The 72,089-nt window shown below is 35.8% G+C and overlaps 1 protein-coding gene and 1 pseudogene across 1 annotated transcript; both read right to left on the bottom strand.

Annotated features, from left to right (window-relative positions):
- Positions 1-12,649: 12,649 nt before the first annotated feature.
- Positions 12,650-13,505, bottom strand: LOC145098240 (uncharacterized). The gene is made up of 2 exons (XM_079035894.1): positions 13,482-13,505; positions 12,650-13,372 (listed from the first exon to the last, which is right to left on the bottom strand). Exons 1-2 carry the CDS (start codon positions 13,503-13,505, stop codon positions 12,650-12,652), a joined length of 747 nt encoding a protein of 248 aa, XP_078892020.1.
- A 1,280-nt stretch (positions 13,506-14,785) lies between these two features.
- On the bottom strand, positions 14,786-36,113 carry LOC145098241 (uncharacterized; annotated as a pseudogene).
- Positions 36,114-72,089: the final 35,976 nt, after the last annotated feature.

Here is a 72,089-nt window from a genome sequence, read left to right on the forward strand (position 1 = left end):
TATGCATTTTGATCCCCATTTCTGTAATGATATTTCTATCTAGAATAAGTATGTTCTTGGCCAGTGTAGTATCGTCGAATCAAAAATATTTTTATGAGATAAGATTGTTAGAACCATGTTGAAAGGTAGTTGGATGAGCCGGTTGTAGGCGTCGACTCAAAAGGTGACAAGTATTGTTAGTGTGACCGGTGTCACGAACAGTAACTAGAATCTTCCGGGGTACTCGAGAACGTGAGAGAACTTGCAAGTAAAGACCAGTAGATCCTGGAATGTCCTAGATTTCTCCAGGACATCGAAGAATAATTTAGTACATTTCATGGAAACTTGTAAATAGATGTAGCTTGTAGAATAATCTAGATTAGTCATGAATATAGGACCAAAATTAGTGATATCTAGAAACTTCACTAGAAGGGGGAGGACAAGTATAAATAGGGAGGAGCTCATTTGCTCCCAAATCATCGGAAAGCTTCCTTGTATTCTCTCAAGCTTTCATAATAGAAGTTCTCTTTCGTTTGTAAATCTTCAAAGCCTTATTCTCTTGCTTACTTAATCGTTTATACATCTCTTGGAAGTGTAGAAGTCTGACTTAGTCAAAGTTACACTAAGTGGCACACGGTGAGCAAGTGATCTCGTGACAAGTGGTATCAGAGCCAGTTTTCGTACGAGCAAGAGATTGTTACAATGGAAGGATCAAGTGGGGTAGTGAACATTCCCCTATAGTCGAAGAGAAAGGAAGGAAGTCCAAGAAGAGGGACCAATCAATAGATGCCTTGGAAAGCTTAGAGAAAAAGCTTACAAGGACGGAGATTAACGTCGGTGAGATACTTGAATGGAAGGATATCGTCGATCAGTTTGTTGCATAGATAAGTGACGTGAGCGATAGATTGAAGGAGTCCATCAGTGTCATCAAGGAAGAAGTCCTTGGACTTTTCAACACCTTTCGGAATGAGTTTCGTGTAAAGATAAGCGCTCTAGAAGATGAGGTGAAACTATGCAAGGCGGCTATTGCTGGAGGAGCTGTTATGAAAGCCACACCACACTCTGAAGCTCCCAAATCGTTAAAGTATGGAGGTAAGCATGACCCTAAACTTCTTGAAGAATTTTTCTGGTCTGTCGAATGTTATTTCAATGCAATAGGGGTAAAGGACGATAAGCCTAATATAGACATGACCGTCCTCTACCTATGTGAGAATGTCGCCTTATGGTGGAGGCGGAAGCATAGCGACATAGAAAAAGGTCTTTGCGTCATAGATACATGGGAAGAGTTCAAGAAGCAATTTTTTCCTCACAATGCTGAAGATGTAGCCATGAAGAAACTTCGAGGACTCAAGCATGTTGGGTCAATTAAAGACTATGTGGCATAATTCATCACTTTGATGCTCGAACTACCTGACCTACAGGAAAAGGATAAGTTGTTTTACTTCCAAGATGGACTACAATATTAGGCTTACAATGAGCTCAAGAGGAGGAACGTCCAAGATGTCGACGAAGCAATAGCTGTGGCGGAAGATCTTATGGACTTTCGAAGAGATACTCCAACCAGAAGGACGAGTGGAGGAGATAAACCCACACCACGACCGCCACAAAGGGAGGATAGGCCCGTTGCCAAATCCTCAAATTTCAAAGGAAAAGGGGTTGACGTTGGACCCCGAAAGGAGGTGAAGTGTTACCTATGTGATGGATCCCATCTAATAAGGGACTGCCCGAAAAAGAAAAGCTTCAATGCCATGGTATTTGAAGATGAAAATGAAGAAGCTCAGTTAAGCACAATGCGACTTCTCAACTTTGTGGCAAAAGAAGAAGCTAAGGAGGAAAAGGGGAATAGAAAAAAGGGACGTGGTCTAATGTTCATCAGTGCCAAGCTAAACGAAGAACATGTTAAAACCCTCATTGATACAAGTGCATCTCATAACTTTCTATCTGAAAACAAGGCCAAGAAGATGAATATTCAATATACAAAATAGATAGGCTGGTTGAAAGCAGTAAACTCTCCGTCCGAACCTATCCTTGGAGTTGCTCGTGGAATTCTGATCGAGATTGGAGGATGGACAGGCATAGTCGATTTAACAATAGTGCCCATGGATGATATCGACTAGTGCTAGGAATGGAAATCCTAGAGGAGGTACGCCCTTTCTCGTTTGAAGAACAAACCATGCATATAACTAAGGGCTCGACAATACATATTATACCCATAGAAAGAAATAAGACGGAGTCTCGAACCTTATCAGCCATGCAACTAAATAAGGGGCTCCGAGAGGGTGAAATAACTTTCATAGTGACACTCAAAGAGAACGAACCCATGTCCCAGATAGAAGTACCCACAGAGATAAAGAATATGCTTGAAGAATTCAAAGATGTGATGCCACCAGAGTTGCCGAAGAATCTACCACCTAGGCGAGAGGTAGATCATGAGATAGAGTTAGAGCCGGGAGCAAGACCACCAATGACGGGGCTTTATCAAATGGCACCCCCTGAGTTGGAAGAACTTAGGAGACAATTGAAAGAGCTGCTAGACGCCGGATTCATAAGACCTTCAAAGGCCCCGTTCGGAGCACCGATTTTGTTCCAAAAGAAGCATGACGGTAGTATAAGAATGTGCATCGACTACCGAGCATTAAGCAAAGTAATAGTAAAAAAACACCCCTTTCCTATAGTAGCAGATCTTTTCGACCGAATAGTAAAGGCACGATGGTTCTCGAAGCTAGACCTGAGATCTGGATATTGGCAAGTGCGCATAGCAGCCGGCGACGAGCCTAAGACGACATGCATAACTAGGTACGGATCGTTTGTGTTCTTGGTCATGCCCTTCGGATTAACCAACGCACCTGCCACATTTTGCACCTTAATGAATAAGATCTTTCATCCCTTCTTGGATAAATTTGTTGTGGTGTACTTGGACGATATTGTGGTGTATTCAGAGTTGTTGGAAGAGCATGTTGATCATTTACACTTGGTCTTCCGAGTACTCAAGGAAAACCAACTATATGTTAAGATGGAGAAGTGCTCCTTCGCCCAACCTAAAGTATCCTTTCTGGGGCACAAGATTGTTGACGGAAAGATCCATATGGATGAAGGCAAAGTACGGGTGATCGTTGAATGGGAGCCACCTAAAAGTGTTTTCGAGTTACGATTATTCTTGGGCCTAATAAACTACTATCACGGATTCGTCTCAAGGTACTCAGCTAGAGCTACACCGCTAACCGACCTTGTCAAAAAGAAAGTAATCTGGGAATGGACCGAGAAATGTCAAGGAGCATTTGACGATTTAAAGAATGTCGTCACGAAAGAATCTATATTGAAGCTTCCAGATTACTCCAAACTCTTCTTAGCGCAAACAGACGCATCCGACTTTGCGATAGGGGGAATCTTGATTCAAGAAGAACATCCGGTGGCCTACGTCAGTCAAAAATTAAATGAGACAGAAGAAAGGTATCTTGTACATGATAAGGAAATGACAGTGATCATCCATTGTCTTTAGGTATGGAGGCCTTATTTGCTTGGGAGCCTGTTCATAATTCAAACTGATAATGTGGCCACCAGTTACTTTCAAAATCAGAAGAAAATCAATCTGAAACAAGCACGTTGGCAAGAATTTCTAGTTGAGTTCGAATATATCATGGAGTACAAACCCGGGAAAGCCAACATTGTTGCCGACGCTTTAAGTCGCAAGGCAGAACTAACAACTCTTACCTTGGCAACGTGTATCCTTGGCGATCGAATAAAAGAAGGGTTAAGCCACGACCCACTAGCCAAGAACTTGATGGAGATGGTTAGAGAAGGAAAGACAAGAAAAATTTTGGGTCGAAGAAGGATTCCTACTCACAGTTGGCAACCGGATGTATGTTCCAAAATGGGACAACTTAAGGCATGAAGTCCTGAAGGAATGTCACGACTCTAAGTGGGCTGGACATCCAGGCTCCCATCGTACACAGGCACTTATAGAACGATCTTATTATTGGCCAAGTATGCGAAGCGATGTGGATGCATATGTGAAGACTTGTCTTATATTCCAACCAGACAAGGTGGAACAAGCAAAACAAGCAGGGCTCCTAGAACCACTACCGATTGTCGAACGACCATGGGAGAGTATATCGATGGACTTCATCTTGGCATTACCTATGTATGAAGGATACGACTCCATAATGGTAGTTGTAGATCAGTTTTCAAAATATGGAACATTTATTCCCGCCCCACGAGATTGCACGACCGAAGAAGTCGGACGACTATTCTTTAAGAACGTCGTGAGGTATTGGGGACTCCCACGAAGCATTATAAATGATAGAGGTCCTCGCTTTACAGGGAAGTTTTGGAGAGAGTTATTTAAACTCATGGGATCAGATCTTCACTTTTTGACTAGTTTTCACCCTCAAACAGATGGCCAGACTAAGAGGGTGAATCACTTGCTTAAGATTTACGTAAGGCACTTTGTGAGTGCGAACCAACAAGATTGGGCCAAGTTAATAGATGTGGCTCAATTTTCTTATAACTTACAACTAAGCGAGGCTATATGAAGGAGTCCTTTTGAACTCGCTACGGGTCAACAACCGATAACACCAAACGAACTAACTAAAAGCTACACTGGATCAAGCCCTCCCGCATATAAGTTTGCAAAAGGGTGGAATGAAGAGCTCGACATAGCAAAGTCCTACTTGAATAAGGAAGCCAAATGAATGAAGAAATGAGCGGATGAAAAAGGCAGCCCGGAGAGTTCATTGTAGGGGACGAAGTAATGGTAAAGCTTCCCCAAAGAATGTTCAAATCTACCCCGCAAGTACATAAGGGCCTGACTCGAAGATACGAGGGGCCTTACAAGATTGTTGAAAAGATCGGTCTAGAAGTGAATCACACCATGCCCCAGTCGCCAATGTCGTCTCATATGATAAGGAGGTGGACGAAATCTTAGCCGACAGAGTAATTCGAAAAACAGGATCGCCCAATTGGACAGATTATTATGTGTGATGGAAAGGATTCCACGAGAGAGAATCTAGCTGGGAGCGAGAGCAAGATTTATGGAAGTTCCATGACAAGATCGATGCTTACCAAACTAAAACTTGACAAGGACATCAAGGACTTTGGTGGGGGAGGGTGTCACGGACAGTATCTAGAATCTTCTGAAGTACTCAAGAACGTGGGAGAACTTGCAAGTAAAGACCAATAAATCCTCGAACGTCCTAGATTTCTCTAGGACATCGAAGAATAATTTAGTACATTTCATGGAAACTTGTAAATACATGTAGCTTGTAGAATAATCTAGATTAGTCATGAATATAGGACTAATGTAGTGATATCTAGAAACTTCCCTAGAAGGGGGAGGACAAGTATAAATAGGGATGAGCTCATTTGCTCCCAAATCATCGGAAAGCTTCCTTGTATCCTCTTGAGCTCTCATAATAGATGTTCTCTTTCGTTTGTAAATCTTGAAAGCCTTATTATCTTGCTTACTTAATCGTTTATACATCTCTTGGAAGTGTAAAAGTCTGACTTAGTCGAAGTTACACTAAGTGGCACACGGTGAGCGAGTCATCTCGTGACACCTAGGTGAGAATAAGATGAGTGCTTCGTTTGAAGGATCAACATTTGGATTGATTTTATTGGTCTCAGCACCATGGGTCAGAAGGAGTTGCAGAGTAAGTTCATGAGATTATTGGAACTCGAGCTGTTAGGGATCTGTCATGATTAATAGGTGTAATGGATTGTTCAGAATGCAAGTGCAGGATGAGTAACTGCCAAATTCATGTTTTAAGAATTGTAAGTGTGTACCTCGCATCACAAGATTTTAGAAAGAGATATATTGGAAGCTGAATGTTTCCCTCCTGGGGCAACAAAGTCTGAATTCAGGAACGCTTGTGTCGTTCAAGTTGGATGTAACCTGTTTATTGACAGGCTTCAAACCGGTTGCTGCTTCTGGTAGGGAAAGAGTAGTAGTGAACCATCACTCCAAAGTGTGGGTGGTGAATTATTTGTTTGGGTTTGTTCAGATGCTGAGGTTGTTAAGAAGATTTAAATGGACTTTGTTAAAAATGTTTCGAGTGCATCGATTTCTTTTTTCAAAAAGTGGGTAGTTGGATTGGTGATCCGTCCGTTTCAATAAAGGGATTAAAGTTCTTTGTCAATAGATTAAGTGGATCAAGGATTTCGAATTGTGTCACGGTAAGTACTTTGGGTAGCAAATCATTTAAGCTGGTATGTGGTGTGAGTACCCTAACTTGTATGGTCTTGAAATCCAAGTTCCATTAGTGGATATCATAGATATGTGCTGTATTCACTTCCTTCATGATCTTATTAATTGTGTTTATGATTATATGTTTGTGTGTGAGATGATATGTGTGGTTTATCTAAGTCTCCACCTAGATATTAAAGTTTTCTTCCTGATGGTCTAGACATTTTTATCTTGAGAATGTTCATATGCCATTTTGCATACCGAGGGTCCTGTTTAGGGAATTTTGGGTGAGCCAGTTTTTGATTTAGATGTGGGAGGCATCAATCATCATTAGAACAAGCTTAATGTAAGAAAAGATCAATATACGATTTGATCTATGGTGGTATCAACAGTAATTCAAGAAACCTGCAAGGTGGGCATGTCGGGTTTGGATGCAGGATATGTAGGGTTTCTTCATGGTTTCGAGGCAACGAGGAATTGGTTTGATCGTGGATGTAATATCAACAGTTTTCAAGTTTATACCTCCATATTGTGGTCAGTTACAGGTTTGCATGGGAATTGCTTTAAGTCCAAGTAGGTGGTGGAATCGACTGGGTACCCGTTTCGATATTGGATATGTTGTTCTTTCTCATCTGATAAGTCACCGAGGACTTGTGGTGGAGTTAATGGGAAGTACTTGGTATTGGGAGCTTGTTGAGATTTTGGGAAGTATTCATCTTGTTTTGGAATGTATGTGATCGCTAATATTGGCTAGTAATGGAATGCAAGATCTTGTAAACTTAGGTTGTCGACAGTTGAATTGTAAGGTTGCGAGATGGAATGGAATCCATCAATTTTTGTGGAGTGGATGAGCACAGTCAAATCCAAGTGGGGGAGAATCGTTTGGTCTAAGGGTTACACAAGAATGGATATTCAGGTTACCACGCACATCTGTAGTGACACATGGTGGGTATGTGACTGGGACCAGGTTAAGGGTTGTGTTAGGGCCTCTCTGCTTGTTCTTGTCTAATTAAGGCTTTAGGATTCAAAGCATAACCCAAAAACTTGGTTGGGGTATATTCAAATGCGGGTTTGACTCATGATAATTATGGTTGGTATAACAGATGAGCGGTATGACCATGGGTTGGGACCATGGCAGTATAGAAGTGTTGTAAGACTATGTGGGTGGCCGTAGAATTTACTTGGTTGGTAGATAGTGATAGAAGTGTTGTAAGACTACAGGGGTGGTCGTAACATTCACTAGGTTGGCAGGTAATGTGGTGGTGTTGTAAGACTGTGGGGGTAACCCGTAGCATTCACTTGGTCCTTGAGCAACTATGAGAGCATGGTGAATCTATGATTTGGCTCGTAGTTTCCTCTAGGTGGGATTAGACCATGGCAAGACAAGTTGTGAGACTGTGGGAAGGCCACAACATTCATGCAATTAAGGAAGATTGGGCCGTATGAAGCCGGTTGTGATGTAAGACTATAGTTAGGCATATAGCGTTCATTTCTAGCAAAATGGTTTCATTAAATCGGTTTAATGGTTGGTTATGTTATCCTTGGTTGGATTAAGAGGGTTGTTGGAGCCATTATAGCAGGCAAGCTAGGCCAACTCTTGCCATATGGACCCTTGTTCAGGAGTCGCAAAGTGCAACTGTGGGAGGCTATCAACATTAGCAACCGGTGGGGAACCCGGTATATTAGTTAATTGGTAGGTAAGTATGAGACCAAGGAGGTCTCAGTTGTATCAGAAGTGTAATTGTGGGATGACAAGATGAGATTGAGATGGTACCAATGATTGATATTCGTGTTAGGAGTCTCCTTGTTATCAAGTGAAAAGTTTTTGGCAATAGTGAATGGTCAGGGATTCTGTCTCCTAGTGGAAACAACAAGATGATCTAGCATTGGAAGGTTTGATGCTTAGTTTGGGTTGCAAAGTGGAGTCGATTTGGTAGTGATTCTAAATGGTATGTTTGTCAAGAAGTCAGAGAAGGTTTTGGGATTTGGATTTTAGGCAGAGTAGTGATGGTTATTCTTTAGTGGTTAACACTAGTGGGGTAAGGATTCGTTTGTCATCAGGGTATAAGAGCCCTGCTAAGGTTGAGTTCGATTATAGTTTTAGAAGGTTGTTGTATTCCTGAGTTGACTTCTCAGTCCGTATCAAGGTTATGGGTGTATTATCCAGGTTTTCTGGTGTACCTAGAAGGACGTAAGGAGCAACTTCGAGGAATAAATCAAATTTAAGCGGGGGAGAGTTGTAACAAACATATTCACGAGATACATTTTGTTGTTGATTGTGATTTTTTTGGCGGTGGCCATGGCGTGGTGGAGGAGCCACCACGACGCGTCGAGGTCGAATTCTGTCGCGTGACTTTTGGACCACCAAGGCGTGTTGTAGGTCACCACGGTGTGGCAACTGACTAGGTCCAAGCCCATGATTATTTTAGGGTTCCCTTCATATTCAAACCTCTCTAAATCCATTTTAGGGTTCATCCTTAGCCTCCAAACCCTGTTTCACCTCAGAAAACCTAACCCTAGCGTCTATTGAAGTTGTGAACTCATGCTAGGTGCTTTTGGTGATTTTTGAAGGAGAAGGAAGCCTTTTGTGAGGAATCATCTTGTAAGTAGTAAATTCGTCTTCTAGCTTCTTTTTTGGATTTGGGTGAGTGTTCAAGACTCAATCTTTTCTTACTAGGTTATTAGATCTTGGATTTTGGTCCCTTTTCCTCATGCTTTGTGGTCTTTGGAAGGTGAGATCTCATAAAGTTTGTAACTTTACGAATCTCGATGCCATTTGGAGCATTTGAATCTTTGGATCTGAAATAGACTTGAGTTTTGAGGCCATGCATGGAAACTTGGCCCATTTTGCCTTAAAAATGGAAAGGACATGCATGTCCCTAAAGTTATGATTTTATGGTCTTAAAGGTGTAAGAAATTCTTCTGGAAACTTTGGAAATGTAGCATTAAGGAATTGATGCTTAATGAGAATCTTGATGCATTAAGTCACAATTAGTGATTAGGTTTGGGAGTTTGGCTTATGGGGGGGGGGGGGGGTTGAGGGATAAAGTTGGAACTTTATCCATCAAGACCATGGGAAGGTCTAGATTTGAGATTTGGAGTTTTGTGTACTTGAATGAACAAAAGTTAAAATTTTAGGCTGCTAAGACGCATCACCACAGAGCAGTTAAGGTCGCAATGGCGTGGTGCCTTGGTCTAGACCCATCTATTTTGGCAGTTTGCGATTACGATGTAGCGAAGGAGGCTATGATATGTTGGCCAAATGGGTTGCCTTTTAACCTTGATTTTGACCAAATCTTGGCCTAGGGTTATGTTTGATATTTTGATCTGTATTATGAGTTTTGGTCATTCTATTTATTGTATAGGTGACCAATAAAGTTGGTATTGAGAGCAGCGTATGGCTGCAACTATTTCTTCTGATAGTGAGGTGGGTCTCTTCTGTAGATCCATGGCTCAAAAGCACTAATGTCGGCCCATTACCTTGATATGTAGAATGCTAGTATCATATTTTTTCATATAATTTTTATTTATAGTATCATATTTTTTTTTTATTGTAGCATCCTGTCCATTTTTTTGTCATTTTTTTCCAATATAACATTGAACTTTTAAAATAAGCCCTTAAAAGTTAGGTGATGTTCCAATTAATACATATATACATATACATACAAATAAATTTAAACATACATCCTACACATATTACATATACATTATTGTATCATATTTTTCCTAATAGCATCCTACATTTTTATTTTTTATTTTTTTCCATTATAACATTGTACTTTCCAAATAAGCCCTTAGAAGTTAAGTGATGTTCCAATCATACATACATACATATATACATACATACATGCATATATACATACATACATGTATATATATATATATATATATATATATATATATATATATATATATATAGAAATACACTTACACATAAAAATACACATATTGCATATACATACAAGTACACTTTCCATTATAGCATCCTATTTTTTTTCATTATAGCATTGTAGTTTCTAAATTGCATACAAATACACAAACTACATACATAATTTTATATACATACAAATAAACATATAAAAAAATAATACACATCCAAAAACACATATATGATACACATACAAATACATAAATACATACATAATACACATACAAAAACACATATGTATACATAATAATATCTAGACAAAATACACATATACATACAAATACACTTCTACATACACAAAATGAACATTATACACACACGTACAAACCTATGATGTGGTAGCTAATTCTGGCGAGAACAGTGGTGGTGACGGTAAAATGTTGGTGGCGATCGACAACAACAAGGTTCTAGCTTGGTGGGGATTTCAAAAGTCTAGAAAAATGCTTGAAATTGCTTCAACCAACATGTATATTTAGTGGCGAGAGGAGAAAACGAAAAGAAAAAAGAGAAAAAACGGGAAGTCTCACCTGTCACTGAGATGTCGTCGGAAATGGTGATTGGACACCGTTGATGTGACGTCGCCGATGATAGCTTTGGGGCCGTCGATAATGAGTTTTGGTCACCAATGTCGTGGACGCTGATGGTGGCTTTGGATGGAGAAAATCGATAGAGGAAGAAGATGCGACCAAATTGGGAAGAACAAGGGAAGGGAGTAATATCAGCGCAGGGTATTAGCGACGACAAAACCAATGGCGATAACGGATGAAGTAATAGCGGCAACAACTTTGGATGGAATCTTTGGGGGTACTTTTTTAAGTATTAGCGGCGACATTGTCGCCGACAAACGTGTCGCTGCTAAAATTTGCGTACAATGTGAATTTCCAGTCATTGGATTAGAGACTAAATTGATGGCCACGTTTTCATCTTAACGTTTGACACATATCGATCTTGAATAGTCATTAGCGGCGACGCACACCTTTAGCGGAGGAAAGTTCTTTGTCACCGCTAATGGCTATTATTCTTGTAGTGAGAACATTCTTTACACAAGTATAGATACGTCTCTCAAACCACAATTTAAACCCTTTCATGAAAACTCTAAAATTAGTTTGGTTGAATAGAAATTGTACCTTATGGGCGATTCAGATGAATTTTAGGAATAATTTAGGAATATAGTACATTTGTACATTAACGTGTGATATAGGTGGATTTTGGAGAATAGTTTGCCAAAGAAAAAAAAAAGTCTACTCCGTGTATATGCATTTTTAGGGTAATTAATGTTTTCTTGCTAGCATTATTATTTTTTATACAGTAAGATGTATTTTTTTGTTATAACTATTCTATTTTGAAAAGTATTGTAGGTAGAGGAAGCACGGATATGTTTGCATGATAAATTTGTTGTTATCAACAACTATACAAAAAGTTAAATGGGAACATAATAAGCAGTTCGCTAAAAAGAATAATAACAGATGATGAAATAGCGAACATAAAAGTCAAACTATTGGTTGCCCAATTGGGGTGGTCGGCAGTCCAATCCAACATATAGAAAAAGTCAAAGAATCTCTAGTACAAAAGAATAAAGTATATAAAACGAAAATCCAAATGCGATTTTCTTTTATTCTTAACTTTTATTTATTGACGGCCAACGTTGCTTTGCACTGATACAAACGTCTTGTATCTATTATGAACCACAACTGCACAACATGTAGATGTTCGACCTGAATGAACACATAAATAATGTTTTTTTTTTCAGCTAAGTTTGGGTTCGATACCCACAAACACAGGTCTAAATTGTGTTCCTTTTCTACTAGAGATTAAAGAGATCCAACTAATTCAGTGAAGCATATAGTTAAAAACAAAGTTTTAAAAGGTTCCCATGGCGGCTAGGCGCGACTCGGATTTCCCAAAAAGCTTTATGGTGATTGTTATGCATGATGCTTGTCAAGTCGAAACAAGGCTTATCATTAAGTTTTATGGGTTTTTTCTTTCAAGCTATGCTTTTTTAATAAATTATTTTTTCCCATTCTGATCGAATATGAAACTACTAAGTTTTGTCAACCTTTTGTTAGCATTTCTCAATATAACACCTCTAAAACTAGATATATTTCATATAAATATATAATTATGAGATTTTTTTGTATATATTTAAGTTTTTTAAATATCGGTAAATAAAAGTAGAAAACATGTCTGTATATACAATAATTATACATTATTTATAAAATTGTATGATGTTTTTTATGTTATGATTAAAGTGGCAATTTTAAAAAAACCATGTCTTTTTTAATATTCCACAATACCCATATGCCCTTATCTGCCATAGCTTGGATAAACTTTTTTTTTTTTCTTTTCCTGAGTCGACTTCAATTGATTTTCTATCAGCAAGTTCAACTCTCACTCTGAGTCGGCCCCGAGATATTGGAGACCTTGTGCGATTTAACAAAAAAATAGGCCCTAAAATTTGAAAGATCTCAAAATTTAAGCAAAAAAAAATTATAGTTTAATTTTATATTGCAAATACATAAAATTAAAATTTCATTCAAAATAATACAAAAAAAAATTAGCTTCTACTTGAAAACAGCCATCCTCCTAATATTCGTTGAAATAAACTTTTCAATAACATCTTCATAAGTAACTTTATCCAACATGTTACGCTCAATCGTCATCAAAGCCAATTCATTAATTCGTTCTTGAGTCATTGTAGATCTTAAGTAGGACTTCAAAATCTTCAATTTGGAAAAACTCCGTTTTGCAGATGCAACAGTAACAAGAATAGTCAACATAATTCTATATGCAATAGATGTAATAAGAAAACAATCAACATGTTTTAAAAAATTTAGAATATCAATTGCTGTCAATTTTTCCTTAGGCAAGAGATGTAAAAGTAATTTTAATTCAACATATAAGTCATTTCCATCAATATCCGATTGCTCATCTTTCTTGAGTGAAGTTTCAAGAGACATACAACAAGACTTTAATGTTATATCATCTAATGAAAGCAATTTTTCTGAATTAAATAAAAAGCCAAATATTTTATCATATTGTTGATATTGTTCAAACCTTGTAGTTAAAGAAGTAATTGTTTGATCAACAATATAAATAAGATATTTAACTCTAAATTTCTCTTGGGCGGATTGTGAAAAACTACAAGAAGTGTCGTTTGAAATCTCATCAAAATGTTTTTTTATTTTAGGTTCACGTTTTTTAGGAAATATTGGATCGATCCCCATTTCTAAGGCAATATCTTTTGCGGTTTGTAAAGCATTTAAAAACCCATTTTCTCTATATTCCTCAAATTACGAAATCAACCCCATTATTTTTTCCATAGCAACATCAATAAGCATATCTTTTGATTGCAATTGTTTGCTAATTAAATCAACAATGTTTAACATTTCATACCCAATTACTAAGGGAGAATTTCATATATGCCCTTCTTAAACATCAAAATATCATATTTATCCAACTTAATTTCTAAATATCATATTTACCCTTCATAAAATTTCTAAATATCATATTTACCCTTGATAAAATTTCAAAATATCATATATGTCCTTTTTAAACATCAAAATATCATATATGCCCTTCTTAAACATCAAAATATCATATATGTACTTTTTAAACATCAAAATATCAATGGTAATATCTAAAATATCCTCCATGTACAACATGATAATAATCAACAACAACAAAAACTAAACAATCAAAATATACATTCCATAGAGAGGGTTGAAGATGAATCTTTTTGTTTGTCAAGAGGGCAACATTCCAACAATTTAGAAGTTCACATTCTAGTATCATAGACGTAAAGATAATATGGTTAAAATTTTTAATTATTATAATAATTCTAAGGTATAAAAATGATTATAAAATATTAAAAACATTATAAAAAAAGATTTGGGCAAATATGATATTTTCAAGGTTTATGAAGGGTAAATATGATATTGAGGAATTAAGTTGGGCAAATATGATATTTTGAAGTTTAAGAGGGGCATATATGAAATTCTCCCAAATACTAATGCCAATATAAACTCAAAGTTGCCAAGTTCATTTTTTGCTAAGGATTTAACTTCAATTGTTATTTTTGGATCATTATCATTTTTGGCAACTTGAAGTGAAACATTTTGTATATCAAAAATTTGAAATCTTATAGCTTTAACACTATCAACACGACTCTCCCAACGAGTGGATGACAACGATTTAGGAGTTAACCCTTTCACATTATCTTTTTAAAATTTTCCATCTCTTAGTGGAATTTGCAAAAAATATATAGATACGTTGTATTGTTCCAAAAAAACCTTTAGCTTTACGACAAGTATTAGTCATATCACATAAAGTTAAGTTCAAACTATGACAACCACAAGGAGTATAAAAAGCCTTTGATTTTATATCTAAAAGCTTTTTTTGCACTCCTTGATGTTTTTCTTTCATATTTGATCCATTATCATAACCTTGTCCACATACATTATTAATGTCAAGATCAAACAAATTCAATTCATTTTTTAAAACATCAAAGAGTCGTTGGCCGGTTGTATCATTTACATCTAAAACCTTAAAAAAGATTCTTCAATGCAAACAACATTTGACGAGACATCTACATATCTTAAAATAATAGTCATTTGCTCTTGGTGACTTATATCGGGAGTACAATCAAGTATTATAGAAAAGTATTTTGCATTTTTTTATCTTTTTGATAATCATAGACTTTATTTCTGAAGAAAGTAAAAGTATTAATTCATTTTGTATCCTATGCCCAAGATAATGTTTATGGATATCAATTTCATTTGTAATACGTTGTATATGGTCATAAGAAACCATGTCAAATTCAGCCAACATTTCAAATAAGCCTAAAAAATTTCCATTGTTATCTTCATACAATTTCTCATTAGTACCACGAAAAGCTAGATTATGTTTAGCAAGAAATTTCACTATAGAAATAATTCTCAACAAAACTTGTCTCCAATGAACTTTTTCTTTTTCTAATTGTTTTTGATCCGTATTATCAATAGTTTTTTTTTTTTTTTTTTTTTTTTTTTTTTTTTTTTTGTTTTTTGTTTTTTGTAATCTTAAACGTAAATCATACCAAGTATTTATAATTTTAACATGTTCCATACTAGTTTCATGCTCTTTAATTCTAGTGTTAAGATGTATCCAATCCCTAAAACCCTCAATTGCTAATTGACCCTTCCCACACCCTTTTCGAAATATTTTACAACAAAAACAAAAATTTTATCAATTTCTTTAGAATAAACAAGCCAATCTATATCACATTTTTTCCTATTTGGTAAAGTTTTAGTATAATATGTTGCAAAAAATCTTCTTAAATATTTATCTTTAGGACCTTTTGTAAGAGACAGATCTCTTTTAGGACCTTTCAACACTAAAATATTTATCATACTAGATTCAAGAGCATCCCAATTTCTTGGAGAAAATATATCAAAAGTGTGAAAATCAACATTATCATCAACAACAACATTAGGATTATCATTAAAATCAACATTATCACTAACATTAACATTAACATTAACATTAACATCAACATCAACATTATCATTAACATCAACATTATCATTAACATCAACATCAACATCAACATCAACATCAACATCAACATTATCATTATTATCAAGATTAGCTTCATTAACCGAAGAGTTCTCTTTTTCCCAAAAATTTGAGTTCCCGCTCCCTCTTGCCTCCTTCCTGCGTTCGTTAACTGAGTATATAGATGGATATAACCTAAATTTTTTGGGCCAAATGAACACACCCTATTAAAGAATGAAAAAAAAATGGGCCCTCTGATTTTTTGGGCCCTATTCAAGGACACTGGATGAACTTGCTTTGGGCCGGCTCTGCTCTCACTACAATCAAATCATCTTACTAATAATTTGATTACAAGTTAAGATATATATATATATATATATATATATATATATATATATATATATATATATATATATATATATATATATATATATTGGAAAGTTCAATAGAGAACCATTATTATTCAAGAAACCAATGAACCAATCCAAAGCGTCAGAATTTAAAGCGATCAACGGTAAAAAGAAGGTTGTAAATTTTTATAATGGACACACATGTACTGGATTATAACAAAATCCACTTCCTTTTTTTCATTTAATTTTTTTAGGCTAAGTTTGTTATCGAAAAAAAAATCCGAATTTGTTCACGATTTTTCATCATCTTTCATAGAGATCTATGATGATATATAAAAAACGAATTTTTTTTTTCGAAAAAAACCCACTTAATTTTCTTATGTTTTTCAATATTTAAGCTTTTTTTTATAAAAAAAAACTAATTATACCAAAAATATTAATTTTTTGTACTCTATTAATAAACATCAATACCGATTAAAAAAAAACTCGAACAGTGTAGATTCACACTGTGAATTGAAACTGTAAATATTTCAATTTTTTAACATTCACAATATGAAAAATCTCGAATAGTTCAAATTCACATTGTGAATCTGAGAAGGTTCACAAAAAAAAACCTCGATCAGTGTCGATTCACATTGTGAATCTAAACTGTAAATATTTCAAATTTTAACATTCACAATGTAAAAAAGCTCCGATCAGTTCGGATTCACACTTTGCATCTGATTTATTATTATACATACTGTGAATCTGAGGAGGTTCACAATGTGAATCTGAACATGTTTACAATATAAATCTGAACAAGTTCACAATGTGAATCTGAACTGAAATATCGTTTTTTTTTTAAATATGAATATGAATCTATGTTTAAAATGTACAAAAATATGAATTTTGATATATTTATTAATTTTTTTCTATAAAAAATAGACCTTAACTTTTTTTCATTAAAGAAAATGAAGTGGGTTTTTTTTGAAAAAAAAAATCGTTTTTTATATATCATCATGGATCTCTATGGAAAGAGGACAAAAAATCGTGAACAACGGTATATTCGTTTTTTTTTTTTTGATAAAAAACATGGTCTAAAAATTTTTTTAAACGAAAAAAAGTGGTGATTTTTTTTGTAACTGGTGGATTTTTTGGTATAATTCGGTATGTGTGTCCAATGTAAAGGTGTACATATATTTTCTAGGCCGTTGATCGTGATAATTTCCGATGCTCACGATTAGTTCCTTGGTTAATTATGATTCTCTATTGAACCTCACCATATATATATATATATATATATATATATATATATATATATATATATATATATATATATATATAGAGAGAGAGAGAGAGAGAGAGAGAGAGAGACATGTACCATATAATCACACAAATGTCAACATAGAAGCATTTTCGTCAAATAACCTATACTAAAAAAAGGAAATTTTCGGATTTTTAGGGATAATCAATTCATTATTTTTTAAAATCTAAATATTTTAAATTAATTCAAATTTAAAAATCCGATTTTATTCTTTCAGAATGTCAAACATTAACTAGTAAACATATTTTCGATTTTATTCTTGTGGAATATATTTCCAATGCATATATTTTTGATAATTAACTTGATTTAAGAATTCAACATATATTCTTCATACGTATTCTAACAGAATATCATAAAAAATGAATAAAAATCTTAAAAAATAACATTCTTAAATGTACAATTATTGAGCAAATACACTTGATCGTATTCAATGGTCCAAATAATCCACTTGATTCAAACTATTTATGAAAATGTGATGTATTATCGTAAGAACGTAATTCTTTGCAAATATACTTGTTGTTGAACTCAATTCCAAATCTTTCTCTTGTATGATCAATATTGAATTTATTCTTCAATCCATTTTGAAAGAATAACATGCATTACTCGTTAGTATTACCAGTTAAGCTAATGTACTTGTTGTTAACAAACATTCTCAAAAACATTCTAACAGAATGCATTTATACAGATAAATTCTGACAGAATACAAACATTACTTATTTAATAGAAACTATATAAGAGAGAATGATAGCATATTCTAACATAATGTATTTCATTTTTCCTATCTTGCAATGTTTTTTACTTTTCCTATCTTGACAAATAAGGAGATTGAAATTGGATTCTGTCAGAATAATAAATATTCTAAGAGTTTTCACAGAATACATACCATATGACCAGATTGTCTTTTAGGCATTTCTACAAACACATTTCGTGCAATATATATAGATAATAGAGAATCAAAACTGAAAGTATAAAAAAACAAAGATCCAGCAAGTGAAAAGGATTTTAAAAGCAAAAGCAAATTTTTTTAGGCATTTCTACAAACACCTATTGTGCAACTTATGAATATAAATATTACTTAAATTTGTTGTTTAGCAATACGCTTTTAACACCAACCAACTTGATTATTTATACACACAGATTATGAAATTAAGATAAATAAACAAAAACAACAAACAAATAAAAAAGAAATAAATAACGATTTGGATAGAGTAAACATAAAATCAATTTGCAATAATGAAAACATTCGGTGGTTGAGCGGAGATATTATAATAATCCAAACATGCGAAATCATACATACTTATAAAACTAGCATTTTTTCTTGAATCTCATGCATTTGAAACCCCCATTCTTTTTTCCTTTCACCACATTCATTTGAAACTCCCATGACTTTTCAATTTCTTTATAATAATAATTATAGTTTGGTAATTAGGTTATATAAATATCAAATCTAAAGTGTATTCATATATAAACTAAATTTCAATATTAAAATAATATCTTTAATTCTACTTATAAAATTATGTTTTTAACTTTTAATATATTATACTTAATTTATTAGTTTTAATATATTGTTGTATGTAAACCATTATCATTTTAAAGGTATAATTTTTGAACAATTTGTATAAAATACTTAAATTATTAATTAAAATATAATATTATAGGCTCAACTTAAATATAAATTTTATTTATCTTAAACAACCCAAAAATTATTTTACAAATAGTTAAAAGTGATAAATTGTAGTGTCTTTCTAATAATGATTGTAAGTTGGTTAATAATGTTAAATAAATATCAAACCTAAAGTGTAATCATAAATAGACTAAATTTCAATTTTAAAATAATATATTTACTTCTATTAATAAAGTTATGTTTTTAAATTTTAATATATTGTAATTAATTTATTAGATTTAAAATGTTGTTGCATGTAAACCATTATCAGTTTAAAGCTACAATTTTTTAACAGTTTGGACAAAATACTTAAATTGTTAATTTAAATATAACATTACAATGTCAACTTAAATATAAATTTCAGCTCCACTAAAAAAACCAAATAATATTTTGTAAATTGTTAAAAGTGATAAATTATAGTGATAAATGCAAAAACTAAATTGTAATATCAGTTTAACTAAAATATTTCCTAAATATATTTATATAATCGTTAAAAATTTTCAAATAAGTAGCTTAAAATAACTTATAATGAAAATAGTTAAAAATAACTCTATATAAATGATTATATTGTTACCTTTAAAATCAAAAAATAATGTTTGATGTTTTAAATAATTATAATGATTGAAATTAAAACATTAAGCAAATAAATTTTATAAAAATAGTTAAACATAACAACTATAAATAATATTAAACCATATATAATATTTAATTTTATTGATGTGTAACTCGCGAGTAGAAATCATTCAAATGATTGAGATCATGACGTTATAATAGATTTATATATTATCATATAATTCAAAATAATCAATATATTATATCAAATTAATATACGAATTATTATATCAAATTTAATAACAACGTTAGTGTTATATTTTAAAAAATTTATATTCGTAAAGACTTCAACTATATAGGTGTTTCTGCACATTACAATGTCAACTCAAATATAAATTTTAGTTCCATTTAAAAAAACTAAAGAATATTTTGTAAATAATTAAAAGTGAAAAATTATAGTGATAAAAGCAAAAACTAAATTGCAATTTCAATTTAAATAAAATATTTCTTATATATATTTTTATAATCGTTGAAAGTTTCCGAATAAATAGCTTAAAATAACTTACAATAACAATAGTTAAAAACAACTCTATATAAATGATTATATTGTTGACTTTAAAATAAAAAAACAATGTTTGATGTTTTAAATAATTATAATGATAGAAATTAAAGCATTAAGCAAATAAATTTTAAAAAATAGTTAACAATAAAAACAACTATAAATAACATCAAATCATATATTATATTTAATTTTATTCATGTGTAACTCGCGGGTAGAAGTCATTCAAACGATTGAGATTATGAAGTTATAATAAATGTATATATATTATCATATAATTCAAAATAATCAATATGTTATATCAATTTAGTATATACAAATTATTATATCAAATTTAACAACAACGTTATTGTGATATTTAAAAAATCATATATTTGTAACGACTTCAACTATATAGGTGTTCCTGCGCAACGCGCGGGGATTCGCCTAGTTCAAAAATATACAACGTAGTATCGAAAAAGTAATTTAATTTCAATTGCCGGCAACAAAACATACGTAGCCTTCACAATAAAAAAAGAAGTTGAAATTAAAGCTTAACTTTGTTGATGAGTGTCGATCCATATATCTATCACCTGGAGAATGAAAAGAAATCATTTTCCAAGTGAAGATTTCTCCGGGGATGGTGATGACAGCAAGTGGTTCAAGCGGCATCTTTGGTCGGTGGAAGTGTTTGAAGACGTTTGATGAATGTGGATTTTAATAAGGTAAATAAGAAACTGATTATTAAAATAAAGGGATATTAATAATTACCAAAATTAAATACGGTAAAGATTACTATTATAACCTTTAACAATTTAATAATTATTTAATATTTGCTAATTTTTGATTGGTGCATTAAGGAACAAAACAATTGTTATGAAGGAAGACGGTTCAATGTGGATGTGCATCGATTATTGGGAGCTTAATAAAGTTACAGTAAAGAATCACTACGCATTGTCAAGAATAGATGATCTATTTGATCAATTGCAAGGAGAAGATTATTTTTCGAAGATGAATCTATGTTCCGAATATCATCAAGTTCGAGTGAAAGAAAGTGGTGTTGTGAAGACGAAAATTAGAACCCAATATAGTCATTATGAATTTTTAGTAATGCCTTTTGGTCTTACAAATGCTCCCATACTATTCACGGATCTTATGAATAGAGTTTGTAGATCATTCCTTGATAGATCAATTATTGTTTTCATTGGCGATATTCTTATTTATTCGAAGACCGAATGAGCACGAGAAGCATCTTAGCGATGTATTGCAAGTTATGAAAGACGAGAAGTTGTATGCTAAGTTTTCCAAGTCTGAATTATGGTTAAATGAATTTTATTTTATTGGACACATTGTATAGTGCGGCAAAAGTATGGTAGATGTCACACCCCCAAACCGTCAGAAAAACAACGGCGGAAATCTTCGGGGGCGGGTGACGTCATACGTAGTATCACAACAATCGTATCATAACAATCAAAGTAAACACAACCATTACGTTACAATATGAATATTTACATATGTTTTGAGAACATATTTTGTACATAACAGTATATAGCAAAAGATAAAGACGAGTCTCCAAAATGCTCCGTCTTCTCCAAAATCTGGCAAAGTACTTGTCTATCGTTGCCCTGAGAATACAAGTGGTTTTGAAAACGTATCAACATAAAGAGGGTGAGTTCATAAGCATGTTTTTGTATTGAAAACTAGTCACTAAGTTTGTATAAATAGTTTCTTTCCATTATAAGTAAATGTCGTTTGTGTCGAAAACCATTGTTACCAAGTTCTGAAATATGTATGCATGTTTTCCAAGAAAATCCAATATTTTCTAACATGTTTATTGATTTCTGTAGGAAAAGTATTTGTCCTTTCGAAAACCCTGGTTACCACCAGTACGTAAGATCTATTCGAAAACCCTGGCTATCACCAGTAAGTATAGTAGTTTTATTACTTAAAATAAAACTATAGAAGAAAGAATTCCCACAAACAAAGGTTAGTTTATATATATTGTGAGTCGTATAACCATACTAATATGACCGGTGACCTCATTGACATTTCTTCAGCCGTCGTATGATTACAAAATTTGTCACCCCAGGCGTGCCCGCCTAACTGTAGCTAACAGTTCAGGTGTGGGATTGTCGGTCCCGAATAGATCTATTCACAAGTTTCATGCTCTCCCTCCAGGAGACTCTGGTTATACTACCGGAGAGGATTTATTGGTACCCCGAGGGTCATAACGAAGATAAGTCTCACAATCCTATATGAACTAGTTTACGTGTTGTTCAGTTGTTCTCGAGTTCGAAATCGTTTGTAACGGTGTAGAGTATAAGTAATTATACACAAAATAATTATTTAGCAAGATACTCTAGTTTTGTATTCGTATTAACGGATAGATTAAATCTGACATAATTTATATGTTTGACTTTGCATGAAGTTTAAATCTGTAAGACTGGTAATGAAATCCCAAACTATACTTATTATAGTTTGAATGGTTTGTTACGTTCATGTATTGTTTTGAAAACTATGCAATTATGATTAGAAAACGTCCCTTATGCTCCGCATATTACAAAAGGGACAAAGTATCTAATTGTTTGATAGAAAATTGTTGTAATTGCATCAGTTTTTACGTTATGTAAACTTTTATGTTTAGCTTGTATTCCCCCTGAAAACATGAAAAACTCGACAAGTGTAGGGGTATGAACTCACAGTTTAACGTAGGATTCGAGTGTGCGATCGATATGACTGCTGAGTGTCAACTGATGTTTTGTACGCAAGTGGACCCTATTAATCATATGGTAATACATATATGTATTAGATTAGGGTATTTCATTAATAATCATGATGAGAAACCACCCTAAGGTCTTGGAAATGCTTGTACTAGGTGTTCTAGGTCCCACACTTATTGATATTTGCAAGTTTAAGGCAAAATATAAGCATTGAAGTGGGTGTATGGCCATAAAGGTGGGTGTGTGGCCGTACATAGTGGGTGTGCGGCCAGGGTGTGTGTGCGGATGCACACAGGAGTGTGTGGCCGTACAGAGTGGGTGTGCGGCCGTACACTCAAGGCTCAAACCAAGTCCAACTAGGAGATACAAGGCTAAAACTCTCACTTTAGAGGGTTTTTGAGGTGTGTACGACCACCTTATGAAGGTGTGCGGCCGTACACCTTCAAGTGATGAAGAACATGTTGAATTTAGGCTTAGATTTAGGTGTTTTACCTGAATTACTGTTGGGTTTTGAACATTCTAACACTCCTAAGTGTACATGCAACCCTAAATACCTTGGATCTATGTTTTCTCTATTATACATGCAAATATGAACATCCATGGTATTATCCTAATCTAGCATACAAAACAATGAATATAACAAGATAGAATACATACCTCTTTGGTGTAGAATGTTCTCAAGAAGCTTGAGTGCCTAGTGCCCCAAGTGTGACATCTCAAATGGTTCACACAACACCAAATACACTTGGAATAACTTGTGAGAAATTTGAACACTTCTAAAATCGGCTAGCTCTTCTCTTCCTAACTTAGTGGCCGATTTTGTCAAAGAATATGATCTTATATAGTTGTTACAATTAGGGTAAACCCTAATTGTCATGGCTTTCCATTTCCTTGGATCCATGGGTTCAAATACACCATGGAGCATCCATGGAGCATCTTATGGGTTTTAGCCCAACTTGACAATCCATGGAGCATTAGCCCACTATACAAGTATGGGTGATTTACACAATCAATCCATATATTTAATTAGTTTTCTTTTGATCACTAATTAATTCTAGATTAATTCTTGATCAATACTAATTAAATAATCTTATTAATATATTATAACTTATAATATATTAACAAACCTTAAGTGTTATTTCTCTCATTATAGTCTATCCAAATGCATGATGCCATGCAACCTAAATGGACCATGCCGGGTCAGGTCAAGTCTTACCAATTGTAGTTATGGACTTAGACATTAATCCAAAAGTCTCCCACTTGGATAAGTCTAAAACTATTATTGCGTATGACTTCAAGAACCGACTGGCAATTGTAGCTCTCAAAAGCTTCCGTCGAACTCTGACCTTGCCGATGATCTTTGACCTTTGTCAATGACTTGTCCATTAGATAAGGGATCATATATTCCTCCATTCTAGATATCATATGGACTGAGACATGGATTACAAGTCATTCTCTCTGTCCATTTGTTGTTTCCCGATTTCCGATTTATGACGATTGACTGATTGAACAAATCAAATCAGTCCTGGCTTGGCCAAGCACTCACATGTATCATCATTAAATCATCGAGGGGCCCACATATATCACTTTTATCCTGAAGGTAAAAGGAATGGATAAACTTCAACTCATATGGCTTGTTCTGCTACTTGTTGAATCATACACAAAGACACGTTTTATAACATCGAGTTACCAATACAGTTTCGTGCAATCAATGTATAACCAACTCATAGTAACAACTCATATCTCTAGGTTTGAAGAATATAAGATATTATCGTCTCATGATCACTCGTGATAAAATCCATGAGGTGATTCAAATGAGCGCGAGTTGAATCTAATACTCAGAACTTATGAGCACTCATGAGTGTTGTAGCACAACTTTGTCCACCAACTTGGACCTCTACAAGCCAACCCATGACAGTCTTGATTCATATCTATTTCCAACATATGACCGACTGTGGATGGTTTGAATAACTTAGTCATTCCGGAAGAATAAACTAGTTATTATGGAAGTCAAAACATGCAAAGTGAAACACAAGAATAAATGAATCAAATATGGTATCAAAACCTATGAATATAAATAAAACACTTTCTATTTATCACCATACTGATTACTCATTATTCATTGTTTCGGTTTTATCAAGCTTATACTTGAATTAAAACACTAGTTATCCCATGCTCCAAGCATGTACACTATGTTTTTCTAAACAATAGCTTTACCATACACCAAGTATGCACTCTATGTTTATCTATGATCCTTACTTTGTGAAATAAACCAATCGACCAAGCTTTCAATGATTCTAATTTCACACTCCCAAATTGAAATGTTGTTAGGCTTTAAACTTAAATGCACTACCCTCTTGTAATGAATGTGTACAATGTCACAAAGACTTGTCAACAACCATTGCAGAGTATTCCAATGAAGACCTACTCCATGGACACAAAGCCTTATGTTCAAAGTATGCATTGCTTTGAACATGCTTCTTGCACTAAGTTCTTTCTAATCTTACACAAATTGCTTCTATCTATAGAGACAACTCTATTTCCCATTTTGACTATTACGTCTGAACAAGAGTTGCCTCTTTTCAGACTTTGTCAATATGGCCCTTCCAAAATTCACACTATACTTCCAACTGTCCTTGAGCAACCAATCTTTGGTAAACCTTAGATTGTCCTCGATAATTGCTTAATCACTTTAGTCATTGCCAATTCTAGACATTTTTCCTCCTTAATTCCCCAAGGCATTTGGAAAATTCAGAAAGAATAAATATTATAGCACAAGTAATCGATCTTGTACCCAAAGTAAATGGGACACGATTCTTGATGTTTCACATAAAGACATGGTTCTAGACCAATTTTTTTGCCATAATAATTTTTTGTTTGCCATATTCTCAAAATTTTACTATGAAAGGGGATGTCGCAATCATAATCGAATTTTTAGAACGCAATATATAGAATTTTCTTAAGTTGAACCAATCCAACATGAAATTCATATATATATATATATATATATATATATATATATATATATATATATATATATATATATATTCTTGACTAAAGGTGATTAAAATCTCAATATAAGCTCTTTAGAATGATTATAAACTCAATCTAAGCTTTTCATAATGGAAATGAAGTATAATTTCCTCTCCCTTAATTATAGCAAAACAACTTTTTCAACCCCTGCAACCTCATGAATTGAAACTTTTATTTTCTATAATTAACATTGCTAACTTGCAATACTTATCATAATTATCATGCTCCCACTAACATGATGATTATTAGCATAAAACTTATGCTCCTACTAGCTTTGACATGTACTCAAAAATCAGCTATTGACTCTTTTTTACCAAAGTTCAGATTTCTGATACTAGATTGCTTTGATAAGACTTTATCAAAATCATACACCTTATCTTAGATAGCTCACAGGTGTGTCTAAATAATTTCAGAACTATGAAAAGGTATTCCGTAATCATAGTCTTAATTGTTTAGACCTTTTCTATTTCTCATAAGTCCATGTTAGTGTGTCGGTTAACCACACAGCTCCACTAACGAATTTGAGGATGCAAATATCACAATTGCTATCTGGCTAAAATCTACTTAGTGAAAGTGTTTCCTCACCATCATTTTCATGAATCGGAGAGAAACCTTATGACACTTAGATTTTTATAGTGTATGAGTTCCTACCCATATGAATTTGTCAAAACCTTAGTCACAAGACACGAATAATGACAAATCCAAACACATATGGACTGAACTTGTGCAATCTTAAGTCCTTGCCATTTGGCAGCACAAGGGCCTGCCATAGATTCCAAGTAGCTGTGCAACCAATTGAGGACTCTAAGAACTCATATGCAAAGCCAACTTTAACTGGAATGGGCACAGAAATGTCAACACGATAGGTTATACACCTCAAGTCGTGTGCTAGTGAATAATTCCAGGTTTTATTAGATCTTGAGTTTTTCAAGACCTTTAAGACTCCCACTGTCCTCTTGACATATAAGAGTCTCTTGTCACATATTCAAGGGATAGTGCAGATTCTTTATCAAGACAAACACTTCACACAATTGGTCTAAGTTGGTCTCTGTTTTATCCTAAACATCACAAATTACCAATTTCAAATGTACAAGAGTAGATAACCTGTTACTCTTACATTTGACTAGTGTTAATAAACCTTCTTTAAGATATGTCACTCAAGTAACAATCTTTGAGTATGACTCTAAGAATTGTTTTGGAACGAAGTATGACTCATCTTCTTGATTTGACCACTTCAACAATTCCTAGCTCCTCTTCTTAGATATCAGAATGCACTTAGAGTATGAATTGTGATAAGGTCTCTTAATCCTTAAGATGATCATATAACATGATACTAAAGTACTCTCCCATTTTTTCAGATTTGAGAAACTTTTATCCTTCTGCCTAATTTGATTCTTCTTATTCGCGCCATACATCGAAAATTTTCCAATGTATTAGAATTACACTTAATCCTATAAGTATAACCATATTTACTAAACTTTAGTAAATCATGACGAATAGTCTTATCGATTATTTGTGGTGGGCTTGATCAGTGCACAAGAATTTGTACTCGATCCCTTAGTCATTTACTTGACTCACACATCCATGTGAACAAGTAATTAGTCTTAATTTTCCAATGCTTGAAAGTTCTCATTCATCATAGTATACAACTTGCATGATTCCAAGTTCCGGTCCAAATGAAACTTGGGTGATGAGAATCTTTCCTTATTTGGTAAATTTAGACATTACCACAAATGAAAGAATCAATTTCATATTTCCAGTCTTGCTATTAATGAAATCTTATAAGCAACAAAAATTTTCACAGATGCCATTCTAAGGATATTTTAAAATAAATAAAATCAGAAATTTTCCTTTTATTTTAAAACTTTGCGGAAGAACTTATCCTTACAATCCATATGAAAACTTGTTGTTATCTATTCCTAAGCAATATCTCATAACTCCTAAGAAGTAGCTCAAGAATCCAATCTTCAAATTATGTGATTGAAATCCATCTACGCGATCAGATTCAACATATTCTTTCTTTAAGTTTCTTTACTTTTCTTTGATTCTTAAAACACCAAGATGTGACCCAGTTAAATCATGTAATAAGAATCTCCAAATAGGAACTTAATAGAGTTAGACAATGGACTTTACCTGAAATAAAGTCAAACTCTTTGACTTTACCATCCTTAGGTAAGTTTGGCAGCTTCGTAACCAACGCCCCTTCCTTTGGCAATTTAACATATGGGCTCTTTGATAATGGTACATGGGACTATCACAGACTTAGCATTTCTCTTTACCATTTGGTCAACCGATTTGACTATGGCCGATCCCTTTCTATTGGGAAGAGAATGTTTCTTTTTCTGGATTTCCAGTGTCATCATTGTCAATGTCCATAAAGTTTTGGAAGTCGATCTTCTAATTAAATTTGCTTTACTAGCCTCTCAAATCATTGCTGATTCAGCAGTACCAAGCAAATAGATAAGATTATTAAGGGTCGTGTCATATTCTGTTTCATAGGAGTCCCAAAGGAACTCACTATGTGACTTAGAAAGTGATTGAACCACGAACTTTCTCAAGACTTTGACACCCAACTCTCCTGGCTTGTCAATATGTGAATTCATCTCCAAGATGTGATCACACCTAGACTTTGCCTTGCCAATAGGGCTTGAGTGACCTTGAACTTGTGGGTTAGGGAGAATAATTGGAGGAGGTGGAGGAAGTGAAGTTCCAAGAGATTTGGGAAGATCATAGATGTCTGAACTAGACATCTTTTGGGAGATATTCAAGTTTAGTTGATTTAAAATACCTTAATATAACACCCAATATGAAATATTAAGGCTAGGACCCAACAACCTATTTATAACTGGAAGAGGGATGCCGTAATCCAAGTTATAAAATAGTTGAAGGTAGGTAAATGACGATTTACCAATTTACACCATGAAAAACAAACTATAATTAAGTTTTAATTGGATTTGAAACTCCTAGATCTTTTTGAGATTCATTGAACTTTTCAATGACATGTTTCAATCTCGAGTGTGCCCTTCAGGTTTTGTGACTGGGATGCCGAGGATCACAAAACAAGGTGTGAAGTAACCATGCAAATTACTTGGTACTCTTAAATGTTTATCACCCAACCGATGTGCCGGTAAACCACACATGCTCCACCGGCCTATGATTAAACTTTAAGAAAGTCTTTGCCTACCTTGTTAAATCAAGCTAGTGTGCCGGTAAACCACACACGCTCCACCAACAGACTTAAGCAAAGTGCCAAGTGTAATTTCATGGGTTAGCACCTTATTCACATTTTCCTAAGTAACTAAGACTGTGAATTATAAGTGGTTAGTTACTTAGTATTTATCATTAATACTTTTAATGAAGGGAGAACTTATAGTCTTTATCCTACCCATTCGGCTAATGACCCTCCACCAGTCAAGGAAGCGATGGGTGAGAGTGGACACCCATTAAACTGCCATTTTATAGGCAGTAACCTTATACCCCCTTATAGACCGACTTCGTGAATGAGGCCTACTAACGGTAAGACTGAATTTTACTCTTACACACACACACACACACACACACACATATATATATATATATATATATATATATATATATATATATATATATATATATATATATATATTATTGACTTATAATATTATAAAGTATAAGGATTGAATTTTAACTTTTAAAATCCTAAGGGCTTAACTTGGAATTAAAGTATTCATAAGAGAAAACTTTTCAAATTCCAAAACTTGAGGGCAAGTTTTGAAACTATTCAAAACTAATTAATTCCATAACTTATGTGTTTAAAGAGTTTTGATTAAAAGACTCTTCAAGTTCCATAACTTGAGGACAAGTTATGGAAGACTTTAAAATAATAAAAGAATGTAACTTTTCTTTATTTTTGTAACTTATGGAACTAATTAAGGTTGCACATTTTAATGATTAATGAAGTGACTCTTGAACCTCCATAACTTGAGGACAAGTTATAGAGTCATAAAACCATTTAATGAGAACAAGACTCTTCATATTTGTAACCATTGCCAACTTTTATGAGTTTTAAGAAACTTTAATGTGACTTTTCATGTAACTTGAGGACAAGTTACACAAACACATTTTAGAATCATCTCTTAGATTAAAATGGATCAAAGACACATAATCAATCAACCTTTTCTATTAATCTAAGCAACTCATATGAACATGATAATTGGAATCAAACTTTTTCATGTAGTTAGCATAACACTTAAACTAATACAAAACATGAATCTATTGACAACTATCTTTGAAATTGGATTAGTATGAACATTACCACATCCAAAATAAGTTTATAAGTTCAAAAACAACTTAGGGTAATGTTCCTAGTCCATTTCTAGCCAAAAACGTCGAATATATGCTGTCTGGGGCTCCTACTCGTTGAGTGCATGAACCTACTCGACGAGTAGGATGATTTTACTCATGGACTCGGCGAGTGCATCAGTGGACTCAGCGAGTTCATCAGTGGACTCGGCGAGTCCAGTGCCCAGAACGCCAGAAAATCGATTTTTTTAGCATTTTTCAGCAATTTGCATCAAGTATAAGAGAAAGCAAGCCTAGGCTCTGATACCACTGTTGGGTTTTGAGCATTATAACACTCCTAAGTGTACATGCAACCCTAAATACCTTGGATCTATGTTTTCTCTATTATACATGCAAATATGAACATCCAAGGTATTATCCTAATCTAGCATACAAAACAATGAATATAACAAGATAGAATACATACCTCTTTGGTGTAGAATGTTCTCAAGATGCTTGAGTGCCTAGTGCCCCAAGTGTGACACCTCAAATGGTTCACACAAAACCAAATACACTTGGAATAACTTGAGAGAAACTTGAACACTTCTAAAATCGGCTAGCCCTTCTCTTCCTAACTTAGTGGCCGATTTTGTCAAAGAATATGATCTTATATAGTTGTTATAATTAGGGTAAACCCTAATTGTTATGGCTTTCCATTTCCTTGGATCCATGGGTTCAAATACACCATGGAGCATCCATGGAGCATCTTATGGGTTTTAGCCCAACTTGACAATCCATGGAGCATTAGCCCACTATACAAGTATGGGTGATTTACACAATCAACCCATATATTTAATTAGTTTTCTTTTGATCACTTAATTAATTCTAGATTAATTCTTGATCAATACTAATTAAATAATCTTATTAATATATTATAACTTATAATATATTAACAAACCTTAAGTGTTATTTCTCTCATTATAGTCTATCCAAATGCATGATGCCATGCAACCCAAATGGACCATGCCGGGTCGGGTCAAGTCTTACCAATTGTAGTTATGGACTTAGACATTAATCCAACAATAATAAGTTAAATGATGGAATTCTTCATGTTTTTGAGGCCCTTAGAGTGTTCTTGGATGATATTTTTAGAGAGAGAGAGAGAGAGTAGAGAGAGAAAGTAGTGTGCAACCAAAGGAAAGGAATGAATGAAGGGGTCACCCCTATATATAAAAAGGGAGTGTGTGGCTGGGGGGTGGGTGTGCGGCCGTACACACCTCTCAGGAGGGTGTATGATCCATTTTTGCTTCTTTACGACATGTTAAGTCATTCCTAATCTCGTTCCCAGCTGTACGCAGCCTTAAAAGACTTAAACGAACCCTTAAATGGCGTTAAAAAGTGACGAAAAAGAATTTAACACTGATAAAATTGACCAATCGTACAGAATGAAAGTTTCGGGTTGTCACATCATCTCCCCGTTAGAGGGAATTGCGTCCCGAAATTCATGAATAAAGATACAAATGATGGATTTGGAAAAAGATGAGGGTACTTCTGTTTCATTGAATCCTCGTGTTCCCAAGTGAATTCAGGTCCCCGCTTCACATTCCAGCTAACCTTCACTAACAGGATACGACTTCGTTTTGTTCGTTTGACCTCCCGGTCCATGATTTTGATTGGTTATTCCAAGAAGTTTAGGTTTTCATTGATTTCAATATCATCAAGACGGACCACTAGGTTTTCGTCAGATAGGCATTTCTTGAGATTCGAAACGTGGACGATAGGGTGAACGTTGCCAAGTTCATGCGGTAAACGAAGTTTGTAGGCTACAGGACCATTCCTAGAAAGGATTTCGAATGGTCCTATGTACCTCGAATTTAGTTTCCCATGCTTTCCAAAGCGAATCATGCATTTCCAGGGGGAGACCTTCAGCAGGACATGGTCTCCGACCTGGAACTCCAAGGGTTTTCGTCGTTTATTGGCGTATCTCTTTTGTCGATCTCGTGAAGCTTTTATTCGTTCCCAGATTTGTATGATCTTTTCAGTGGTTTCGTGGATGATTTCTGGACCAGTGAGAGTGATATCAGGGACTTTTCCCTTGGCTAGCTGTGTGTCGCCCACCTTAGCCCAACATAGAGGGGATCTGCACTTGCGGCCATAGAGGGCTTCAAAAGGCGCAATCTTGATACTGGTATGATAACTATTGTTGTAAGAGAGTTCAACCAAGGGAAAATGAGTGTCCAGCGATTGACCGAAGTCGATGACACATGCTCTCAACATGTCTTCTAAGGTCTTGATGGTTCTCTCACTCTGTCTGTCTGTCTAAGGATGGTAGGCTGTACTCATATCCAGCTTAGTTCCAAGAGCTTTCTGCAGGGACTGCCAAAATCTAGAAGTGAACCTGCTATCTGGATCGGAGATAATGGATACAGGCACACCGTGCAGTCGAACTACCTCTTGGATGTAGATTCGTGTGAGTCTTTCCATCTTGAAAGTTTCTTTGATTGGCAGGAAGTGAGCAGATTTCGTCAACCGATTGACTATTACCCAGATGGTGTCGTACCCACTCGGAGATTTAGGTAATTTGGTAATGAAATCCATGGTAATTCTCTCCCACTTCCACTTAGGTTTCGCGGGCTGCTGCAGCAAACCTGAGGGCTTCTGATATTCGACCTTCACCTTGGCGCAAGTCAGACACTTTCCCACGAAGGTAGCAATCTCGGCCTTCATGTTTGGCCACCAATATAGTTTCTTGAGATCAAGTTACATCTTATTCGATCCTGGGTGAACGGAGTATCTAGTCTTGTGAGCTTCGTTCATGACAACCTCTCTATATCCACCAAACTTTGGGGTCCAGATCCGGTTCTTGAAATAGCAGAATCCGTCTCCCTTGATCTCTAAGTTTTTCTCCATCCCCCTTAAGGCTTCGTCTGCCACGTTCTCTGGTTTTAGGGCTTCCTGCCGAGCCCCTCTGATTTGTGCAGATAAGTGAGAATGGATGGTCATAGTAAGTGCTTTCACACTGCGACCGGAGTATTCTTTTCGGCTGAGGGCATCAGCTACTACGTCGGCCTTGCTGGGATGGTAGCGTATTTCACACTCATAATCACAGAGTAGTTCTACCCATCGCCGTTGTCTCATGTTTAAGTCTTTCTGGTCGAAGATGTGTTGTAGGATTTTATGGTCAGTGAAGATTGTGCACTTGGTTCTGTAGAGGTAATATCTCCAAATCTTCAGTGCGAAGACCACTGCTCCTAACTCCAGGTCATGATTTGTATAATTGACTTCATGTGCTTTTAGCGGCCTCAAGGCATAAGCAATAACCTTTCCTCGTTACATAAGCACATAGCCTAAGCCCTGGTTGGATGCATCGCAGTAGACAACGAAGTCCTCTGTCCCTTCGGGCAGAGACATGATAGGCGTGCTGCACAAGGCTCGCTTCAATGTTTGGAATGCAGTGTCTTGCTTTTCACTCCAACAAAAGGGTACAACTTTCTGAGTCAGAGTGGTTAAGTGTTTGGCAATTATGGAGAAGTTCTGGATAATCCTGCGATAATAGCCAGTGAGACCCAAGAATTGACAAATTTCTGTGGGTGTCTTCGGTGCTGACCAGTTCTCTATCGCTTTGATTTTGGATGGATCCACGTGTATAACTTCCTCACTTACCACGTGACCCAAGAAAGTTACTTTTCAAATCCAATATTCACACTTAGAGAATTTCGTGTATAGCTTTTCCATTCTTAGAGTTTCCAACACTAATCTCAAGCGTTGTTTGTGATCTTCCTTGCTTCTGGAATAGACAAGTATATCGTCTATGAACACAATAACAAACTTGTCCAGGAAAAGACGACACACCCGATTCATCAGGTCCATGAATATTGTCGGTGCGTTGGTTAGACCGAAAGGCATTACTACGAACTCGTAGTGAGCATAGCGAGTCCGGAATCCTGCTTTAGGAACATCACCTTCGTGGAATCGCAGCTGATGGTACCCTGATTTGAGGTCTATTTTGGAGATATAGTTGGCTCCTTGAAGCTGGTCGAAAAGGTCATCGATCCGAGGAAGAGGATAACGGTTTTTGATGGTGATCTTGTTCAATTCACAGTAGTCAATGCACATCTGAAAAGATCCATCCTTCTTTTTCACAAATAAAACCAGGGCTCCCTAGGGTGAGGAACTCGGTCTGATGAATCCTTTGTTGAGCAGCTCATTGAGGTGGCTGGATAACTCTTGCATTTCTGCTGGCGCTAGGCGATATGGGGACTTAGCTACGGGGGTAGCTCCGGGGATTAAGTCGATGCGAAACTCGACTTCGCGTTCAGGAGGGATTCCCGGAAGCTCTTTAGGAAAGACATCAGGAAAATTACAGACTTCAGGGATGCTCTCGAGGTCTTTAACTTCCTTCTTCTCGTTAATAACATGGGCTAGGAATGCATGACACTCCTTCTGCAGAAGTTTTTGAGCTTTTATGCACGAAATGATGCGAAGGCTTGAGCTGAGTTTATCACCATAGATCATAAGGGTTTCACCAGAGGGAAGATTAAGGCGGATGGCTTTTTCGTAGCAAAGAATATCAACATGATTGGGGCTCAACCAATCCATGCCAATGATGACATCGAAGCTTTTTATGGAAACTGGCATAAGGTCGATGGGAAAGGAATGATTGTCTAGGGTAAGGGTACAACCGATAAATATGTCGTTGGTGTTCTCTTTCTCACCATTAGCCATCTTAACGGTAAATGTTTCGGTTAAAGATTGAGGTTTATGTTTGAGAAGATACTTGAATGCATGACTAACAAAACTTCTCTCCGCACCAGAATCGAAAAGAATGCATGCATAAGAGTTGTCGAGGAGGAATGTACCCATAACAGTAGTAGGATCAACGACTGCCTCCTCTTGACCCATTGCTAGAACTCTCCCGGTGTTTCCAACTATTGTTGCTTTGGGGTAGTTTCTCTTGTAATGCCCGACCTCGCCACAGCCATAACAGACTTGACCAACACCTACTCTGGATGCCTGATTGGTTGGTTGGGCTGGTGTTCTGCAGCTTCGAGTAGTGTGACCCTTCTTGCCATAGTTGTTGCAAAGCATTTCACAACATGGGCCGGGAATATGGTGATGATAACTGCACTTGGTGCACCAAAGGAGGGTACCAGTATATCCACTGGTAGGTGCTTGAGTTGCAGGAGGAGCGACAGGAGTAGTGGCAGCGTGGACTGTCACAGTTTGTTGTTTCTTGGAAGGCTCCTACGAAGACTGGCCCTTTCGTTGCTTCAAAAACTTTCTTTTCTCACCACTTCCTTTCAATGGTTCGGAAGCAGCTGTTACTTTATCCAGATCAACCCCGTGATCTATGAGAGTCTGCTCTAGGCACTTGGCGCTGTCAAAAGTGATTGTCCTGGCAGCCAAGACATTCCCTTGAGTTGGGGGCGTCAATCCCCAAATGTATCTCTCTATTTTCTTGCTTTCCAGGGTGACCATTCCCGGTCAAATAAGTGTTAGGTCTTCAAACCTTGAAGTCTAAGCAGCAATGTCAGAACCCTTCAACTTTAGGTTCCATAGTTCGTGCTCCAGTTAATGCATTTCGCCCCTTGGATAGTACTCAGCAAGCATGAGCTCTTCAAGCTCTCCTAACCCATAGCATTTGCTACTGGTAGGGTTAGGGATTTGACCCGACTATTCCACTAGGTCAATGCTCTGTTGGTGAAACTGTAGGCGGTGAATTTCACTTTGTTGGCTTCTGAACAGGAACATATTTTGAAGATAGACTCGATCTTCTCGAACCATCGAGTCAAGGCAATAACACCTCCAGTGCCGTCGAAAGATGTGGGTTTTGCAGTCATGAAGTCTTTATAGGAGCACTCCTTCTGATGCCCTTGACTCCCTTCATGATTTTGGGAATGAATACCACTCTTGGAACCACCAGAACAATCGAGATTTATTAGTAACAACGCAGCAGTCACGACGGAAGTAACAACTACCTGGAACATAGCGGGATCGAACTGAGGAGGTGGTGGTGACGTTGGATCCGTTGAAGAATTGTTGTTCTTTTTGTTGGGTCTTTTCTTTGGAGCCATCTTGTTCTATATCAGGAAAAAGAAGGTGATAAGTCCCTTTGACTTTAGAACCAAGAGATATGAAACATGATATATCTCTACATGATAGATAAAGTGTTCTACTAAGCGATAAAGAGGAAGGAGTTACTAAAGCAAGTAAACTATCGCTAGGGAAGAATGAGTAGAAACACTTGGAATGAATTTCTACAATGCATTCGGATTTAACTAAAATACTCCTATAGTATTTTATGATGAAGGTTTTGTTCTAGTAATATCTTGTGGTAGGAATACTTGGTAAGTTTTAGGCCTGCTGCAACACCACAGTAACTTCCAAGCACATGTTGGTCATATCTCAAATGAATATAGTTGATCAGGCTATATTGACCCTAGACATAATTACATAACTGCCCAGGTTTAACCGTAGTGTCTAACATCAATTACTTTTGTTTGATTCTTTTTAGGGTACGGTTTCTGGTATGTAGGTATACTTGTATACTTCTTGTGAAAATACTTATATTTTAAAAGTATACTTTTAGTTCAGAGCACTTCGGCCCCTTAGTGTTTATAGTTGTATACCCTGTGACGTTCGGTATATACTTAGTTTACTATAAACAAAAGCTCTGATACCAATCTGTCACACCCCCAAATCGTCAGAAAAACAACGGCGGAAACGTCCAAGGGCGGGTGACGTCATACGTAGTATCACAACAATCGTATCATAGCAATCAAAGTAAACACAACCATTACATTACAATATGAATATTTACATCTGTTTTGAGAACATAGTTTGTACATAACAGTATATAGCAAAAGATAAAGACGAGTCTCCAAAATGCTTCGTCTTCTCCAAAATTTGGCAAAGTACCTGTCTATCGTTGCCCTGAGAATACAAGCAGTTTTGAAAACGTATCAACATAAAGAGGGTGAGTTCATAAGCATGTTTTTGTATTGAAAACTAGTCACTGAGTTTGTATAAATGGTTTCTTTCCATTATAAGTAAACGTCGTTTGTGTCGAAAACCATTGTTACCAAGTTCTGAAATATGTATGCATGTTTTCCAAGAAAATCCAATATTTTCTAACATGTTTATTGATTTCTGTAGGAAAAGTATTTTTCGGTTCGAAAACCCTGGTTACCACCGGTACGTAAGCTTTGTTCTAAAACCCTGGCTATCACCAGTAAGTATAGTAGTTTTATTACTTAAAATAAAACTATAGAAGAAAGAATTCCCACAAACAAAGGTTAGTTTATATATATTGTGAGGCGTATAACCATACTAATATGACTGGTGACCTCATTGACATTTCTTCAGCTGTCGTATGATTACAAAATTTGTCACCCCAGGCGTGCCCGCCTAACTGTAGCTAACAATTCAGGTGTGGGATTGTCGGTCCCGAATAGATTTATTCACAAGTTTCATACTCTCCCTCTAGGAGACTCTGGTTCTACTACCGGAAAGGATTTATTGGTACCCCGAGGGTCATAACGAAGATAAGTCTCACAATCCTATATGAACTAGTTTACGTGTTGTTCAGTTGTTCTCGAGTTCGAAATCGTTTGTAACGGTGTAGAGTATAAGTAATTATACACAAAATAATTATTTAGCAAGATACTCTAGTTTTGTATTCGTATTAATGGATAGACTAAATCTGACATAATTTATGTGTTTGACTTTGCATGAAGTTTAAATCTGTAAGGCTGGTAATGAAATCCCAAACTATACCTATTATAGTTTGAATGGTTTGTTACGTTCATGTATTCTTTTGAAAACTATGCAATTATGATTAGAAAACGTCCCTTATGCTCCGCGTATTACAAAAGGGACAAAGTATCTAATTTTTTGATAGAAAATCTTTGTAATTGCATCAGATTTTACGTTATGTAAACTTTTATGTTTAGCTTGTATTCCCCCCTGAAAACATGAAAAGCTCGAAAAAGTGTAGGGGTATGAACTCACAGTTTAACGTAGGATTCGAGTGTGTGATTGATATGAGTGCTGAGTGTCAACTGATGTTTTGTATGCAAGTGGACCCTAATAATCATATGGTAATACATATACATATTAGATTAGGGTATTTCATGACTAATCATGACGAGAAACCACCTTAAGGTCTTGGAAACGCTTGTACTAAGTGTTTTAGGTCCCACACTTAGTGATATTTGCAAGTTTAAGGCCAAATATGATCATTAAAGTGGGTGTATGGCCATAAAGGTGGGTGTGCGTCCGTATAGAGTGGGTGTGCGGCTAGGGAGTGCGGCCAGGGTGTGTGTGCGGCTGCACACCGGAGTGTGCGGCCGTACAGAGTGGGTGCGCGGCCATACACTCTTCGTTTATGCTCAAAAAGTCGATTTTTATGTGTTTCAAGGCTCAAACCAAGTCCAACTAGGAGATAGAGGGTCAAAACTCTCACTTTGGATGGTTTTTGAGGTGTGTACGGCCACCTTATGAAGGTGTGCGGCCGTACACCTTCAAGTGATGAAGAACATGATGAATTTAGGCTTAGATTTAGGTGTTTTACCTGAATAAAAAGTTAAATGATGGAATTGTTCACGTTTTTGAGGCCCATAGAGTGTTCTTGGATGATATTTTTAGAGAGAGAGAGAGAGTAGAGAGAGAAAGTAGTGTGCAGCCAAAGGAAAGGAATGAATGAGGGGGTCAACCTCTATATATAAAAGGGGAGTGTGTGGCTGGGGGTGGGTGTGCGGCCGTACACACCTCTTAGGAGGGTGTATGGCCCAGTTTTGCTTCTTTACGACATGTTAACTCATTCTTAATCTCTTTCGCAACTGTACTCAGGCTTAGAACACTTAAATGAACCCATAAATGGCATTAAAAAGTGACAGAATCGAATATTAACACTGATAAGAATTGACCAATCGTACATAATGAAAGTTTTGGGTTGTCACAGTAGATCCTGTGAAGATAGAAGCGGTTAGGAAATATGGACCCCTGAGGACGCCTACAGAAGTGTGTAGTTTTCTTGTTTTAGTCGGATACTACTGTTTTTTTTTATCTAAGACTCTTCCCAAATTGCTAATTTCCTTACTAAGTTGATGAGAATAGCAGTGAATTCTTTATGGGGTCAAGAGAAAGAAGACGCATTCTTGATTTTGAAGAAGAAATTATGTGAAGCTTTGGTGTTAGCTTTTGCAGATGGGATCAAAGATTTTGTCGTCTATAGTGATGCTACGATGGAAGGTAAATACCTATGCTTCCCGACAATTGAAAGAAGCCAAGACGAGATATTTGACGCATGACTTAGAGTTGGGAGCTATAGTTTTTGCTTTAAAAATATGGAGGCATTACTTGTACGGTATGTAATGTAAGTTGTGCATGGATCACAAGAGTCTTTAGTACGTGTTCTCGTAGAAAGATTTGAATATGCGATAGAGAAGGTGGATAGAATTGATCAGTGATTATGTTTGTGAGATCATTTATCACACGGTAAAGGAAAATATAGTGGCAAATGTTTTAAGTCGGAAGGCCCCAAAAGTCCTTGTAAGGGGAAGATATATGAGAATAGAGTTGGTATCCACGATTTTGGAGCAGATTAGATCAAATCAAGTGGAAGCAATGAAGCCCGAGAATGTTCAGGAAGAAAAGTTGTAGAAAAACATAAAATCCAAAGAAAATGATCGTGGTTTGAAAACATTCAAGAAAAGCGTTTGGGTACAAGATTTTAGAGATTCTCGAAAGATGATTTTAGAGGAAGCACATAAGTCCAAGTATTCCATTTATCATGGGAGTATGAAGACTTATAAAGATTGGAAGAAGATGTATTGGTGGCCTAGGATGAACCCAACGGTAGGCAATTTTGTTTATGAGTGTTTGACTTGTGCTAAAGGCAAGTTTGAGCACTAGACCCCATATGGACATACTAAATCTCTTCAAATTCTAGCTGGAAGGTGGGGCGAAATCACGATGGATTTCATTATTAAATTGCCGATAACTAGTCGAGGGTATGATGCCATTTGGGTCTTGTCGACCATTTGAAAAAGAGTGCATTATTTTTTGCGATTCGAGAGACAACTCGTTTAGAGAAGTTAGTAAAGTTTTATGTAGATGAAGTGGTAAGACTTCATGGAATTCCGTTGTCGATAGTTTCAGATCGTGACCCAACGTTTATTTCTCAGTTTTGCCACACATTACATGAAGAGTTGGGGACGAAAATTATTATGAGTACATTATATCATCCCCAAACAAACGGCCGAAATGAGCGGAACATTCAAACATTGGAAGATATGTTGGGGGAATGTGCTATTTATTTTAGTAGTAGATGGGATGATCACTTGAAATTAGTAGAGTTTGCGTATAATAATAGTTTCCATTCGAGTATTAATATTCCCCCGTATAGAGAATTATATGAAAGGAAGTGTAGAACACCTTTGTTTTGGATTGAAGTGGGTCAAAAGAAGCTTACAGGACTGGAATTGGTGAGGATTACCCCCGATTACCCGTTCCCGTTATCCTCACTTTATGTCCCTAAATCATCTAATATAAGAGACATATCCTAAGGATTTTCATTGGGGTGGACCCCACTGCAAAGGGGGTTCCTCAACAATAATTAACCGTAAGGTAACCATGAGGGGGCTGGAGTACACCAGTGAACACATGATTGACAAACACCTACATGTTGCGAACCCTGCTAGCGTTCCACTGGACTATCTAGAATAGTCTGTGGTCGTCATCTGTACTCCACTAGATGACTGGATCATCGACAACAATGAGGCCTCTAATCATTTTATCACACATCATCTATTTCATCTACCCATGTTTTACCACAACATTTTTGTATATATAAAATACATATACGATTTAAATCATTTAAAACATATATAAAAATGTTCATCCAGCATAGATATCAAGTAAACAGATAATATGCATACATAACACGTAATTTATATAAAATACTTCGTATCGTTGTGTAAGATGAAAGTAACTATGCACTCACCAGTTAAGGTGGTGATTCTGAACTCAGACAACGCTTTGCTTAATTTATTTTCCTTTGACGAATACTAGTATCATTACCACTAGATTTGTGTCTAATATTCATTGCGAGTAATTATTAGTCTAGATTCATCATTAACTCAGAGTCTGCTTCATGATCTATCAAGTAAGGAACAACCAGGTAGGATCATATCGGAGGTAGGGTCTGTTTAGTATACGAAGTATATTGTTTAGATATCCTACTTTAAACACCTCACTAAATCACAACCTAGACATCATTCCCCTAAGTAGATTAATTAGTATAACGACTTTGAATGACTAATAAATCTTATTTATAGTTTCATAATAAAGATATTATATTTAAATATAAGCTATATTTAAATTAGGGTAGGTGTATCTCACTTATAGCGGGTTTTACTAAAAACCGGGCTCCGCGGCAGAAGAGCTTTTGAGCCGAAAAGCTCTTTTTCTTGGAGCCTTCGGGCGCTCCGAAGTTTTCTTCGTGCGCTACGGGAGTTTCCTAGGGCTTTAGGGTGGGGGGAGGGGTTGGGAGGTTTAGAAAGAAGTTAGAGAGAGAAAGCGAAAGGTTGGGGAGTGAAGAAATGAGGGTGAAAGGGGTTCTATTTATAGGCTTAAATATGGCTCAACTTGGTGCCACATGTCACCATTTGGTGGCAAGACTTGCGGAGAAAACAATGGCCTAGATTCATCCACGTCACCCATTTTGCAGCAACACCCTGTCGACCTCTAAACCACGTAACTATCGTACACGAGCTCCATTTTCGACGTTATTTATATCCACGCGTAGGTGAATACACAATCTACAACTTTCGTTTAGACTCCATCGACAAATTCTTGACCGATTTAAATTAAAAAATATGAGAATATTACACTGTTAACGACGGTGTAAAATTCATAACTTCTACAACTTTCATTTAGACTCCGTTTTCGACGTTCTCATTTAGGTTGTCTTGGATAAAAATCGATCGATCTGAAAATCGCATTCCGGGTTGTATACTGTTATACGAAATTGTAGAAAAATCATAACTTCCTCATACAAAGTCAGATTTTTATCTTCTTTTTATTCACTTTTTGCGATTTCCAGTGATGTGCCGGTTTTGCCGCAAAACTTCGACAGGTCATAACTTCTTCATTAGACATAATTCCAAAAATAAGCTAGTGCTTGTGTCTAAAATATAGTAGACACTCATCTTACAATCATCGTTTAGCATTCTATGTTTAAGTCTAGAAATCCTACAAATTCCTAGTTCGCTTAAACTAATGCTCTGATAAGAACTTTGACATCCCCAATTTCACGGCCAGAAAAGACCGATTTTTTTTATGTTTTATTCGAAAATAAGAGTACCCTTTGAAAGAAAAGTATTGCAGAATTTCTTCCCAAAAGATAAATACGATAAAAAAATTTATCAAAGCAATTCTGAAGAAATATATTTCATTATATTAAAACCTCGGGATGTCATGTTCGATATAGATCAGAATCATAAACATAACAACATACGTCTTACACCATTTATTTATATCTACTGGCCTATAATCCAGAATCCCTTGTCAAGTCATCCAACTATGTTGTTGTGCCACTACCTGCAATACAAGAAACTGAGTGGGTCGGGCTTAGGAGCCTGATGAGCACATAGGGTTTTCAACCCAAAATAAATAAGTTTATTAATTTCATCAAACCCAACAAACCTGATTACTAGTTTCCGTTATCCTCACTTTACGTCCATAAAGCATCTAATATAAGGGACCTAGCCTATGGATTTTCATCGGGGTGGACACTACTGCAAAGGGGGTTCCTCAACAATAATTATCCGTAAGGCAACCACGAGGGGAATGGAGTACACCGAGGAACACATCGTTCACAAACACCTACAGGTTGCGAGCCTGCTAGTGTTCCACTGGAATGTCTAAAATAGTCTATGATCATCGTCTATACTCCGCTAGATGACTGGATCATCGTCAACATCGTGGCCTCTAATCATTTTATCACACATCATCTATTTCATCTACCCATGTTTTACCCCAACATTTTTTTTAGATATAAAATAGATATACAGTTTAAATCATTTAAAACTTGTATAAAAATGTTCATCCAACATAGATATCAAGTAAACGGATAATATGCACACATAACACGTAATTTATATAAAATACATCCTATCTATGTGTAAGATGAAAGTAACTATGCACTCACCTATTAAGGTGGTAATTCTTAGCTCAGACAATGCTTTGCTTAACTTATTTTCCTTCGATGAAACCTAGTATCATTACCACTAGATTTACGTGTAATATTCATTGCAACTAATAATCAGTCTAGACTCATCATTAACTCAGAGTCTACTTCATGATCTATCAAGTAAGGAACAACCAGGTAGGATCATATCGGGGGTAGGTTATGTTTAGAAATCCCACTTTAAACACCTCATTAAATCACAACCTAGATATCACTCCTATAAGTAGATCAATCAGTATAACAACTTTGAATGACTGATAAATCTTATTTATAGGTTCATAATAATGATATTATATTTAAATTTAAGTTATATTTAGAGTAAGGTAGGCGTATCTTACTTATAGCTGGTTTAACTAAAAACTGGGCTCCGCTAGAGTAGAGCTTTTAAGCCGAAAAGCTCTTTTTTCTTGGAGCTATTGGGTGCTATAGAGCTTTCTTCTAGCGCTAGGGGAGTTTCCTAGGGCTTTCGGGAGGGGGGGCGGGGGTTGGGAGGTTTAAAGAGAAGTTAGAGAGAGAGAGAAAGAGAAAGGTGGAGGAGTGAAGAAATGAGGGTGGAATGAGTTCTATTTATAGGCAGAAATATGGCTCAACTTGGTACCACATGTCACCATATCGTGGCAAGAGTTGTGGTGAAAGCAATGGCCTAGATATAGCCACGTCACCCCCTTCGCAAAATCACCCTAACAACCTCTAAAACCCGTAACTATCGTATATGAGCTCCGTTTTCGATGTTATTTATATTTACGTGTAGGTGGAGACATAATCTACAACTTTTGTTTAGACTCCATCGGCTAATTCTTGATCGACTTAAATTAAACATTATTAGAATATTACACTGTTAACGACCATGTAAAATTCATAACTTCTACAACTTTCATTTAGACTCCGTTTTCGACGTTCTCATTTAGGTTGTCTCGGCTAAAAATCGCTCGATCTGAAATTAGAATTCTAGGTTGTATACTGCTATACGAAATCTTAGAAAAATCCTAACTTCCTCATACGAAGTCAGATTTTGATGTTCTTTTTATTCACTTTTTACGATTCCTGGTGTCGTGCCGATTTTGCCGTAAAACTTCGACATGTCATAACTTCTTCGTTAGGCATATTTCCAAAAATAAGCTAGTGCTTGTGTCTAAAATATAGTAGACACTCATCTTACAATCATCGTTTAGCATTATAAGTTTAAGTCTAGAAATCCTACAAATTCCTAGTTCGCTTAAACTAATGCTTTGATAAGAACTTTGACATCCCCAATTTCACGGCCATAAAAGACCGATTTGTTTATGTTTTATTCGAAAATAAGAGTGCCCTTTTAAAGAAAAGTATTGCAGAATTTGTTCCCAAAAGATGAATACGATAAAAAAATTTATCAAAGCAATTCCGAAGAAATATATTTCATTATATTAAAACCTCGGGATGTCATGTTCGATACAAATCATAAGCATAAACATAACAACTTAGGTCTTACACCATTTATTTATATCTACTGGTCTATAATCCATAATCCCTCGTCAAGTCATCCAACTATATTTTTGTGCCACTACCTGTAATACAAGAAACTGAGTGGGTCGGGCTTAGGATCCTGATAAACACATATGGTTTTCATCCTACAATGAATAAGTTTATTAATTTCATCAAACCCAACAAACCCGATTACCCATTTCCATTATCCTCACTTTACGTCCATAAAGCATTTAATATAAGGGACCTAGCCTAAGGATTTTCATCGGAGTGGGCACTAATGCAAAGGGGTTTCCTCAGCAATAATTGTCTGTAAGGCAACCATGAGGGGGATGGAGTACACCGGTGAACACATCGTTCACAAACACCTATAGGTTGCGTGCCTGCTAGCGTTCCACTGGACTGTCTAGAATAGTACGTGGTTGTCATCTATACTCCGCTAGATGATTGGATAATCGTTAACATCGTGTCCTCTCATGATCTTATCACACATCATCTATTTCATTTACCCATGTTTTACCCCAACAATTTTGTAGATATAAAATACATATATAGTTTAAATCATTTAAAACTTGTATAAAAAATGTTCATCCAACATAGATATCAAGTAAACAGATAACATGGACCATAACACGTAATTTATATAAAATACTTCACATCTATGTGTAAGATGAAAGTAACTATGCACTCACCTGTTAAGGTGGTGATTCTTAACTCAGACAATGCTTTGCTTAATTTATTTTCCTTCGATGAAATCTAGTATCGTTACCAATAGATTTACGTGTAATATTCATTGCGACTAATTATCAATCTAGACTCATCATTAACTCAGAGTCTACTTCATGACCTATCAAGTAAGGAACAACCACGTAGGATCCTATTGGACGTAGGGTCTATTTATAAACAAAGTATACTGTTTAGACTTTAAACACCTCACAAAATCACAACCTAGACATCATTCCCATAAGTACATCAATCAGAATAACGACTTTGAATGACAGAGAAATCATATTTATAGGTTCATAATAATGATATTATATTTAAATATAAGCTATATTTAAAGTAGGGTAGGCATATCTCACTTATAGCTGGTTTTACTAAAAATCGGGCACCGCTTGAGCAGAGCTTTTAAGCCGAAAAGCTTTTTCTCTTGGAGCTATCAGGTGCTTCGAAGCTTTCTTCTAGCGCTAGGGGATTTTCCAAGGGCTTTAGGGGTAGGGATGGCAAAAAAACCCGAACCCGATGGGGAAACCCGAAACCCGATTATTTCGGGTCGGGAAACGGGTCGTTATCGGGTTTTTTATCTGGTTCAGGGCAGGGAGTGGGTTATCCTCGCCCCGACCCGACCCACCCCGATTATATATATATATATATATATATATATATATATATATATATATATATATATATATATATATATATATATATGTTAATGGCACGCATCAAAGATAAAATACTTACTGTGGAAAATCTTTTTAGTTATTAACAATCCGGTGTGAACGATCATTTTTTATGTTTTGATGTATTACACTAAAATTAAATAAAATAAATTTTAATATAACATCGATTTAATTTTATCAAAGTGATTCATCATATTTTTAATTTAAAAGGGAGACTAGAACACATATTTTTTATAAGACATCGGGGTACCCTAAAACGGAATAAAGATTTCGTTATGAATTGTTGTAAACCCGATAAGAAACCCGAAACCCGACTGGAAAACCCGAACCCATTGGGGAGCCCCGATAAGAAACCCGAAAGATATCGGGGCGGGTTTGGAAAACCATGCCCCGCCCCGAACCCGCCCCGTTGCCATTCCTATTTAGGGGGGGGGGGGGTGGGAGGTTTAAATAGAAGTTAAAGAGAGAAAGCGAAAGGTGGAGGAGTGAAGAAATGAGGGTGGGAGGGGTTCTATTTATAGGTTGAAATATGGCTCAACTTGGTGCCACATGTCACCATCTGGTGGCAAGACATGTGGAGAAAGCAATGGCCTAGATTGTTTTGTTTTTGGGAACAAATTCCGCAACTCTTTCAAATCAAAAGGATTTACTCTGAAAATATTTAAAAGCATAAATGAAAATCGGTCTTTTCTGGCCGAGATTTTGGGGATGTCACAAAATCCAACAGGTTTACCTTTCGACTTAGGGCATTAGTGACAACATTTGCTTTACCGGGGTGGTAAAGTATCTTACAGTCGTAATCCTTGAGTAACTCTAGCCAGCATCATAGTCTCATGTTCAATTCCTTCTGATTAAAGAGGTACTAAAGACTCTTATGAACAGTGAAAATTTTGAACTTCGTGCCATAGAGATAATGCCTCCATATCTTTATAGCGAATACTACCGCTTGCAACTCCAAATCATGAGTGCAGTAGTTATTTTCGTGCTCTTTCAATTGTCGAGATGCATATGCTATCACCTTTTCCCTTTGGGTCAGAACACAACCTTACCCAACCCCAGATGCATCGCTATAAACTATGAAGTCTTTAACTCCATCGGGCAAGGAAAGAATTGGTGCTTCACACAACTTCTTCTTTATCTTCTCAAATGCTTCTTCATGTTTTTCACTCCACGCATATGCAGCTCCCTTATGGGTCAAAGCTGTTAATGGAGCAGCTATCGAAGAAAAGCCATGGATAAACCTTCGGTACTATCCAGCTAATCCTAGAAAGCTTCGTCGTTTCTCTATGGGACTTTTCGCTCGTTCCCACTTCATCACGGCTTCAATATTTGTTGGGTCAACCATTATCCCTTCCTGGTTAACCACATGACCCAAAAATTGAACTTCTCGAATCCAAAACTCACATTTGGAGAACTTTGCATATAACTTCTCCTTCTTTAATACTTCTAACACTTCTCGTAGATGCTTGCCATGCTCTTCCTGTCTCTTTGAGTAAATCAGAATCTCATGTATAAACACTATCACAGATTTATCGAGGAATGGTTTAAAAACCCTGTACATCAAATCCATGCATGTTTCTAGAGCATTGGTTAGTCCAAACGAAGTTTTCTCAATAGCATGCTCTCTCAGCTTCAGCTGATGATATCCTGTTCTAAACATAGTTTTCTCAATATCATGCTCTCTCACCTTCAGCTAATGATATCCTGACCTAAGTTCAATCTTTGAGAAATAGCTCGAATCTTACATGTGATCGAATAGGTCATCAATCCTCAACAATGGGTACTTGTTCTTCACTGTTTCCATGGTTAGCTCCTTGTAATCTATGCACATTTTCATCCTTCCATCCTTCTTCTTTACGAATAACACCAGAGCTCCCCAGCGTTATGAACTAGGTCTAATGAAACCATTGTCCAACAACTCCTAAAGTTGTGTCATAAGCTCCTTCATCTCCACCGGTGCTAATCGGTGTGGTGCTTTTACTATCGGTGTTAATCATGGCAATAAGTCTATTCAAAACTCCACTTGTCTATCAGGGGGTAATCCCAGAAGATCTTCGGGAAAGACTTCCAAATAGTCACACACCAGTGGTATTCTTTGCAGCTCTTTCTTTTCTTTCTTTGCATCAATCACGAATGCAAAGTATGATGTGTCTCCTTTCGATAAACATTTTTTTTTGGCTTTCATCAGGGAAATGATTCCATAATTCACTCTGCGTTTGTCTCCGTACACCATAAATGACTCTTTTCCAGGTTGGTTTACTCTTACTATCTTCTTCCTGCATAATATTTCGGCATTATTGGCACTAAGCCAATCCATTCTTAGAACGATCTCGAAGCCATTTAACATAATTGGTAGTAGCTCTTCTTGGAATTCATTTTTGTTTAAGTTGATGACGACGTTCTTAATGATCACTAGCAGTAATAAATTTGCCACTAGCAACTTCTACAACTAGAGCATTATCAAGTTTATCGACATACAATGCTAGTCTCCCACCAAATTAATGAGATATAAAGAAGTAATCCGCTCTAGAATCAAAAATTATCTTGGCAGGTGATGCATTTACAATAAAGGTACTTGAAGCGACATCCGGTGCATCCTTCATAGCTTCCAGTGTCATTTGGAAGGCTCTCGCCTTCGGTTTCGGTTGAAAATTGGGCCTTCCCGCCTCCTTCTTCTTTTTGTAGTCTCATGAAATGTTTATTACACCCATAACAGACTTTCTTGCTGAGGGTGCATTTGTCACACCCCCAAACCAGACGGCGGAAACGTCCGGTGGTAGAGGACTTAATTTGTAGTATCACAACATATGCATCATAGTAATCAAAGTACAAACAACCATTTTATTTAAAAGAAATGCAAATATTTACATGTGTTCAATAAATGTATATTGACACCAAAATAGTTATACAAACGACGAAGACATGACTCAATATAGCTCCATCTTCTCAAAAGCTCGGGGAGTACCTGTCTACTCGTTCGCTAAGAATACAAATAATTTGAAAAGAGAGTATCAAAATAAAGTTGAGTGAGTGCATAAGTACTTATATTTGAAAGTATTTTCTCTATTTCTTGAATATGTAAACTGTTCCAGAAAATCCTAGATTTTATGTTGTATATGGAAAGTAGTTTTAATCCCATAAAACCGTTCTATTGTAACAACCCAATAATTTATATATAATTTCTGAATTGATACAAACTGTTTATCAATTTAACCCCTTGCTTAACATGTTACAAAGGGTAATTAAATTGAATGAAATAACTTTTATATTTATATACATATACTATTATATATAAGTAAAATTTAAATGATATTCGAACAAATAACCGATACTATAAGCCCACATCTAAACAAGGAAAATGACCCAAGGTGAGTTATCAGTCCTAATCCATTTTAAATCTTATATATATATATATATATATATATATATATATATATATATATATATATATATATATATATATATGAGTTTTGGGAAAAATATTAGTTTATCAATCATTTAAAGAGTTTAACATCGAGAAATATTTTTGATGACCATATATTATTTTCACACATTTTGAAACTATTTTTTTGTAACACAAAATAATTGTTTATACTTGTATTCCACCCCCACCCCCCTAAAATTGAAAAAAACTATGAAAATACAGGGGTATGAACTCACTTTATAGAAGTGATGAGTTGATGAAATACTAGGCTTTACGCAGGTAGCACATCGACAGGAGAGAGGTGTGCTTTTCGAGAACTTTGGGGCTTCAGGATGTCGTTGGGATTAGGATACGTTACCGGGGCGTCAGGTAGTCTTGAGGGGCTTAAAAGTGAGTAATATAGAGAGAGAGGTTTGAAAATGAACAACAAAACCCGAAGGCTTCAGTTCCTATTTATAGGAGGTTGAGGCCTCCCCGTATGCTGCGCGTACGTGCGTCTGCTGGGTGTAGCGTACTTGCCCAGCCTAGTAGTTACCCATTAGAGCTAGTTTGTATGCATGGCATGCATGCGAGGGTGGGGTGACGGAGCATCGACATGGCCAATCTAAGGCCTTGTTTCTGAGTACGCTGGGCGTACTCATGTACGCGAGGCGTACTTTCTTTTTCCAAATTTGAAAAATTCATAACTTTTTCCCACGACCTTCATTTTTGATGTTATTTATATCCATGCGTAGGTGAGACTATGCTCTACAACTTTCGTTTAGACTCTCGTTTAAGTTGTGTTGTCTAAAAATCACTCGATCTTTAAACGGACTTTTGGACTGTGTACTATTATGTCAAATCTTATAAAAATCCTGACTTCCTCATACGAAGTCAGATTTGAATGTTCTTTTTATGGAAATTCACGGTTTAACATATCCTACGACTTTTATTTATATTGTTAAAGCTATAAAGCATTTTATTGAAAATTCACTTTTTACGCTTAACATTGTTTTACTGGCTTTGTCGCGGATCTTCGATTCGTCATAACTTTTTGTTATAACTTGAATTTTAGTGTTCTTTATATTTTTGAAAACCTCATTATAATATCTATTACATTACTCGTCCCAACAAAAATTATTGAACAATGTATTTTTGATGTTGTTTTCATTAAAAATAAGTTAAAATGCTTGACTTACGTTATTACATTGATTTGAAATATTAGGTTGTTACATTATCCCGCCGTTAGAGAGAATTTCATCCCGAAATTAGGACTATATTATTACAAAAAGACTAGGGAAACAAATGAGGATATTTCTGTTGCATTTGATCCTCCCGCTCCCAAGTGAATTCAGGTCGCCGTTTTTCATTCCAGCGAACCTTCACTATCGGGATACGACTTTGTTTGCTTTTCCTAACTTCCCTGTCTAGAATATTTACGAGTTCTTCCACAAAGTTGAGGCTCTCGTATAATTCGATTTCCTCGAGTGGGATTACAAAAGTCTCATCGGATAGACACTTTTCAAGTTAGAAATGTGGAAGGTAGGATGAATGTTACTTAGTTTTTGAGGTAGTCAAAGTTTGTATGCTACCGGACCGATTCTGGCAAGAATCTCAAATGGTCCTATGTACCTTGGATTTAATTTTTCATGCTTTCCAAAGCGTATCATGCCTTTCCAGGGAGAGACCTTCAACAAGACGCGGTCACCAACCCGAAATTCCAAGGGATTTCTCCTTTTGTCGGCATAGCTTTTATGTCTATCTCTGGATGCTTTAAGTCACTCCCGGATTTATATGATTTTCTCCGTGGTTTCCCTAATAGTTTTCGGACCAGTGTGAGCACTGTCATTAGTTTGATCTCTAGATAGCTTTGTGTCACCCACTTCAGCCCAACACAGAGGTGATCTGCACTTGCGGCCATAAAGGGCTTCGAATGGAGCAACCTTTATGCTAGTGTGATAACTGTTCTTATAATAGAATTCGATAAGGGATAAATGAGTATTCCATGCCTTTCCAAAGTCTAACATGCAAGCTCACAACATATCTTATAATGTTTGAATCGTCCTCTCACTTTGTTCGTCAGTTTGTGGATGGTAGGTTGTACTCATGTCTAGCCTAGTTCCCAGAGAGTTTTGTAAAGACTGCCAGAAACGAGAAGTGAATCTACTATCTCGATCAGAAAGATATTGGCACACCATGCAGTCTAACTATTTCTCTGATGTAAGTTCTTGTTAGTTTCTCCATCTTGTCGGTTTCTTTTATGGGTAAGAAGTGTGAGGATTTGGTCAATCTATAAATGATTACCCAAATAGTATCATAACCACCCTTTGTCTTGGGTAACTAAGTTATGAAATCCATCGTAATCCGCTCCCACTTCCATTCAGGGATTTCAGGTTGTTGCAATATCTCTGAAGGTTTCTGGTACTCTACCTTGACTTTGGCACAAGTAAGGCACTTGCCCACAAAGGTAGCAATCTCGGCTTTCATGCTAGGCCACCGGTAAAGTTTCTTAAGGTCTATATACATTTTTTCTGAACCTGGATGAATGGAGTATCGGATTTTGTGGGATTCATTCTTAACCTTGTATCTATAACCACAAAACTTTGGTGTCCAGATCCGGTTCATGAAACAATAGACTCCACCACTTCGGACTTTGAAATTTTTATCCATTCCTCTCAGTGTTTTACCTGCCACATTTTCGGGTTTCAAGGCCTCGGGTTGAGCGTCTTTGATCTGTGTGGACAGATGTGAATGGATTGTCATGGTCAATGACTTTACTCGGTGCCCTGAATATTCTTTTCTGCTAAGGGCATCAACTACAATATTGGCTTTACCAGGGTGATAACGAATCTCGCATCCGTAATCGTTTAGTAGGTCCCACTATCTTCGTTGCCTCATGTTCAGTTATTTTTGGTCGAAGATATGCTGAAGACATTTATGGTCCATGAGCATTGTGCATTTCATGCCATATAAGTAATGTCTCCATGTCTTTAGAGCAAAAACCACGGCTCCTAATTCAAGGTCATGTGCTGTATAGTTGATCTCATGTGCCTTGAGCTGTCTCGAGGCGTAGGATATAACCTTTCCTCGTTGCATCAGAACACATCCAAGTGCTTGATTTGAAGCATCATAGTACGCTAGAAAGTCTTCTGTCCCTTCAGGTAGAGACAAGATCGGTGCACTGCATAAATCTCGCTTTAGCGTTTGGAAAGCTATTTCTTGCTTTTCCCCCCAACTAAAAGTTACACCCTTTTGTGTTAGGGTGGTAAGCGGTTTAACAATTCGGGAGAAATTCTGAATAAATCTGCGATAATAGCCAGCAAGGCCTAAGGATTGTCGGATTTCTGTAGGTGTTTTGGGTGTTGACCAATTCTCAATTGCCTTTATTTTGGAAGGGTCCACGTGTATTCCCTCCGAACTAACTATGTGACCTAGGAAATCTACTTTCCTGATCCAAAATTCACATTTTGAGAACTTCGCATAGAGTTTCTCTGTTCTCAGAGTTTGTAATACTTGACGAAGATATTGGCCATGCTCTTCTTCGCTTCTCGAGTAGATAAGGTTGTCGTCAATAAAGACTATGACTAATTTGTCTAGGTACAGAAGGCACACGTTGTTCATTAAGTCCATGAACACAACAGGTGCATTCCTCAATCCGAAAGGCACCGCTACAAAGTCATAATGACCATAACGAGTTCTGAATGTTGTTTTGGGAATGTCATCCTCCAAAATCCGTAGCTAATGATACCCGGATCTCAAGTCTATTTTCGTGAAGTAGCTCGCACCTTGAAGTTAGTCAAACAGATCATCGATGCGAGGAAAAGGATATCGATTCTTGATGGTAAGTTTATTTAGCTTGCGGTTGTCTATGCACATGCAGACTGACCCATCCTTCTTCTTCACGAACAAAACCAGTGCTCCCCATGGTGAGAACCTTGGTCGTATGAAGCCTTTACTAAGGAGTTCATTCAGTTGGCTGGATAATTCCTGCATTTCCGATGCTACAAGATGATAGGGGGATTTGGCTATAGGGGTAGCCCCAGGAATTAAGTCGATTCTAAATTCAACTTGTTGTTCAGGAGGTACTCCTGGAAGGTCGTCAGGAAATATGTCGGGAAAGTTACAGATTCAGAAATACTCGTGATATCTTTTCTCTTCTTTCTTTTTTTCTACCACATGAGCTAAGAAAGCACAATACTCCTTGTGAAGGTACTTCTGTGCCTTGATGCAAGAAATGATCTGAAGGTTCGTTCCAGGTTTTTCGCCGTAGATAATAAGTGTTTCATTAGTTGGCAAGTTCAAGCGAATAACTCTTTCATAGCATAGGATCTCATCATGGTTAAGGCACAACCAATCCATACCTATTATAATGTCAAAACTTTTGATAGAGACCGACATAAGGTCTATTGGGAAAGAAAAATTATTCAAGGTAACGGTACATCCTATGTATATATAGTTGGTGGATTCGGATTTCCTGTTAGCCATTTCGACTGTGAAAGTTTCACTTAGTGGTTGGCTCACAAAGCTCCTCTCAGCACCACAATCAAATAGAATGCATGCATAAATGTTGTTGAGAAGAAACATACCCGTGACCACCGCAGGGTCTGCCACTGCTTCTTCATGGCTCAATGCTAGAATTCTCCTAACTCCACCAACATTTTCCAGATTTCATACTGTTTCTCTTAAAATGCCCCACATCACCACATTGATAGCATGCTTGACCTACTCCAGCAGTAGGTACTTGGTTAATCGGTTGGGGTGGTGACCTACAGAATCGGGTAATATGCCCCTTTTTGTTGTAGTTACGACACTGCATTTCTTAGAAATTTCCGTTGTAGTGAAAATTGCACTTGTTGCATTTAGGGAGGTTACCAGCATAGGGCTTAGCTGGTACAGGGTTAACAGGAACAGGAGCAGGTACAGTAGCAGCATGGACTGCCACTACTTGTTGCATCTTTGAAATTTCCTGAGGAGATTTGCCCTTCCTCTTGTTCCAACCCTTGTTGTTGTTGTTGTTATTGTTCTCCTTAGGATGTTCTGGGGCAGCCACCACAGAGTTTTGATGATTTATGTGGTCAATAAGTTACACTTTCCTGTATCTGGGGCGATGACACTTGCCTGTATCTAGGGCGACAGTCCACAAATATACCTTTCAATCTTTTTGCTCTCCAGAGTAACCATTTCTTGACAAATGGTTGCCAAGTCACATAATCGGTTCATGTAGGTTATTATATCAGAACCAACTATTGTAAGACCCCAGAGCTCTTGCTTAAGTTTCTGAATTTCCCCTCGCGGACAGTATTCCTACATCAACATAGTTTTTAAGTTCTCCCAACTTATCGAGTTAGCCACTACCTAAGTCAGTGACTTAGCATGGGCATTCCTCCATGTTAAAGCTCTATCCGAAAAGGTACAAACAACGAATTTGACTTTGCTGCTCTCTGGACAGGAGCAAATTTCAAAGATTGCTTCTGTCTTCTCAATCCATTATTTTAAAACCATTACTCCTCGAGTTCCATTAAAGGTGCTGGGTTTGGCATTCGAGAATTCTTTATAGGTACACTCTTGCGAGTTTCCCTAACTTTCGCCATGGTTGGTAGGGTGTGCACCAGTTCCCGACCCACTAGCACCAGGAGTGTTGATATGAGACATGGTAGCTACAACACCTGTCGTGATCGTCACTTGAAACATAGCAGCGTCAAATTGAGGAAGTGGTGGCGGAGGTGGTGTTGGTGCTTCATTGATGTTGTTACGTCTTGGATTTCTCTGAGGAGGCAACTTTTACTATCAAGGTTAAAAGATAAAAAGATGATAAGATATCAAGAATTAAAATGAATTTGATATCTCTGAACTAAACACTTAATTCAATATGAATCTTGTAAAGAATTGGAAATAGGAGTCCACTACAAGTACAACTTGCAACAGGATAATATGGATTTGAATGGTTATTTTTCAAAGAGTATGAAAATACATGTCGATTGTATTGGTATATTAAGTACACGTAGTCTGGAAAACTCGACCTTAAAGTAGGTCTATAATATACCACAACAGTGGGAAAACATCGACAACTAATTGACCTACCGAGGTCATAGAAATCTCAGCACATTCCAAAAGGTGGGCGTTGGCCCTGTTGTCTCCATTACAGAGGTCATAGAAATCTCGACACGTTCCATACGGTGGGCGTTGGACCTGTTGTTTGCTCCAGTGATATATGTGGTCTCCCCAAACTGGTGTTGGCCCTTGAAATCCTTCCCTGACTACTGGAGGTGGGACTAATGGTGGAGGATTGTATACCATAGGTTCTGTTTCGGTACCCTCTGACTCTGCATCTTCATCTTCTTCTTCCTCTTCTTCTGGATTCTCTTCCTTTAGATCCTCTTCCGGATCCTCTACTATCCATCCTTCGTTACCATGATTCGGAAAATAAGGGTCCCCTAATAAATGAGATCCGACCATTGTATCTTTGCGACACTAAGAATAGAATATAATTAGTAATGATAAATTAGAATTACAAGTTTCCACGAAAGAAACTTAAAGTTAACAGATAAAGAATTATTATAACAATAACGTGTATACTAATTATATATAACTTGGGTATAATTGACCTTCGATTAAATGATCCTGCTCTAAATCCACAACCAAACAAGGAACATGAAATGAAGCTAGATTACATATTCTAAGTCTACATATCTTTAATTAGATATAAATGTAATACACCCTTAATATTTATAGCAATACTTACAATGTTTCTTTTGTTTTCACATGTTTGTCAATTGTATATAGTGCCTAAAATACTCCTATGGTATTTTAACTTTATGTTTTGGTTCAGAGTTCTTATGTATATGTTTAGTCGGTAAGTTTTAGACATGTCGCAATTTTACCATCACTCCCAAACACATGTTAGTTATATCTCAAACCAATATAGTTGATCAGTCTATATTGATCCCATATATAATTACATAACTGCTCAAGTTTGACTATAATATTCAATAACTAAATACTTTTATGTTGCTATGACTATGACATTGTACTTGTATGTATAAGTGTTAGTATACTTCTTATAAAAATATTCAAAATTTAAAAAGTGTACTTTGTAGTCAAAGCTTTCAACCCCAATGTATTTATAGTTTGTATATATTTTATGGATTGATATACTAAGTTCACTATAAACAAATGCTCTGATATTAACCTGTCACACCCCCAAACCAGACGGCGGAAATGTCCGGGGGTGGAGGACTTCATTTGTAGTATCACAACACATGCATCATAGTAATCAAAGTAAAAACAACCATTGTATTTAAAAGAAAAATAAATATTTACATGTGTTCAATCAATGTATATTGACACCAAAATAGTTATACAAAAGAAGAAGACATGACTCAAAATAGCTCCATCTTCTCAAAAGTTCGGGGAGTACCTGTCTACTGGTTCCCTGAGAATGCAAATAATTTGAAAAGATAGTATCAACATAAAGTTGAGTGAGTGCATAAGTATTTATATTTGGAAGTATGTTCTCTGTTTCTTCAATGTGTAAACAGTTCCAGAAAATCCTATATTTTCTGATGTATATGAAAAGTAGTTTTAATCCCATAAAACCGTTCTATTGTAAACCAATGTTCTACTTTTGTATCCTTTTTATATAAACTATAAAAGAGAGTGTGCCTGGCTTCATCAGCTGTTGTTGAATACTGATATGCAATACTGTAAAATGTATCTTTGGTAAACTGGTACTTTGAAAAAGGTACTCATGTTTAGTTAATTATACACTGACCGTTTTGTTAATATCTTTTTAATGAGTTATTATAACCATACTGAGACTAGATGGCCTGAAACAATGCTTTGAAGGCATTAAAACTGTTGATAACAATTATCACTCATAGGCATGTATGCCTGACTATAGCTAGCAACTTGAGTGTGGGGTTGTCATTCCCAATGTAGATCTATGCACACGTTTTTCCGATCCCCGACTGGAGATTCTAGTTATAATGTCAGAACTTTAACTATGTTGTTTAAATAAGCTAAACAACCTGAACCAAATGACTCATAAAAAGCATATAGACGTTACATGTATAATAGTTATGAAAACCCAATCATCCTGAAATAATGATTGATTGTATATTTCTGAACTAGTATTCTTAACATGTATTTGAAAGATGTATACCCTTGATTTGTTTTGAATTAAACCCTTGTTTCTTTTAAAACGGTGTGTTCTAGTATACTTGAATCGTGAATTAATGTTTTATGTATCATAAATTATACCTATTATAATTTGTATGTACTTTCTGAATTAATACTAACTTTTTATGAATTTAACCCCTTGCTCAACATGTTAAAAAGGGTAATTAAATTGAATGAAATAACTTTTATATTTATATACATGTACTATTATATATAAGTAAAATTTAAATGATATGCGGACAAATAACCGATACTATAAGCCAACATCCAAACAAGGAATAGGACCCAAAAAAGTGAGTCCCTTTTTGATGTTCTTTATATCCACGCGTAGGTGAGACTTTGATCTACAATTTTCTTTAGACTCCGTCGGCTAGTTTTGACTTTATTTTTAAAGTTATATTTTTAACAGGCCGGGACAGGAAAATCCGTTAAAAATTCATAACTTCTTCATTTGACGTCCGTTTTTGTCTGTCTTTTTATCGTTATGTTACTATTAACGAGATCTTCGATTCTTGTTTAAGTTGTGTTGTCTAAAAATCACTCGATCTTTAAACAGACTTTTGGACTGTGTACTGCTATGTCGAATCTTAGAAAAATCATAACTCCCTCATACGAAGTCAGATTTCAATTTTCTTTTTTGGAAATTGACGGTTTAACGTATCGTACGACTTTTATTTAGATTGTTAAGGCTAAAAAGCAATTTATTGAAAAATCACTTTTTACGCTTAACGGTGTTTTACCGGTTTTGTCGCGGATCTTCGATTGGTCATAGCTTCTTCGTTATAACTCGGATTTTAGTGTTCTTCATATTTTTTAAAACCTCATTGTAATATCTATTACATTATTTTTCCCAACAAAAATTATAGAACAATGTATTTTTGACGTTGTTTTCATTAAAAATAAGTTACAATGCTTGACTTATATTATTACATTGATTTGAAATATTGGGTTGTTACAGCATTCAAATGCATAGTGCCTAGGCTTTCTACAATTAAAACATGTGCCCTCTACATCACATTTCCTATGGTGCTTCTTCTTGAAATTTTCGCACCACTTCGCTTCACATCCTCCTCCTCCGAGTTTCTTAGAACTAGACTTTGATAATTTTCTTTTCTTGTAGGGCCCTTGAAGATCCATCAAACTTCATTTTCTTTCCTACCTCAGATCTCTCCAGGCCCTTCTCCCTTAACTGGGTTGCTCTAACGACTTTCTTCAAAGTAGTTGCCATTTTGACAATTGGGCCAATGTCTGTTGACAATCCGTTAGCAAACCTCTCTATCTTTGAGAGTTCAATAGGCACCAAGTAGAAGTTTGAGACGATAATATTAAGATAGGGAAATCTTTATTTATGATAGACATTTAAATCCTCCTTGTCATTCCGAAAGGTTACATGCCGGTTCTAATATCGTAGTCGAATGTTTAGAATCCTAAACACATAAGGTTTCTAGATCCGGTCGGCAATAGACCATAGATCCGAACAAATACTAGTATATAAGGCATCTTTATAGCTATAACATAAAGCATTTAGCACATAAAAGCATATTAGGCATCTTTCCTAAAATAAGCTAGTGCTTCTGTCTAAGATATAGTAGACACTTATCTTACAATCATCGTTTAGCATTCTAAGTTTAAGCCTAGAAATCCTACAAATTCCTAGTTCCCTTAAACTAATGCTCTGATACCAACTTTGACATCCCCAATTTCACGACCAGAAAAGACCGATTTATTTATGCTCTATTTGAAAATCAGAGTACCCTTTTAAACAAAAGTATTGCAAAATTTGTTCCTAAAAGATAAATATGATAAAAAGAAATTATCGAAGCATTTCCGAAAAAATGTATTTCATTATATTAAAACCTCGGGATGTCATGTTCGATAATGATCATAAGCATAAACAGAACAACATAGGTCTAACAACATTTATTTTTATCTACTGGTCTATTATCTAGAATCCCTCATCAAGTCATCCAACTATGTTCTTTTGCCACTACCTGTAATACAAGAAACTGAGTTTGTCAGGCTTAGGAGCTTGGTGAGCATATAGGGTTTTCAACCCACAATAAATAAGTTTATTTATTTCATCAAACCCTATTACCCATTTCCGTTATCCTCACTTTACGTCCCTAAAACATCTAATATAAGGGACCTAGCCTAAGGATTTTCATGGGGGTGGACGATACTGCAAAGGGGGTTCTGTAACGCCCGTAGATCCGGGCTACTCAATTTAGAGATAATAGGGGTCGAAAATGACTTTTCAACAAAAGATTATTTAGAATAAGTAATCTTAACCAAGTTGTAGAATATGTGTCAAGGTTTCTGTACATATAAAGAACGCCGAAATCCGAGTTATAACGAAGAAGTTATGGCCTATTGAAGTTTTTCGGCAAAACCGGCACGACACCGGGAGACGTAAATAGTGAATTTACAATACATGACTTTTTAGCCTTAGTGATTTAACCAAAAGTTGTAGTATACGTTAAACCGAGAGCGTACATAAAAAGAACGCCCAAATTTGACTTCGTATGAGGAAGTTATGATTTTTCGAAGTTTCGGCTTAGTAGTGTACAACCCGAAACTCGAATTTTAGTTCGAGTGGTTTTTGGCTTACGCGACCTAAATGAGAGTTGAAGATCTCGTTAATAGGAACTCAATGATAAAAAGACAGACGAAAACGGAGTCCGTATGAAGGAGTTACGAATTCTTCGCGGTCATTTAACAGCCTAATCTCCTCCTACCGTTAAATTTAAGATCGGTCGAGAATTAGCCGACGGAGTCTAAATGAAAGTTGTAGATCTTGTTTTTATCTACGCGTGAAAAAAAAAGAACGTCAAAAACGAAGCTCGTATGCGAGATTTATGATTTTTCTAAGTCGAGAGGCTGCGGTGCGAAATCGGGTGACGTGGCGCAATCCTGGCCATTGCTTCCTCCCCAAGGCTAGCCACCAGATGGTGACACCTGGCCTGGAACTCGACGAGTTTGAGGCCAACTCGACGAGTTTTTGGCATTTCCAGCCTATAAAAAGGGAGTCGGGGCACCCTCATTTCTCACACCTTCCAACTTCTCTTTATCTCTCTACTTTCTCTCTCTAGCCTCCCAAAACCCTCCTAAACCCTAGGGAACCTCCCTAGCACCCGAAGGAAGCCCCGAGGCTCCCGGATTCCCGAGAAAAAGGGTCTTTCGGTTTCGAAACGCTGCTCCAAATAAAGTTCTAGTTTCTGATAAAATTTGTTGTAAGTGAGCTACGCTTACGCAATTTTTAATATAGCCTCCAAATAATTATAGTAATGTTATTAGGTCCTTAAAACAATTATTTGGGCTATTATTATGAGTTATATTGAGTGTTATTTAACGCTTATATAATAATAATAATAGTCAGACTATTAATTTGTCGCGGTTATCGTTAGACTAAACCCTAGTGATGTTGATACTAGGTTTTATCGAAGGAAAATTGTTTTGAGAGTATCGAAGCGATGTCCGAGTGCTAAGTCACCACCTTTCAGGTGAGTGCATAGTCCCTTTCATCTTACACATAGATATGAAGTATTTTAATATAAATTACGTGTTGTGTGTGCATATTGTCTGAATACTTGCTGTCTATGCTGGGTGAAAGATTTTTATACATGTTTTAAATGATTTAAACTGTATACGTATTTTATATATACGAATATGTTGGGTATGACATGGGTAAATGAATGATGAGAGATAAAAGATGATGTGAGTAAACATTGGCATCTATAGACTTAGTTCCTAATAAACATCGGCAGCTATGGACTTAGTGCCTATTGGACAAACACTGGTAGCTATGGAGTTAGTACCTGTTAGGAATTGGTAGCTATGGACTTAGTACCTATTAGTTAAACACTGGTAGCTATGGACTTAGTACCTGTTAGGAATTGGTAGCTATGGACTTAGTACATATTAGATAGACATTGGTAGCTATGGATTTAGTACCCGATGAATAGACTATAGCAGCTATGGAATTACTGCTTTATGAACGAACATTGGCAGCTATGGATTTAGTGTCAGTCCTATAACCCTGGAAGTAGGGGACTTCGGAATAAACGAATGCAGGATAGATGACTCTTAGGATAAATCCTTAAGAGTAAAGAAGATAATGGGGAAGGGTAATTGGGTTGATTGTTTGATTGTTTAAACATAATAATTATATTATTGTGGGTTGAAAACCCTATGTACTCACCAGGTTTCCCAACCTGACCCACTCAGTTTATTTATATCACAGGTGTTGATATGAAGTCACATTACACTGAGAGATTAAAGAGATGTAGATCACTAGTGTAAATAAATGTAAGTTCTGTTTATGCTTATGTTTCTGTATTGACAATGACATCCCAAATGTTTTAAAATGAATAAAATACGTTTCTTCGAAAATGTTTTGATAACGTATTTATCGTGTTTTTCTGGGAACAAATTCCGCAACATTCTTATGAAATGAAGTACTCTGATTTTTTTTTTACAAAGCATAAACAAAATCAGTCTTTTTTGGCCGTGAAAATTGGGGATGTCACAGGTTCCTCAGCAATAATTATCTGTAAGGAAAGCATGGGGGAGATGGAGTACACCAGTGAACACATCGTTCACAAACACCTATAGGTTGTGACCCTACTAGCATTCCACTGGACTGTCTAGAATAGTCTGTGATCGTCATCCATACTCCTCCAGATGATTAAATCATCGTCAACATCGTGGCTTCTCATCATTTTATCACACATCGTCTATTTCATCAACTAATGTTTTACCCAAACATTTTTGTAGATAAAAAATACATATACAATTTAAATCGTTTAAAACTTGTATAAAAATGTTCATCCAACATAGATATCAAGTAAACAGATAATATGCACACATAACACATAATTTATATAAAATACTTCATATCTATGTGTAAGATGAAAGTAACAATGCACTCACCTGTTAAGGTGGTGATTCTGAACTTAGACAACGCTTTGCTTAATTTATTTTACATCGATGAAACCTAGTATCATTACCATTAGATTTGCGTCTAATATTCACTACGACTAATTATCAGTCTAGACTCATCATTAACTAAGAGTCTACTTCATGATCTATCAAGTGAGGAACAACCATGTAGGATCATATCGGAGGTATGGTCCGTTTGGTATACGGAGTATACTGTTTGGAAATCCCATTTTAAACACCTCACTAAATCACAGCTTAGACATCATTCCTGTAAGTAGATCAATCAGTATAACGACTTTGAATTACTAATAAATTTTATTTATAGGTTCATAATAACGATATTATATTTAAATATAAGCTATATTTAATGTAGGGTAGGCATATCTCACTTACAACATGTTTTACTAAAAACTGGGCTTTGTTGGAGCAGACTTTCTAAGCCGAAAAGCTCTTTTTCTTGGAGTCGTCTCTGGAGCTTTCTTCTATCACTAGAGGAGTTTCCTAGGGCTTTAGTGGGGGGGGGGGGGTGGGTGGGGGTTGGGAGGTTTAAAGAGTAGTTAGAGAGAGAAAGAGAAAGGTGGAGGTGTGATGAAATGAGGGTGGAAGGAGTTCTATTTATAGGATGAAATATGGCTCAACTTGGTGCCAGATTTTATCATCTGGTGGTAGGACATGGGGAGAAAGCAATGGCCCAGATTCAGCCACGTCACCCCCTTTGCTGCAGCACCCTGCCGACCTCAAAACCCCGTAACTTTTACATACGAGCTTTGTTTTGAAAGTTCTTTATATCCACGAGTAGGTGGAGACATAATCTACAACTTTCATTTAGACTTTGTCAGCTAATTCTCGACTTATTTAAATTAAACCGTATGAGAATATTACATTGTTAACGATCTTGTAAAATTCATAACTTCTACATATGGACTCTGTTTTCGACTGTCTTTTTATCGTTAAACTACTATTAATGAGATATTCAACTCTCATTTAGGTTGAGTCGACCAAAAATCGCTCGATCTGAAACTCGAATTTTGGGCTGTATACTGCTATGCGAAATCCTAGAAAAATCATAACTTCCTCATACAAAGTCAAAATTTGACGTTCTTTTTATGCACACTCTCGGTTTAACGTATACTACAACTTTCATTTAGATATCTAAGGATAACAAGTAATTTATCAAAAATTCACTTTTTACAATTCCCGGTGCTGTGCCGGTTTTGCTGTAAAATTTTCACATGTCATAATTTCTTCATTATAACTCGGATTTCGGCGTTCTTTATATTTCCAGAATCCTTGTCACGAGCACTACCACTTTCTTCATATATATTTTCTTTATCCACACTTTTATTTTTGATGGTTATTTCCACTCTTAATTTATTATATTTTATAAATAAGTATAATGCACATAAAATCACATAATTCATATAATATTCAAGTAATTCCTCTTTATTAATTGAAAGTGGGTTACAATGGTTGACCCTAACTATTACATCATCACACTAATGCTTAGCCTACTAACATGGGAGTTATAATTCTCTCCCCCTCAGGATGATTCTGTCCCGGAATCACACATCAACAAAATAGATGTGGATAGTGACTCATCATGTCACTCTCTGTTTCCCAGGTGAGGTTCGGCCCATTCGTATGTTTCCATCACACAAGCACCCTACCGACCTCAAATCCCCATAACTTTCGCATACGAGCTCCGTTTTCGAAGTTCTTTATATCCACGAGTAGGTGGACACATAATCTAAAACTTTCATTTAGACTCTGTCAGCTAATTCTCGACCGAATTAAATTAAACCGTATGAGAATATTACATTGTTAACGAGTGTGTAAAATTCATAACTTCTACATACGGACTCCGTTTTCGACTTTCTTTTTATCGTTGAACTACTATTAATGAGATATCGAAATCTCATTTAGTTTGATTCGGCCAAAAATCGCTCAATCTGAAACTTGAATTTCGGGCTATATACTGCTATGTGAAATCTTAGAAAAATCATAAGTTGCTCATACAAGGTCAAAATTTGATGTTCTTTTTATTCACACTCTCGGTTTAACGTATACTACAACTTTCATTTAGATATCTAAGGATAAAAAGTAATTTATCAAAATTCACTTTTTACGATTCTTGTTGTCATGCCGGTTTTGTTGTAAAATTTCAACACGTCATAATTTCTTCATTATAACTCGAATTTCGGTGTTCTTTATATTTCAAGAATCCTTGTCATGACCACATAGATATTTTCTTTATCCACACTTTTATTTTTGACGCTTATTTTCACTCTTAATTTATTTTATTTTATAAATAATTATAATGCACATAAAATCACATAATTCACATAATATTCAAGTAATTTCTCTTTATTAATTGAAAGTCGGTTACAATGGTTGACCCTTACTATTACATCATCATACTAATGCTTAGCCTAAAATCATGGGAGTTACAATTCTCTCTCCCCTTAGGATGATTCTGTCTCGGAATCACGCATCAGCAAACATATGTGGATAGCGACTCATCATGTCACTCTCTGTTTCCCAAGTGAGGTTCGGCCCATTCGTATGTTTCCATCACACAAGCACCCTGCCGACCTCAAAACCCCGTAACTATCGCATGCGAGCTCCGTTTTCGAAGTTCTTTATTGTTGGGTTTTGAGCATTCTAACACTCCTAAGTGTACATGCAACCCTGAATACCTTGGATCTATGTTTTCTCTATTATACATACAAATATGAACTTTCTAAGGTATTCATCCTAACTAGCATAATAACATTGATTCAAATGAATATATCAAGTTAGAATTACATACCTCTTTGATGTAGATTGTCTTCATGAAGCTTGAGTGCCTAGTGCCCCAAGTGTGACACCTCAAATGGTTCACACAACACCAAATACACATGGAATGACTTGAGAGAAATTCACACTTCATGAAAATCGGCTAGCCCTTTTTATAACCCATAGTGGCCGATTTTCTCCAAGAATAAGATCATTATATAGTTATGGTTACACCATGTAAACCCTAATTGTCATGGCCTTTTATTTCCGTGATCCATGGATACAAATACACCATGGAGCATCTTATGGATTTTATCCCAACATGACAATCCATAGAGCATTAGCCCACTATATAAGTATGGATGATTTACACAATCAACCCATATATTTAATTAGTCTTCTTTTGATCACCTAATCAATCCTAGATTAATTATTGATCAATACTAATTAAATAATTTTATTAATATATTAGAACGTATAATATATTAACAAACCTTAAGTGTTATTTCTCTCATTTTAGTCTATCCAAATCCATGATGTCATGCAACCCAAATGGACCCTGCCGGGTCGGGTCAAGTCTTACCAATTATAGTTATGGACTTAGACATTAATCCAATAGTCTCCCACTTAGATAAGTCTAAAACTATTATTATGTATGAGTACTTCAAGAATCGACTGACAATCGTAGCTCTCAAAAGCTTCTGTTGAACTCTGACCTTGTAGATGAACTCTAACCTTTGTCAATGACTTGTCCATTAGATAAGGGATCATATATTCCTCCATTCTAGATATCATATGGACTGAGACATGGATTATAATCATTCTATCTATCCATTTGTTATTTCCCGATTTCCGATTTATGACGATTGACTAATTGAACAAATCAAATCAGTCCAGGCCCGGCCGAGCACTTACATTTGTCATCACCAAATCATCGAGGGGCCCACAAATATCGCTTTTATCCCGAAGGTAAAAGGAATGGATAAAATTCGACTCATATGGCTTGTTCTACTACTTGTTGAATCATACACAAAGGCACGTTTTATAACATCAAGTTACCAATGCATTTTCATGCAATCAGTGTACAACCAACTCATAGTAACAACTCATATCTCTAGGTTTGAAGAATATAAGATATTATCGTCTCATGATCACTCGTGATAAAATCCATGAAGTGATTCCAATGAGCGTGGGTTGAATCCAATACTCAGAACTTATAAGCACTCATGAGTGTTGTAGCCCTTTGTCCAACATCTTAGACCTCTACAAGCCAACCCATGACAGTCTTGATTCATATCTACTTCCAACATATGACCGACTATGGATGATTTGAATAACTTAGTCATTCAGGAAGAACAACCTAGTTATTCTGGAAGTCAAAACATGCAAAATGAAACACAATAATAATTGAATCTAATATGGTATCAAAACCTATGAACATAAATAAAACACCTTTTATTTATCACCATATGATTACGCATTATTCATTGTATCTTGTTTCAGCTATTAGCTTTATTCTGGAATTAAAACAATAGTTGTCCCATGCTCCAAGCATGTACACTATGTTTTTTAAACACTAGTCATGCCATACACCAAGTATGCATACTATGTTTGTCTATGATCTTTACTTGTGAAAGAGATCGATTGAACATAACTCCAATGATTCTCATTTCATAGTCCCAAATGCTAACTACAAATGCAAGAATTCCAAATTCATGCCATTTATTGAAAACTGTTAGATTCTAAACTTATATGCATTGATCCTCTTGTAATGATTATGCACAAAGTCAGAAAGACTTGACAACATCCATTACAGAGCATTCCAAAGGAGATCAGCTCCTTGGAAACATCCTTCTTGCATTAAGTTTCCTAATCTTACACAGATTGAATAATTTCTCACTTTGAAACATTTCCACATTCCATTTCGACTATCAATTCTGAACAAGAGTTGCCTCCTTACAGATATTGTCAATATGGTCCTTCCAGAATTATCACTATACTTCCAACTGTCCTTGAGCAACCAATCTTTGGTAAACCTTAGATTGTCCTCGACAATTGTTTAATCCTTTTAGTCATATCTAATTCTAGACCTTTTCCCTTCTTAATGCCCCAAGCATTTGGAAAAGTTTAGAAAGGATGAATATAACACATGTAATTGATCCTATATCCGAAGCATATGGGACACGATTCATGATATCTCACATAAAAACTAAACCAGTCTTGTGCTATAATATTTCCATTTCAATTTGCCAAGTTCTCATAATTCAAATTATGAAAAGGAGTGCCGTAATCATAATCGAATTTTAGAACGCAAATAATGGACCCACATATTGAATTTCCTTATGTTGAGCCATTCCAACATGAAATTCATATATATATATATATATATATATATATATATATATATATATACATATATATATATATATATATATATATATATATATATATCATTGACTAAATACGATTAAAACCTCAATCTAAGCTTTTAGATTTGAGATGAAGTATAATTTCCTCTCCCTTAATTATAGCAAAACAACTCTTTCCCAATTAAAACCTTTTGTTTTCTATAACTAACATTGCTAACTTGAAACCTTTATCATAATTATCTTGCTCCCACTAACATGATGATTATTATCATAACACTTATGCTCCTACTAGCTTTGACATGTACTCAGAAATCAGCTGGATTTCTAGAAATCAATACTTTATTGACTTTCTTACCAAAGTTCAGATTTCTGATACTAGATTGCTTTGATAAAACTTTATCATAGTCATACACCTTATCTTAGATAGCTCACAGGTCTGTCTAAACAATTTTAAGAACTATGAAAAGGGATGTCGTAATCATAGTCTCGATTGTTTAGACCTTTTCCACTTCTCACAAGTCCATGTTAGTGTGCCGGTAAACCGCACATGCTCCACTAATGACTTTGAGAATGCAAATATCACAATTTCTATCTAGCTAAAATCTACTTAGTGAAAGTGTTTCCTCACCATCATTTTCATGAATCGGAGAGAAACCTTATGACACTTAGATTTAATGGTGTATATGTTCTTATCCATGTGAATTGTCAAAACCATAGTCACAAGACAAGGATAATGACAAATCCAAACTCATATGGACTGAACTTAATCTTAATTTCTTGCCACCTGGCAACTCAAGGGTCTGCCATTGCTTCCAAGTTGTTATGCAACCAATTAAGAACTCTAAGAACTCATATGCAAAGCCAACTTTACTTGGAATGGGCACAAAATATGTCAACACGATGGGTTATAAACCTCAAGTCGTGTGCTAGTGAAGAGCTTCAGGTTTTATTCTTGATTAGTTCTTGAGACTTTCAAGACCTTAAAGACTCCCACTGTCCTCTTGACATATACGACTCTCTTGTGAAATATTAAAGAGATAATGTGGATTCTAATCAAGACAAACACTTCACACAATTGGCCTTAGTTGGTCTTTGTTTTATCCAAAACATCACAACTTACCAATTTCAAATGTACAAGAGTAGAAAACTTTTACTCTTACATTTGACAAGTGTTTTAAACCTTCTTTAAGAGATGTCACTCAAGTTACAATCTTAGAGTATAACTCTAAGAATTGTTTTTAGAACGAAGTATGAATCATCTTCTTGATTTAACCACTTCAACAATTCATAACTCCTCTTCTTAACTATCAAAATGCACTTAGAGGATGAAATTATGATACGGTCTCAAAATCATTAAGATGGTCGTAAAACATGATACTAAAGTACTCTCCTATCTTTTCAGATTTGAGAAACTTTTATCTTTCTGCCTAAGTTTATTCTTCTTATTCGCTCTGCCATACATTGGAACCTATTCCAATGTCTCAGAATTACACTTAAGCTTGTAAGTATAACCATATTTACTGAGTTATAGTAAATTATGACGAATAGTCTTATCGATCTTTTGTGGTGGACTTAACCAGTGCACAAGAATGTGTACTCGATACCTTAGTCCTTTACTTGACTCACACATCCATGAGAACAAGTAGTTAGTCTTAATTTTTTCCAATGTTTGAAAGTTCTCATCCATCATGCTATACAACTTCCATGATTCCAAGTTTCGGTCCAATTGAAACCTTGGGTGACGAGAATCTTTCCTTATTTGGTAAATTTAGACACTGCCACAAATGAAAGAATCAAATTCATATTTCCACTGTTGCTCTTAATGGAATCTTTATAAACAACAAAAATTTTCACAAATGCCTTTGTAAGGTTATTTTAAAATAAATAAAATCAAAATTTTTCCTTTTATTTTAAAATTTTTGTGGAAAAACTATCCTTACAGTGCAAAAGCACATGAAAACTTTGTTGTTATCTATTCCTAAGCAATATATCATAACTCCTAAGAAGTAGCTCAAAAATCCGATCTTCAAACTATGCGATAGAAATCCATCTACGCGATCAGATTCAGCATATTCTTTCTTTTAACTTTCTTCATTTTTCTTTGATTCTTAAAACATCAACATGTGACCTAGTCACATGATGTATCAAGAATCTCAGAATAGAAACTTAGCAGAGTTAGATAGTGGACTTTACCTGAAGTAGAGTCAAACTTATTGACTTTAACAACCTTTGGTAAATTGGCAGCTTCGCAACCATTGCCCCTTCCTTTGACTGTTTAACATATGGACGCTTTGGTAATGGAACATGGGACTATCATAGACTTAGTCTTTCTCTTTACCATTTGGTCAACCGAGTTGACTATGGCCGATCCCTTTCCAGTGGGTAGAGAGAACTTTACTGGATATCCAATGTCATTATTGACAATGTCCACAAGTTTTAGGAAGTTGATCTTAGCAAATAGATAAGATCATTAAGGGTCTTGTCATAGTCTATTTCATAGGAGTCCCAAAGGAACTCACTATGTGACTTAGAAAGTGATTGAACCACCAACTTTCTCAAGACTTTGACACTCAACTCTCTCAGCTTGTCAATATGTGACTACATCTCCAAGATGTGACCACACATAGACATTTACTTGCCAATAGGGCTTGATTGACCTTAAACTTTTCAAGAACTTGTGGGTTAGGGAGAATAATTGGAGGAGGTGAAAGAAGTATGATTTCCATGGGACATCATCTTCATTTAGGAAAGCTTGTTTCAAGAGATTTGGGAAGATCATAAATGTCTAAACCAGACATATTTTTGGGAGATATTCAAGATAGTTGATTTAAAGTCCTTAATATAACACCCAATATGAAATATTAAGGCCAGGACCTAACACAATACGTTTATAACTTGGAAGAGGGATGTCGTAATCCAAGCTATAAAATATTTGAAGGTAGGTGAATGACGATTCACCAATTTCCACCAAGATAAACAAAATGTATTATTAGGTTTTAACTGGATTTGAAACTCCTAGATCTTTTGAGATTCATTGAAATTTTCAATGGCATGTTTCAATCTCGAGTGTGCCCTTCAGGTTTTGTGACTGGGATGCCGAGGATCACAAAACAAGGTGTGAAGTAACCATGCAAATTACTTGGTACCCTTAAGTGTTTACCCCTCAATCGATGTGCCGATTAACCACACACGCTCCATCGATACTATGATAAACATTAAGTTACCCTTTTCCTACCTTGTTTAATACAAGTTAGTGTGCCGGTTAACCACACACGCTTCACTAATCGACTTAAACAAAATGCAAAGTGTAATTTCATGGATTAGCACCTTATTCATTTTTCCTAAGTAACTAAGATTGGGTATTTATAAAAGGTTTAGTTACTTAGCATTTATCATTAATACTTTTAATGAAGGGAGAATTATAGTCCTTGTCCTACCCGTTCGACTAACGACCCTCCACCAGTCAAGGAAGCACTGGGTGAGAGTGGACACCCATTAAACTGCCATTTTATAGGTAGTAACCTTATACCCCCCTTATAGAACGACTTCGTGAATGAAGCCTACTAACGGTAAGACTGAGTTTACTCTTATACATAAATATAAATATTATTAACTTATAATATTATAAAGTATAAGGGTTGAATTTTAACTTTTAAAATTCTAAGGGCTAACTTGGAATTAAAGTATTCAAAAGTGAAAACTTTTCAAATTCCAAAACTTGAGGGCAAGTTTTGAAACTATTCAAAACTAATTAATTCCATAACTTATGAGTTTAAAGTAGTTTTAATTAAAAGACTCTTCAAGATCCATAACTTGAGGACAATTTATGGAAGACTTTAAACTAATAAAAGAATGTAATTTTTCAATATTTTGTAACTTATGGAATTAATTAAGGTTACACATTTTGTTACTTAATGAAGTGACTCTTGAACCTCCATAACTTGAGGACAAGACTCTTCATTTTTGTAACCATTGCCAACTTTTATGAGTTTTATGAAACTTAAATGTGACTTTTCATATAACTTAAGGACAAGTTACAAAAACACATTTTAGAATCAACTCTTAGATTAAAATGCATTGAAAACACATAATCAATTAACTTATCTATTAATCTAAGAAACTCATATGAACAAAGATAATTCACATCAAACTTTTTCATGTAATTAGCATAACTTTTAAACTAATACAAAACATGAATCTATTGAAAATTATATTTGAAATTGGATTAGCATGAACATTACCACATCAAAAACAAGTTTATAAGGTCAAAAACA

Source organism: Lactuca serriola, chromosome 4 (assembly GCF_051521515.1).
Source record: "Lactuca serriola cultivar US96UC23 chromosome 4, Lser_US96UC23_V15, whole genome shotgun sequence".
NCBI lineage: Eukaryota > Viridiplantae > Streptophyta > Magnoliopsida > Asterales > Asteraceae > Lactuca > Lactuca serriola.

Bases quoted from the DNA above. Each gene is read 5' to 3' on its own strand.
- LOC145098240 (XM_079035894.1), bottom strand. From the start codon at position 13,505: ATGAAATTCTCCCTTAGTAATTGG. The intron at 13,373-13,481 runs GTATGAAATGTT...TCGTAATTTGAG, and splicing joins AATTCTCCCTTAGTAATTGG to GAATATAGAGAAAATGGGTT.